The sequence below is a fragment of the Motacilla alba genome, chromosome 3, assembly GCF_015832195.1.
Source record: "Motacilla alba alba isolate MOTALB_02 chromosome 3, Motacilla_alba_V1.0_pri, whole genome shotgun sequence".
Lineage (NCBI taxonomy): Eukaryota > Metazoa > Chordata > Aves > Passeriformes > Motacillidae > Motacilla > Motacilla alba.
The window spans coordinates 60,711,571-60,772,518 of NC_052018.1; the positions used below are offsets into that span (position 1 = coordinate 60,711,571).

The following is a 60,948-nucleotide window of genomic DNA, read 5'->3' on the forward strand; positions in this document are numbered from 1 at the left end:
GGCATCCTGGGGGGAATAGGAAAAACATTGCCAGCAGGTGATTGATTCTGCCCATCTGCTCAGCCCTGGTGAGGCCTCATCTGGAGTGCCATGTCCTGTTCTGGGCTCCTCAGTTCAGAAAAGAAAAATAACTGGAGATTGTCCAGTGGAGGGCTACAAAAATGATTAGGAGTCTGGCACGTCTCTCCTTAGGAAAGACTGAGGGAGCTGGGCCTGTTTGGCTCAGAGAAGAGACAGATGAGAGGGGATCTTATCAATGCACACAAATATCTTAAATGTGGACATCAAGAGGATGGGGCCAGGCTCTCTCCAGCAGAGCCCAGCAACAGAACAAGGGCAAGGGGCACAAATGATACGGGACTTCAACAATGTTTTTCATATGATTGCAAATTACTATAAAATTTTTGAAAGGAAATCAAGGCATATTTACCTTTAAATTCTTACAAAGTCATCTATAAATGATGTCTATCGTAGTAACCCAATTCAGACTCCATCTGTAGTTGCCTTTGATCATACTGTACGTTTAAACATGCATGTTTTAAACTGGACATTATTCAATGTCCAGTGTACATCATCTGGAGGACAATGTTACCTTCCTGCTCCACATGTCAATGCTTTAGGATGCTGAACCAAGAGAAGTAACTGACAAGTAATTTAATTTGTAATACTCCTAAAAGTGCCCCATCTGTAAACAAAATTATTAGATATGGCTCTGGGGCTCTGGATAAAGTGCATTTCTAGAATGTGTTCCTGGGGTTTTGTTGAGTGGACAAACCTTACAGATAAAATAGGACAAAAGACACATCATCCAAATTTATTGAAGCTGCACAGGTTTTAACTCTTCTGTGCCTTTGTAAAATAGCATGGCCCGTAGTCCAGTGTGGTTTACTTTATTTTTTCATTCACTATGAAGTTGCTTTTTCTGCGGTAAAAAGGAATTCTTCCTCTTAGAGCTGATGGCAATATATAAATAGTGAATTCTTCCGGCATAGACTATCAGCAGTCCAGGAAGCCAACTACATGTGGAGAGAAGTGCCCACCAGCACAGAGATCAAGGAGAGGAGATGGATGTGGGTCAAAATATTCCTTTTGCACTCCCTCTTCAAGTCTAGTTTATTGCTGGCAGAGACTGCAGGAGAACATTTGCACAAGATCGCCAGGAAAGTTATTCTGCTGCAAACCGCAAAACCTGAACATTACTGCAGTTATTACTGTGACTATCACTCTGTTTAAACAGAGCTTATGCTTTGCTGTGTGACAACCTTTTATGGAGCTTTTTTATACACAGAACTGAGCCTGCTGAGATCTGAGACATTTCAGTATCTCCTCCAGGAAAATTATAGATTGCGAGTTTAATTGAGAAAGACTGACTATAAAGTGATCCCAAGAATTATTATTGCTAATTATATTTCTCCCTTAGTAATTAGCAAACTCAGAAGTATTTTATGCATTGTTTGCTCTCAGTTCCAATGAAAAATATGGTATGTTTTCTATGGACCAGAATAAATATTCTATTTAAAGGCAGTAATACAGTTTGGTACCATGGTTAATATTATTTGTTGTATAATGATTTTATGCACTTTTGTAATGTCTGGGAAAATTTGAGAAAAATGAAGGTTGAGACTTCTCAATTTGTATTTCTTCATAGCATTGGCAAAGGTAGGAATTAAGCAAATCTTATGTCTTCTCCATATATAAATCATGCAGAGTGCAGATTGACTGCTCTTTCCAGTTTCAGACATAATGGAGGAGACATACAAATTTGTGGGTAATGTTGAGTTCTTATTTTAAAGCAAACATACTCTTTTCTAATCTGGAAAAGGTGTGACTCATTTTGAGTATTCGTGACAAATCACACCCTATGTTCTAGGTTGTGCATATCTATTAATTTAGAAATGTTACATAAGTGGCAAGTAAGGACTTGCTTTAACCTGTGATGGCCAAGGAATTCCCACTAAAATATCTTGGAATCAGACATGGCTAATTAATGATCAATAGTGACTATGAAAACTGCTAAAGTAATGTTTTTTGAGAAGTGTAACTTGACTGTATTAAGTAACTGCAGCTGACTAAAATTCTTTGAAGGCTAATTTTTTTGTAATGCCTTCTTTTGTGTAATCTTTTGGTTGGTTGGCTGGCTGGTTGGTTTTTTGGGTTTTATTTTTTGTGTTTGCTTAGTTTTTTTGGTTGGTTGGTTAAGGTTTTTCTGTTTTATTCTCAGTAGTGAAATTCTCTTGTACTTTTTTTTTTTTTTTTTTTTTGGTAGCAATCTGTCCACATTTCTTTTTCTGAAAAGATAATTTACTACATACAAATTCCCCAGCAGATCCAGTTTCCTCTTGAGGCTGTAAAGATGAAGGCACAGTCATTCCCAGAAATGAGTGTTGCCAGTCTCAAAAAATATTTTCTCCTTTTTTGGCAGGGGATATAGAAAAGAAGACACATGAAATATATTGAAGGCGAATATAACATCCAGAGTATCTGTTACCTGAACTAATAAAATACACTGAACAACTGTCCTTGCTTCACTAGTTTACAGTAAAGAGCTGAATCTCTGAGTTTTATCTGCACAAACTGAAAATGCTAAGCCAACTGAAATCCCATGTGACTTGGACCTTGGCTGGAATCATGGTGTCATTACCTAGAATTTCTTCACTGGTTTTACTATTTTTAATGGCTTCTTTTCAGTCTGTGGCTTTTGGCAGCAGCTTTCTTTGTAAAAGTAGCCTTTTTCATATTACAATTACTGACAGAACATGAGAATAGAATCCCTACTTTGCTAAGATATTTATCCCAGATTATTCAGGGGTTTTTTAACCTCCTAATCTGTAATGAAGTTTCATAGTTTCTTGGAACCCAGACTAGTACTCCTGGATGTTATTGTGGTTGCTGTTTACTCTTCTGCTTTGCTTTTTTGTTTGTTTGCTGTTTGATAGTTCAATTGAGTGGAAATAACCTTGTTAATTTAGTGATTTTGACTGAATGGGTCAAGCAGCAGAAGAGAAGAATAAGTACTTACAGTTTTATTTTAGAATTTTTCTAACTATTGATAAATCTTATATCAGCATACACTTACCATTTAGTTTGAGTGGTGTTATTTACTGAGAGTCTTCATCTCTGCAAAGATCTTTCATGTCTTTACAAAAAGTAAGAGGTGGATAGGCCTGAGAGGAGTAGAAAATCTTTCATGAACCCAGAGTCTGGAGCATATGATTGCAATGGGAAGCATGGAGGTGCACATCACAGGTGGATGTGCACGTTATCCTTGGGGATGCTCAGCTGGTGGCCATGCCCCACGCTGGGCAGTTAACTATGATTTAGCTGTTGCTCACGTCTGCTGCTCTGACTCCTGTGACACAAAGATGACAGTGTGGTGCCTGCACCTAAGTAGCAGAGTAAGAAAGATGGAAAAAAAATGACAAGAGTGAGAGAAGTTTAGGGAGTGTCTTCCAGATGAGAAACAAATGCACCAGCATGGTTCTTTCTGGGGAAGCAATGACCAACATTGTTGACAGTCCAAATCTATGAGATACACAGGCAAGTGAACAAGGAATTATTGCTTTTTTCAACCCAAGAAGTAGGTGCTGCCACTGGAACTAGGAAATGGCTGGTTGAAAGCAGCGAGAATAAATGCTTTTTAAGGAAATGTAATTTGGATCTCCTCAAGTAAAAGTCAGAAGTTTATATGAGTTCCAAAAGCAATTAGCTAGATTTGTACATGAGAAATTTGTGATGCAACCTCTGGCTTTAAAAGTACCTGTGTTCTTATATTGTGCTCCAGGCATCTGCTGTTAAGAGATAGCATTGCACGCTAGGCAGATTTCTGCTGTGTTCTCTCAGTGCTGCTCCTCTCAAGGTGCAATTGTAGCCCGCAGTTCAGATCCATGATTGCAGCGTGATGGCAACTACAACCTCCCAGGGTTTGACATAGGCTGAGGAGCCCATCAGGGATCCTGCATAATATTTGGCTGCTGAAAGCTCTTATCTGCAGGGGCTGCAGTTAAGCCTCTGAATTGCAGTGTGCCCCAGTGAATTCAACAGGCAGGCTGAGGAAGACCTAGCCAAGGAGAGCAAGGCTGTCCTGTGCTGTGCCAGAGGCTGCAGCCCCCGCAGCAGGGGCAGCACAACAGCAGGACTGGCTGCACCTCAGCCAGCTCTGCTCACAACTTGCCTCTGCAGCGCAGATCTCCAGTAACAAAGCTGAGATGGGCTGAAGCAGCTGCACGCATGGTGTTCTGTGGTAATCCGTGGTGGAGAGATGAATCCAGGCAACGTTGGGAATTACATCCCAAATTGCTGCAGCTAGGTTTGCCAGATTTCATCTGTCAGCCCACTTAAATGCATGACCTTGGAAGAGCGCTTGTAATAGAAAAAGATTACTACTGATGCAGAGTTTCTCTGTTGTTTCTGCTGGGGCTTAAAAAATTTTCTCAGCTCCAAGAAGAGGGCTAAGTCCTCAGATTGTACAGTCTCGTTTTAGTTGTTTCACATAGGATGCTGACTTACCTTTAAGTAACATGCTGCTTTATTTTGTGCATTCCTGTCCTCCCCAGCAAAGAATGTGGAATGTTTTGGGTTTTTTTAAACTTGGTGTTGTTAAACTACCCTATGACCCACTTGTGCTTACAGATCAGCCATGACACCACACAATACCTGGGAGCAGGTTATTGATGACTAGATTGTACTGTAAGTAGCAGGTATGCTTTCAGTTCTCTTGCACGTCACCAGTTTTCATCCGATTCTTGTGAGAGTCTATAATGTAAAAATTCGCTTGGTTGATTTTTAACCTCATGAACTGATATCTCATTTGGGAGATAAACAGAGCCAGAGCCTCACTACAGAAACTACCGTGTATCTTTCTCTCCAGAATGATATCAGTTTGTTGTGAGACAGATTTCTGAAGAGTCTCAAAGTTAATAAACCTTTTAAATACATTTTAGTAGCCATATTACAGGCTCAGCATCTGTGAGAAGACAGGTTATTATGGGATGACTTACCTGGCTGAGCACCAAAACATTGTTAGACATGTACAATGCAAACAGAGAATGCTTCATGTATTTTTTTCCAAGAAAGGTAGTAATTGCTCAGCTGATTATGTTTGTGATTCCTAAACTTTTTTGTAGGTGGGTGGCAGGGTAGCTTTGGTCATCTCTGTACAAATCCAAACATCCTTATTTCCTGAATTGTCAGCCCCCTCCAGTTCAAACCCCAAACCATCAGTTGAAAGTATCACCCTAGGCAACTCCTTCAATCCCATCTTCCTGTATCCCAAATGAGCATAATAGTAACCTGCCCACAGGATACTCAGTTGATCCATACAAATGTGTTATTACCTGCTCAGTATTTTTTTTTATTGTAAAAGAGATGACATTAAATTTACGGTGCTCAGTGATAATTTGTGCAACTAATTAAATCTGCGGTGGGTTGTACTGCTTTTCTAAGTGCTTAATCAGTCACACAAATGCTACCTCCATTCATGAAAGCAAATGCTAAAATAAATAGCTTCTGATAATTTATGCCTTAAAATAATAAAAAGCCCAAGGAAGTTAAGTGTCAACCTAATGTTAACTTTGAATATAAAACAGTTTGCTGAAACCAGGAAGCAATTAAAACATACTGTTTTATAGAGTCCTTTATAGCAAGATAGTTTTTATAGGTCTGTGTCTGCTGCGGTTTTTTTTGGAGGGTGAGCCACAGTTCAGTTTTGCCCAGGAAATAACAAATGGGATTCAGAACACATCAAAAATGCGGCTGTTTTCAGTAGGTAACTGTGTGGTGGTGTTTTTCTTATGGGGAGGAGGGAGTAAATAAATCCAGCACGCAAAGCTTGCCTCTACTAAATCTTTAGGGAAAGAATTGCTCTCCATTCAGGGTGTCCAATGTACTCCAGTATATACATATTTTCATGGATACTGGCTCATCCACGTGTGCCTCTCACACCGAGGTTCTCCTGTCCCTGTCACCTGGTGCTTAAGAGATGTGCTTTTCTTTACTACTAAGAAATTAAATAATTGTCAATTCTGCTTCTCAAGAGATACATAAGAATAATGATAAATCTGATTATGCTAATAAATATGAAAATCACACAGAAGCAGCAGGCCAGATATAATTTCTTTTTATTTTTCCCCTTTACCACGTATCTCTTATCCACATAGGGAGCCAGTGTTTTCTATGAATTTATACTTTGGATGTATGCTTTGTTTGATGGGACCCCTGCAGGAACAAAAGCGATTTGAAATTAAATCATACCTCGATACAATATTTCTGTGTTGGAAAGTGTTAGAAGGCTGCTGTCAAGCAAACCTGTGATTTTTAGGCCATTGCAGCTCTAGCTAGGGGTGCTGAACACCCCTAAATCTGGCTAAAAGGAAGGCTTGATTAAGGCCCTTCGTACAAATGAAACAGCTGGAAAGATTAGGAGTTCCCTTCACTAGCAAAAGGCTTCATGTAAGGGAATGATTAAAAGTTGGAGTTCACCAACTACAGGTAGAGATATAAGGTGCTTGTTTGGCTTTAATAGGGAACAGAAGAAAGGAAAAGACCCTGGGGCACAGAACAGACTAGGAAGGCAACCTTGGCAATTGTCAATGTGAATATCACCTAGGTTTGTTCTGTGTTTGGAGACACAGGATTGCTCTGTTACAGTAACTCGGTAAAACTGCATCAGAGGAGAGACCTGATTGCTTCATTCCTTTCTCCTTTTAACAAAAGTGCTTTTTGGTTTCCTTTCACTGCCAGCACTAATATGTCCCTTGGGCTAAAGAGCATATGCAAATAGCAGAGCTTCCTTATGAATTGTTAGACAATGAAAGAGAGAATCTGAATAATTTGTGTTATAATTAATTAGAAATGTGTCTGCTGCTAGCAGTTAGTCACTCAACATGAGATTTTTGGGGAACCCCAAACAATCTTCACATGAAGTATTATAGGCTGTCAACACTTTTCAGGCTATTAAAGTTTACTGAGTACAGCAAGCATTGCTCATATCTGAGACCATTAGCGGAGAAAATATAGAAGGATAAGTGTCTCATTTGTTGGTATGCACTTCTGAAATTTCCTCCTACAGAAGCTGGCACATCGTATCTATCAAAAGAATGGATCCTCTCTCAAAATCATTGCCATGTTCTAGCTTTTCTGTGTGACTGAGACACCTGACCTAACATTCAGAGTGTCTTTTCCAAAGTCATCAGCCACTTCCCTCCATGGGATGTGGATGACAGTCCTGACTAACAAAGATTAGTCACTGCCCCCATTTGCTTTCTGTTGACTTTTCTCTCAAGCATATGGTGTCAAAAGCTTCTGTTAGTCTTCCTAGAGGTAACCTTACTGTGTTCCCATTGTTTTGGAAAAAAAAATCAAATAGGGTGACCAGAAAGAAAAATATGATGCACTAGTCATTTTAAAAATGTCTTTTCAAAAGAAAGTAATTCTTCTTGAGCTTTCCTGTATAGAAAAACATAAAAAGATGAGACCCCAAAGCTAGAACAGAAAAATTACACCCAGTTTTCTTCCTCAGTAACAGCCTAAATAAAAATTTAAAAAAAACTTTAAAAAAATATTTTCTTCAAAAAATACCATACTCTCATTTAATTCTGTATCTTTGAAAAATATCCCATTTTATCAGCTGTATGTACTGTCAGGTTTGATTTTTTTCTTACTATGTTGATTGGGAATTATTTTATATTTTTAGTATAAAAGTCCTTTATTAGGCCATGTAGCCCTGTGCTATTAGATATTGCTATTTACTTTTGTTCCAGAGGACCCTTAAATCCTCCAGATGCTTCATTTTTAGTTATGCCACCATTTCTTCCTACTCTCTTTCCTAGCAGATTGTTGTCATACGCAGACCTCCAAAGAACAGGGTAAGTATGGACCTTAGTCAAGGCCGGTATGAACATCTTGAGAGACATTCAGATGAAATTAGTAACAGTAGAACAAAATATGTCGTAAACCTAAGTGAGCAACTGAACCTGCTTCCTATAGTTATTCTCAATTGTCCAATTGTTATAGAACAGGGTACATAAAAACCTCTATATAGTAAACATTCTTTTCCATCACTTTGTTTCACACTTGAGGTAACTAGATCTAACTTAAACCATTTTATGATGACACACATTTTCACTTCAGTTCCCAGACTGAAGCACAGGCTCCATCCATTATTGCCATGACTTCTTTTTAAAGTAATTCCAATTCCAAAATTCCACACATCCATTATTTAAAATTACAAGCATAGACAAGCATCAATTTCAGTTTCTTGACTTTCTGGAATACACTTTTTGCAGTGAATTCAGATAAGTTAAGGCAAATGTAAATGTGTGATTTTAACCAGACAGCCCTATTCTCTCCCAAATAAATTCCTCTAGCAGCAGTCAGTGAGGTGGTCAAAACTTGTCAGAAGGCTTGTTCCTTCTAATTTCCATAGGTCAAAATCTATGGTAACCTAATATTACCAAGATAACAATGCCAACTAAATCTTGCCAACTGAATTGCAAATGAAAGGGGTGCTGCTGTTGTCCAACTTGCTCCCATGGACTAACTCCCTTTAGCCCACAGCAGCAGGAGGGCAAAGGACAATAAGAGCAAACCAGAGTCTGCCTGTTTGCAATGTATCAGCACAGGACATGATTTATTTCAATTTCCCATTAAAAAATTCACTCTATCAAATAAGAATGAAGGACAAAAATCAAAGCAAAATGAAAATTCAGGACAACTCAAAGGATCAGAAAGAGTATTAGAAAGAAAAGGGCTATAATGGAAAAGTCCAGGTATATGGATTAAAGCAGGTGTGGTAAAAAATTCCTTTCTAGCAGTGTAAAGTATTAAGAGCTAGTTAGGTACAACCAATGAAAGTTTCTCTACTATTAAATACGAGGATTGGTTCTTAATATTATAATTTTTACACTTCTAGGTGGATGGAAGGCATTTTTCAAACATGAAGGAAAGGTGTGACCTTTTACAGCCTATTGGCATGACATTGCTAAGGACTGGCTTGTCCTGAGAATGTGTCCCATCGATTATAATGCCACTTCTCAGATGAACAGGCTTTTATAAATGAATGCAAGTTCACGTATCTGAGTCTTGAGTTAGAAAAGAGACAAAAAATTAGTTAACTAATGAGCATTATGAAATATTTCAAGTTAATATTTTTCCCCTAATCTCATATTGTAGTAGTAAGAAAGGAATCATCTGCTCTGCTAGAAATTTCAAACATCGTTTTCTTGAAACAACAAATAAGCTATTTAGATTAAAGACTTTTCATACAAACCAGAAGAATCAATGATTCATTCATCTTAAGAATTTTGGAAAATATTTGTTTACTTCTTACATTTTGTATTCCAACTTTTCTTTAAATTGTCATTCTGTTTTCGTTCCCAACCTAGATAAATAAAATAATTAAAATATGTTTGTATATATTTTATTAACAGCTAGAAACATTTTTTTCTTGTTAGTAAATATTGTCCCTGACATTCTTCATGTGGGAAAAAGAAAAAGCAAAGGAGAAATTTATGGCGGCTGTAAATCAGCTTTGTGGGTTTGATAATTTAATACATTTTCAGGGTTGCTTTCTCTGTCTCGCATTCTCATAACAACTCAGTTGGCATGCAGCTTTGCAATCTCATCTTTTCCTCCACTCTCTTTTCCTTCCCAGCATAATATACTTCAAAGGAGTTTAGATTCTAAGCAGTGTTTTGCCAGGTGTACAAGCCAAAGACTCATCTTTTAATCCTTTACATTCACATGATCCAATTCTGCAGATTAAAAATTATTTCATTCTTTTATTGTATGGGCAGAGCAATGAATATTATTGTAGAGTTAGTAAGTCTAAGTGGCTATGCTGATGAGCTAACTTAATCCTTTGGAAGGGGATAATAGGGTAATAAAGCACGAAGGAATAATCTTAGTCATGTCTCTCTGGTATTGTGACAATTGCACCCTGTTCTAAAGCAGTCTCATGTAAAGCCACCAAAGAAAAAATGACTGTAGTCGTCAACTGCACAGATGAGGGAAACGTCCACGCCTGTGTCAGTCATTTTAATGAGTCACAGGAGGAGGGATAGTGCAGGAGCAAATTAAACACAACAGTATTTTTCTCCCTTCCCCCCAACAAAAGAAAGTGAGAATAGTTACAATTTCATTTGCTTCTAAAGCACAGCACTTGGGTAATAAACGTCCCCTGCAAATGTGCTGAGCAAACACCTCCGCATTCATCAATATGCGGGAGCTGTTTATTGCCTCATAAACTTGGAAGCAAGTGATATTGTCTCCTAAATCAATGGTTGCGTGGACATCCTAGGCACTGTAGGAGAACAGTACATCCAGACAATGCTGATACTTAAATTAATGGTTCTAGTAATGACTGAAAGGCGCTTTGTCACTACTAAAAAAGTTAGACATAGATTAAAAGTATGCCTAGGACACAATGTATATATGTTGTGACAGGGATGTGTGTATGTATGTGTCTCGTTACAGTTTTTATTACTTTGGCATAAAAACTTATTACACCATGCAGTTTTGATTTAAATGTGGGTTGAGCTGCCAATACAGGGTCAAACTTGGTTTAAGCTTAGTTTATGTACAAACCCAGTTTCTAAATCTGTGGGGAGTATGGCTTGGATTGTGATGCCATGTTAGCTTTATCAATTTCAAACCAGATTAAAGAACTAAGAATAATATGAATTCCATGGTGTCCATTATCTGAAAATTATTTGTAAACGCTGTGGCATTAGCTGACATTGTACTGTAGGTTTCTGATCTGCAGTGTCTCAAGCTGTTCCTATCTTCTTTATCTGAAAGGAGAGAATGCACAGCTGGAAGGCATTGCTCCTGCCTTTATGTTCAAGGTACCAAGTCAGTGTAGGAAGAATCGAGGAGGGACTGATCAAGTGATGTGTTTTGCTTTCTGTGCCTTGCAGTGTCCATATTGCAACAAAAAGGACTAATTGCTTCCCGAGCAACCATAACTTTACTAACAGCAAGGAAATGCAGCGGAATTGGACTTCCATGTAAACCAGCCATCTCACAATATGCCATGGATCTCAGGCAAACCTGAGTAGCTCATGCTTTTCATGATGTTGAGGAAAACTAATTTAGCAGTAATCTAGGTACACTTACCTTTGCTGCTGCCACATCTTTTCAAGGCAATCAACCGCGCTGCTAGATTGTCCACTATCTTGCAGCACAAAGGCACTGAAACAAAAAATACTCCTTCTCATCCCCTCCTTATCTTTTACCTCAGAATGATTTACAATTACTAATGAAACACTAATGCCACACTATAGTGGAGGTTTCCCATCTTCAGATTGTTCCAGGCAGATCCTACTGTGTATGGGAACAACAGTACTCTATTTGAAATAATTTATACTTATTTATTTATGGAGTATTTTCTCCTGATAAATTGCATTTCTGAAGATCTTATGTAGGCCTTTAGTACAAGAAGTTTCACTTCTGCAAGTAATGATGCACTACTTCTGATGTTCCAGGAGGGTGCAGTATAAACTCCTTACCTATACTATACTATTCTGATTTTAATCTTTTACTTAGATCTCTTTGAATTAGCCATGTCCATTGGAGCATTAGAATTGTTTTCTGATTAGCAAAATGGTTTTTTGGGGTAAATAAAGTTCTAAATAGGCTTTCTTCAAACTTTGCAAAGGTAAAACCTCTTTTCATTATGTGAAACTGGTATCTGCAAATGGCAAATATTTTGCTAAACATCAGACCTCTCATAATACAACAGCTTAAAATGAAAATAAAATAAAATTGTAATTTCTGGATAGAGTCGACAGGAGCCCAATTCAGATTTCAGATTTTTTTTTATTACATCATTACTAGCATTCAAGCGGTGCTGAGAAAGAGTAAACCAGCTGAATAGCTTTATGCCACTGTCTTACATATTCTAAAAGGGGTAATAGTGAGCAGAAAATTAAGCATGCACATGTAATGTGACACAGTTGCAATGAAGCGTAGCAAAATTTCAGGCTGCCTGTGCAAAAGCTGTGCACCACTGAGCCCTGACTTAATAGCCCTCTCTGTGTAGTTCTGTTGTAGCCTGCATAGAATACTAGGTATATTTTTGATTTATCATGTCACTAGAATGCAGCTGATGAACAAATCCAGAGAATGGGAACAGGAAGATGAACTTGCATGAAAAAAACCCCAACCAGTCAAGTACAGGCAACTTAGTGAAAGGGTAACTGAGATGAAATATAACAAGTTTTAAATTTTTATAGGTTATGAATGCTAAGGAGAAAGAGAAATTACCTTATGGAAAAGCAAATAAAAAATCCAGAAATCTTCTTTAGTTTTGGAGTACGGTGGAGTACAATCCCCTAAGGAGTAGCAGAAGACCTATTGGGAATTTAAATGAGTTTTGACAAGGCAATAGAAAATTAATATCAAATTCTGTTATCAGGCTTTGGTTTTGGTGATGTAACAGCATCTCCCTCTTGCTTCCTCTCAGGGAATGAAATAAATGGTTCATTAGTATTTTCGTACCACAGAGAGGAAAAAAATTATATTGCCTAGTGAAGCAGCAGTCCAATATTTGTATTTCTGCTTGGAGAAGCATTACAAGATTTGTTACAGGTGAAATACATCTCTTCATATGGAAGAGCTGCCCCTGCCTTGTGTTGTCTTCTCATTCTGGAGAAGACAGTCTGCAGGCAGAGTTCAGGATGCAGCACCCTTGAATTATGGAAGAAAAGTGCTATAAATCCTGAATATTTAAGAAGTATATGTATTTGGTACTTCCTTGAAACAAAATCTATTTCAGAGGTACAAAATAAACAAATGCAAAGCTACAGTGTATTGTGCTGGGTTCCCGAGCACATCTGCAGGATAATTCTCTCTTTCCATAAACACATCCCGAGCCTCATGCAGAAAATTCAGCCCACTTGGTAGCAACAGCTTCTGCTTTGCCTGTAATGGCTCTGAGTTCTCATTGTCTGTGTCCTCCTTTCCACTTCATTTGCAGTCCCTGACAATTTTGATCCTCCTCTGTTCCTTTAACAGTCCTTTCTGGACATGCTCTCTCCTCCACCCTTTGAGCCCTACTCCTTTCATGATCTTGCTCTACCTGTCATTTCTCCATCCCTCCTGCCCTAATACTCCTCAGCTTTCTGTGTTTTCTCCTCTGCTGCTTTTTAAACCATCTAAATTAGGTACATTCACACAGGGAACATTCCATGAGCACCCTTTTAGCTGGAAAGTGGCTGTACTACTAGAACTTAAGTGGATATATTGCCTTTGACTTCAGTGAGGCCAGGATTTCAATCTTAAAATGCTCACATTTCTCTATTGTCTCAAAAGCAGGAAATTGTGAAGTCCCTAGGCAGTACAAATACAGTTATTTGTGCCATACAAAATGTAGCTGGTTATAAGATTGTTACTTGCTTGGCTTTTCAGTCCAACCAGAATACTTTGGCAGGCTTTCTGCAAAGGTTAACAAAAGTTAGATAAATAAGGGCTTGGTGCACTTAGATGCTTTATCATTCCATAATGTGTCTCACTCTATCTGTGTATTCAGCCAGACTAATGTTGGCCATGTTCCTGTCGCATTTCTAAATGCTGGCAAGCTAACTGTAATCAAGGTATTCCTTTTAACAGGATTGATTTAGGGCTAAATGGAGCTCTCTACTCCTTGCAGCTTTGGGTCCTTCAAAAATCAGGGAACATTCAGCTTGTGAATAAAAGTAATAGCCCTGCAGTTTTTCCCTCACTACCTTTGTTTTCAATCATTTTCCCATGTTCTTTATGGAAGCTTTCAATTCACTTCTTTTCTTTTAATATTTGTTATTCTGTCTCCTCCTTCCTCATACTTGAAGGTTCTGTGAGATTCAGCCCTTTTCATTCTTGATGCCTGATTTCTCCTTCCTCTGGCTATTGTCCTATCTCTTTCTCTAACCCTAAAGGACACATTATGGGAGAGGAATAGAAGCAGTAGATGCTCAGGGTAAATTAGTCAGAGAAAGAGAAGAATGAGAGATTATTAAACAAAAGCAGTCAATAACACCCAAAGAAAGAAGAATTAAAATAATACCTGAAAGAAGAAAACAAAGAGAAAAACAAATGAACGAGGGAAAAAAAAAGTGTTTCAAGTGATCAAAGTTTATATAGTAGACTTGGTGAAACTTCATGCAGAAGAAAAACAAAGAGAAAATGTAGGAAATGTAGAAAATGTAAGGAAGTCATGGAGACTTCTTATTGGGCAAAAGAAATGTGTCAGGAGGAAAGAAAATGTGGTAAGGAAATTGAAGTTCAAAGCTGTTCCATTGCAAAATGTTTCAGATTTTGATAGAATTGTTACATTCAAAAGGTCCATATGAGGTAATAGGCATGTATAAAATAATAAAATATTTTATTATTATTTGGGCAAGTCACATATAATTTTGTCCCTGATTCAACACAGCACTCAAGCACTGGGTTAATTCCCATGAAGTCAAGCAAAACTAAGTACTTTACTAAAATGAGTCTAAGCTCCCTCCAGATTACTCAAAATGTATTGGTTGAATATTCTGCACTGAGAGTTTGGGATTTGTGTTGCTCAAACACAAGAGCTATCTCACGGCTTCTTGGTGATTTTAGCAAAATAAGTAAGTAGGAAAGGGCTGGGCTGGATAGTTGAGGGTACAGCTTCGTGCTCATGTAGCCCCGGAGGGAAAACGTTACTCTTTCCTTCCTCCCAGCATAAGCTTTTACTCTGGTGTCTCCTTGGTGTCCAATCTCGTTGCCCAAAGCTCTGACATAGTCAAAGCAGATGGCATTTTACTGGTGTATGGTGTCTCCAGCACCCTGCTGCTACAGCCAGCCCCGTGCAATGCTACTGCCTTGCCTTCCTGTGCTCCCACCCAGATTTTGTTCCAGAGAAAAGCTGTGCACCAGGTCTGACAGACTCAGGAAGCACTCACTGCTTCACTAACACACAATTGAAGTTCACAGGATCCTTATCCAGCTGAGCACTAACACAGCACTGAGTTTCATTTTCAGTGTCACAGCAGCTTTAGTCCCTTCCTTGTCCACCAGCCTACTGGAGATGTCACTGCTGATATTCCATCTCTGCACATGCCCTGGGTCTATCATACAGAGACCAGCCAATAAACCATTCACTATCCACAGTTATTCTGCACATGAAGTCACATTCCATATTTCAGGAATTGGTCTGATACCTTCTTTACTCTGGTATAATTTGGTTTTTCAGGCTGGGCTGAGCAGAGCTAGGAGCAGGTTTTGGCAGGGATGAAGTTGCAGTTGAACCCTGATAAAAGTGAATAAATGAAATTCCATCAATTTGTTGCCACACCAAAAATATCTAATAAGGGATTCCACAGAAGAGTTGATGCACTGAACCTCACATACACCTCAGCACAATTCTAAGAAATTTGTAAATTAATCACACAGAATAATGTTCTGGTTACCACCTTGTCACACAGTGTTCACATCAACTCCCATGAGGAGCTGAGTCTCTCCTCTGAATATCAAGTCAGTATTTTCTTCCTATTCCCTAGGGAAATGACATCTTGAACACCTATGGATCAGGAGCTTTCAGGAGCTTTCACTTTCAACTGAACAGAAAGGATGTTTTTCAGTGGGCAGCAAGGGAGATAAGAAATCTTCTAATAAAGATTTCACTTCTCAGTGAAATAGGCGTCTGTGCAGGCAGGAAGCGGGTTGGAGGCATACTGGCAGTAGATAAATCCTCCAGCTCCACTTTCCTTATCCCATCTCTGCATCACAATGCATTGAGTTGTCATCTGCCATTTGTGTATTCATTCTAATTCTTTCTGCCTTGTTATTCTGTCAATTTCTTAATCTATTTACACTGACTTTATTTTCAGTGTGTCTTTTGTGACAGCAAATCCTAGAATTGCCTTGGGTGTTGTCTGAATATGGCCATTATCAAATCATAATGTCTACCCAGATGAGGAACTGTAAGGGCCCTAGGCATCAGTAGGAGTCCTTAACAGCTGCCTGCAGTTTAGACCTGCATATCAATTTCCACCTTGGAGGATCTGCTGCAGTATTATAAGGTGAATAGGCACTGTGTGTATTAAAATTTGGATTAGTGGTTCAACCAAAACGTTCACTTTCCCTCCCTCTCTCTCTTTGTCTCTCTTTTTTCACATTAATAAACTTGCTATCTCCATCTTTTGTTGGTAAACTATATAAAAATGCAAATGATCCAGAATCCAATTAATTTCTGGAAGGTTGCAGCTGTTTTGGGCCCTATTCACAAAAACATGTGGCGTGCGTGCGTGCGTGTGTGTGTGTACGCGTGTGGATGCATCTGATTGCTAAGAAAATCAGGCCTTATTATTGAAGCCTTGACTCTCAAAATTTGAGCTATTGTTCTTTGCCAGTGCTGATGCAAACAGATAATTTCCAAATTGTATTCCACGTTTATTAAAGTGGTAGAAAATGTGGCTAATTTCAGACAAAGCTGAGAAAAGGTGGAGCTTGAGAGCTGAAATAGGAGATCTGGGAAATCTGTTTCTATTAAAACAAAGAAAAGTTTATCTAATATCTCAAAAAGCATTAATTACTGCGAGGCGCAGGCGAATGCGTTGTGGATTTCTTCATCTGTTTTGTCATTCTTCATTGCTTTATTCTACTACTGTGAGTTGTTTGGCTTCATTTGGTGTTTTGTTTTGTTTTTTGGGTTTTTTTTTGCTTATAGCTAATGTGTAGTTATGAAATTGAGACCATCCTGGGAATATTTTTCATTACCTCAGCCCAGGCTTTGAACAGAAATTTATCAGGGCCAGACAGTTTGAAGCAACTTATATAATTGTTCCCATTACTGGTTGAATTTGGGCAAGGCACTCAGGACTGATTTTTCAATCCATATTTTTATATCAAAGGGCTCCATTTATGGCTGCCCAGTTTGCAGCTGAAGCTGAAGCAACAAACATCAAAACACACAACATTAACAACATTGTAAGCACATAGGTCTTGATCTCCTGTATATCTGTTCCTTCACATTAATATGTTATCCATGAGCAACCAAATCAACAGCATCTCATTTTCTATTATATTTATGTCTTTGTCTGCTCGTCTGCCTTCTCTACTGTCTAATAAAGGTTCAGTATATTTCTGTCACTGGGATATTAGTACTCTCTCCTCTCTACCAAATGGAGCGCAAAGGAGTTTAATATCCATGAGACCTCCTCCCCTGTGATCTTCTATCTATTTGTTTAAGTTGGCCAACAGTTCAAAACTTATGCAAGTGAAGGGAGACAGGGCTGAGTAAAGCATGATCATAGACCAGGCTGAAAAGGTAATTTTTTCTTAGCTGTTAAAAAATCTGGGAATCTTATTTCATTTATTCTTAAAACAAAGGTTTGGTATTTTTCTATAACAGTCAATAAAGGAGTACAGACACTGATGATAAGGAAAGGTGGACTTAGAAACATAATCTGTCATCTTTATTATTACAAGCATTTGGTGAAATTAAAGCCATCATGGAAGCCCTACATTTCAGGTACATGGGAGCCTATTAGACATATGTAGAGCAAGCCCTTCTCAGTTTATTACAGTCAGCAGTTTCAGCAGTGAGTTCATGCAAGGCGTAATTCAGCCTTGTGCAACGAGCTCGTGTTATATGGAGCACCATATAAATCCCAGTTGAGCTCTAAAAATAGAATTCCAAAGTGGAATTTAAAGCCCTGTGGTACCGTCTGGTACAGGCAAGAATTTAATGAAGAGGAGGCAATTTTTGCCAAGGTTGTGCTAGCCTCTCTAAATACAGTCTCCCTCCCACCAACCCACAGAGGCAGCAATCAGGCTAGTTTCACCAAGCATGGCTTTTCACTGAACAAGATGCTGAGGTGCCTTGATTAATAAGAATAGGCTTCTTTATGGGCAATGAACTGAAGGTTGCTCTCTTCCCTGGGACAGAGCTAAAGGTTTGATCAGATAACTGAGGTTTTAAGTTAAATATTTTACGGGGAAAGCTTTTCTTCTTTTGGCTTTGTCGTGGCTGATAACGTACAGATAATGCATATTGGGAGCACTGATAACAGAAGGAATAAGCAGATCTACAGCAAGAAAAATGGCCGAGAGGCTCCCATCTCAAGCACAGTTCTGGAAAGCCTGGGAGAGGAGAGATACAATCGATAAGGTTATGTGTGGATCAGCTGTAACCGCTTGTCTTTCTGCCAAAGCAACCTTCAGTGTTAGAGCCCTGCTTACCATGGCAGGGCAAAATTAGGGTGTAGTCCTTGTGCATGATACTTTATTTCCACTGTCATGCAATAGTCTCTCAGTAAAGAGCAGTAAGGGTTCAGGTGATGTCTTCATTCTGGAGTCCAGTGAAAGCACCAAAGAGTTCCCAAAATTGCAGCTCTGGTAGAGGCAGTAGGACAGAGAGCAAACTCTCCTGCTACTTTCTGTAGTCTGGACCACATAAATTATTTCCCAAGGTTTGCAATATTTAAAGTCTTAAAACTGAGAGGGTCCTTACATGCAACGGAGGAGAATTTAGAAGAGTGTAACAGCTCAATCTGCTGATGCCATCTTTATAGCAATTTATTTAAGTATCGTTTTTATAATTCCCCTGCCTTCCCAGCCTTCTTTCAAATTTAGATCCTTTTCTTCTTTCCCAGTTGGCATCATTATCTGAAATAATTCAGATTTCATTGTAGTGAACAAAGTATAGATATTTCTTTAAGGTAGCGACTACACTGGAAGATTATTGTAGATCCTGGCAAATAGTCCCAGATCACTAGATAAGGTGATCTCTGTCATAACTCATTTGAGAGTAGAAGGAGGAAAAGTCTGTCCCTCTTGAATAAGAAATGTCCTGTTAAAGTAATCAAAGAAAATAAATTGATTCATGTGAGTCAAGCAGAAATATCTGAAACTATATCATTTTCTTACAGGGCCTACCTCTGTAATGTGTGCAGTGCCATCTGCCAGGACTAGTTAGCCTTAATGTGTATTGACAGGAAGTTCAAGATGCCTATGATTTGTCTGAATTGTACAACACGTGTGTTATTCATTCCCTCATCATAGTTAATCAACCACATTTTGAATATCCCAGGTGCAGCAATATTTTAGAAGAATGTAAGATCATATTAAGAGCCATTACTAGTAAGGCCAAAGGCTCAGCACCTATTTCTGCATAGCACTTGCCCTTGGTGCTTTCCAGACTTCAGCTGGAAATGTTCATCCTGAGTGATGTGGTCACTGCATTTTCATAACTGTCAGCGCATGGCCAATCTATTTGCTTAGTTTCCCCTTTTAATCGATGCATCCACAGTATCAGGAAATTATTTTTACACATCTACCACTGTGTTTGTTTCAAATATAGTTCTTAATATCTTCATTTGATGTTCCCTGGTTTTCATGCGGGAAGGATCCATCCATCCTTCTCTTTGTGTTCATGATTTCTCAGATTTCTGTCATATTCTTACAGGTCATGCTTCTTTCCGGGATAACGTGTGCCAGCAGCTCCTGTTGTAGTTGCTGAGTGGCTTTCCTTAATATGATGGCTGCTTTACCGCTTTGATCATTTTTGTTGCTTTTCTCTGAAATTTTCTGTTTTACCTGTATCATTTTTGAAAAAAGGGGACCTGACAGTATTCAGCACATACTATTCAGTGTGGGGTTGAGTGATGGTTTTCTGTAGCAGCACAGTGATGTTCTCTGTTTTGTTCTTCATTTATTTCCTAATGTTTTCTAACATTTGACTTGCCTTTGTGACTGCTATTAAGCATCAGGTTGACATTTTCGTAGGACTATCTGTCATAACCCCAGATCTATCTCCTAAGTAGTAATGATCAACTCCATCATATTAATATGTGGAGTTAGAATTGGTTTTCCCATGTGCATTGCTTTCCATTTATCTACAGTGAATTTCATTTGTCACTTAATTGCCCAGTCACTCAGACTCATAAGGTGCCTCTGGTTTATTTGGTCGCTGCTTGCCCTTGCTATCTTGAATAGCTCTGTATGCTCATCAAACTTCCTGAATTCCCTATTCACCCACTTTCCTGAATCACTTATGAATACAGTGACTATCCCAGTTGCCAGCTCAGATCCCACTGGAACTGCAAGGGATCTGAGCACAACTGCACACTCTATTGCAAAAATTATTCATTCACTTTTCCTCTGTTTCCTCTCCATTAAAGAGTTTCTTATATATGTGGGGACCTTTCCCTTTATCCCATCACCGCTCAACTTTCTGATAAACTTTTTATGAAGGACTTTTAGAGGACCTTTGGAAATCCAAGTAAATTATGCCAACTGAATTAACACCATCCTGACAACTGAATTAACACCATCCATACACACTGATCTCTTCAGAGAATTCTAGTAAATTTGGAAGACAACACTATCCATTATAAAATGGTTTTCCCAAGTTTGTCAAAGTTATTACCTGCTCTTTCTTAGGCTATTAATAATTTTATCAGCTGAAAAATATGAGATCTTTAGAATTATTCCAACAAGTATTTGTTGGAACACTATCTGGGAAGTGTTTTCTTGATGGCTAGACAGGAAGGTTAATAATACTTTCCTTGGTGTATGTGCTTTTTCCATGTTGAACCCAGTCCTCTACTACCTGACGGATACTACAAAGATGGGTGTTCTACTCAGTGTGAAGGGACTACAGGTATCTGCTACAGCACTCACTGCTTGGAGGCATCTGCATTGGTGCTCCCATGTCAGACCTGCAAGCATCTCTACACAGCAAGAAGGTCCAGTTATCTCAAATGCCTTAGTGACTTCTGTCACTCACACAGGACGGGGGTGAGAAAGGTGATGTAAAAATCTCCCCAGAAAGGTCACTTGTAGTCCATGCACCTAAAGTGTTATGCTAAATATTTATGAGTGTTAAGCACAGTCACTTTATCAATTTGCTTTTTCTCTTTTGCATAATGCAACAATAACCTATTGATTTGTCATGATATAAATATAACACTAGGAATAAGTCCTCTCTGTTAAATCTGCCATCATTTTATTCATCCTGGTAGAAAAGACATAGGAAACAGTGATGAAAAGTACCAAGGAAAAAAATACATTTTTAAGGCTTTTTTGTGTGCATGTGTCTGTACTCTATTAATGTGCCATCTGCTGCTAGGATGTAGATTCATTTACCATTACAGTGTTCTAACATGATTACCTTTTTTTCCCCCCTCAAAAGCCACAAAGGGACTAAATATAGATTTACTTAAAATTCTAGGAAAAGAGACGGTGCTTGCCCCAGACACAATGGTTCTCTTGATTTTGAGAGCATTACCACTGGCATTAAATGTAATTTACTTTATCTGATGACAGTTTGCTGAACAAGATCTTAAGTTTTAATAGGATCAGGACATAGATGGTAAGTGGAGAGAAGCATTGTGGGTGGAATTCATCCCACCCCATTACCCCTTCTTTAAGTAAGAACAAATTGAGCACAAAGATATTACGCTGTATCCAGGAGGTGGGTGGAGTTAGAGGGCATCAGCACATCCAGTCTCCAGGCTGGAACAGAGTCTGAGCCCTCCTGCATTTCCCCGGGTGGGTTGTTGCCCTGCTGTAGTACAGTTGTGAGCTCATTACTCAGATATATGCTCCTCTCCTCTCTATTCACCACTGCGCTTCTAATTACCCTCTAGTTTATGATAGCTCCTACAGGCTCCTGCAGCAGCTCAGGGTACCTGTTCTGTCAGCCATCCACCATTTACACAGCAGAACCTTTTTTTTTATGTCTCATACTATCATGGGTAAATTTCATAGAATGATAAAGCCCTTCACCAATCAAAGCACCGAGTGTTAGAGGAGAAATTGGTTTCTCATTCAGAGTTATGGGACTATTATGACCTCCTACATTACTGCTGGTTCATTTGCAATCAGCTTTTTCATTATCTTTCAGCTACACCGGACCAGAATTATGTTAATTGCCCATTAACTACAGTTGGGTGATTCATTTATTCTTTTAATTTAGAGTATCGAAAATGGATCTAACCTCTATTTTGCTTTTAAAAGTATCTGATACAATCTCTGCCATTACTGAGGTGAAAGTGAAAACAAGATATCAATAAGACCATGTCCTTCACAGGGTATGGAGCCTCTGTGGGCAGCACAACATCCCGTATTTCTTGCAAAGTATTCTGCTAAGAATGACAAGTAGGTTTATCAGAAGGGTTCCTTTCTTTATCTCTCCTTTTCTGCTGGTGTACATTTTTCTGCATGTATACTGAAGTGTCTCAGTTTTGTTTTCCACTATGTTATTTCCGCCTCTTTTAAAGGAATTGGCCTTTCAAAATGATCCCCTACCTAGCAAAAATTTGGATACGCCTTCCACGTGGCAAGCTTATCAAACATCTGTGGAGTTTTCTGCAGTTGGGATGCGCAGCCAGTCTTACCCATGTTGAGAGTAGATGAGAGGGAAGTCAAGTGTCAGTGAGGAATGGAGTCACTGGGGCAGCTGGAAGGTCTGGGGAAAGCATAAGAGACTTTGAAATGCAGAAGGAGGAAAAAGGAAGGTCATGTTGGATCACACAGGTATTTTGGTGTAGCCAATTTCAATTATAGTTTTTAATGGACCAAGTCAGATGAGCACTTGGGGGTATGCTTTTCTGTGACATGCAAAACAGGAGCAGCTTTGAAAAATCTGACATTTGACATGATAGTTTTTCTGGTTTTTTAACTGGAGTTTTTGCACAAGGAAAATTAAGGTACAGAGAGGGAGCACCGAAGTATGAAAAAAGCAAATAGGCAGTGTTTTACTTTTATCCTTCCTGGGGGATTTAAAATTACTTCAAATAGATTGCAAATACTACACACTTAAACCATAATCATTTTCAACTGAAAAATGCAATGAAATGGATGTCGGTTTTTGAGTTACATAGATAGATATAAGTATTTATGATAAATGTCTACATTTCACAATGTGTGAAGTCAAAATTTGTCTCTTTTTTATTCCATCCTTTTTTTTCTCTCCACTTTTTAGTACTTTGCTTTATTCTTTTATTTTCTTTCTACAAGTTTTTGTTGCCCATCTTTCTATAATATCTGTTTTCTTTTCAATAAACTTCTAATTTTCCCTTTTCTATACATCCTTGCACCCTGACTTTTTAAGGCTTGTACAAAACTGCTCACATTAAAATAAAATGTATTTTTATCACAGGAACTCAGTGTTGTAGGACTATGAATAAAGTATTGCTGGTTTACTATTAAACCCTTGTTTTTCAACAGAATTAATTGGGTGGGTATTACTGATGTTTTGTTTTGATTTGTGGGGAGTTTAATTTGTTTTTGTGGGGGGTTGAGGAGTTTTGTTTGTTTGTTTTTTGTGGGATTGTGGTTTGGGGTTTTTCTGTTTGTTTGCTTATGTTTGGTTGGTTTGGGTTTTTTTCTCTCATCTCAAAGTTTATTGAAATAAACTAGAAGTGCATAGATCTTTATTTTTTCTGAATGCTGAAGGGTTGCCTGCACAGGTAATTTATTTTTTGATAGTTTTTCATGTCGATATCTTTTTTGTCAAAAAGACACAGAGCAGAAATATGTCTTAAGCCATATTCACATTCCCATGTTACATGCTTTATCGTTTTTCAGCATGGCAAAACCCACAAGACCAGTCTGATAGTCAGTGTCAAACAAACCATGCACAAAATTCACAAATTTGTTTTCTGCTCACCCATTTTTCACTCGTTACCACGAGTTACATCTACAAAGAGCAGCTGTGTCTCCCACCGTCACTGATGTGCTCCAGAAGTTCAGAGGTAAATTCAGCATCTTCATACATGGTTGTTGCTTCCAACAGTCTCTCGAACTTCTGTTTATGTAGCATCACTTCTCAAGCTCACCCTTGTTCTCCTGATCACAGTTGTCATCTTTTTGGAAAGGTTTGGAAAGGTTTGTAAATTAATTGCCTCTGAATTATGACTGGAACATCCAAACTACTTGCTGGTCTTTCAGCATCTTTACAGTGAATCACACCACCCTGCTCATGAAGCTAAGCAGTATCATGTTGTAAAGAGCTAAGTTCAGACAAAGGGACAACCAGAAGCAAGGAATAGCACAGATCAGCAGAGCAGCCCCAGTGTGGCTCAGCCTCTCAACATGGGCAAATATCCTCCAGTAGCTTACCTTAATGCAACGAAATTACTGACACAATGAAACTGCAATGATAAAAAAATAATATAAAAGATTAGGCTCCAAGAACCACTAATTTAGCTGCTTTTTCATGGGCAGACTGTTTTTTCACCCCATGTTTTAAAACCCAAGAGCCTAGAAGTGCTTACCAAAGCTGCTGAGGTGTGTGTCTGCTGAAACTTGTTGATTTTATTTGCACACAGGCGCACACACATACTGGGATTGACTCATTTGGGCAGAGCATGGTGCCAATAATACCAAGGTTGTAGGTTTGATCCTTGTATGGGCAATTCACTTTAGAGTTGGACTTCATGATCCTTGGAGGTCCCTTCCAAATCAGAATATTCTGTGATTCTGCATTCAACACCTTCTGAACTGAGGTTCTACTCCCTGATTGGGATTGAATGATTTCTCTATTTCTAAGCTATCTATATTTAATCATCACAGTAATCAGTGTTATAGTACTGTGTGTGTCATAAAGCATGCAGAATGTGAGATGTGGAGAGAGTTCTGGAATCTGAATTATTTCATTGCTGATAATTTTTATTTTTACATTTTATTTTATTTTTTTAAATTTTATTTTCAAAATGTAAGTTTTAATCTTGACTTACCGTTTTTAATATCATACCGTTCCATGTTTTATTAAATGTTCAGGTGGATGATAATTTCATTTACCTATGAACTACGGAGGAGGGGAAAGGGTGATATTCCCGAGCTCTGTGAGAGAGAGCAGGACATCTTGGCTGGAGGAGAGCAGCATTTTTCCACATACGGATGCTGCTCTCTGCTGGAACTCTGCAGCGCTACAGCTTCATTTTCCCCAGCGTTACTCCTCGGGTGACTCGGCCCAGGCTCACTGGAGGTGACACAGGCAAAATCAGGCTGCTGTCCAGATTCACGGGCTTGCTTGCTCTAAATACCAGCTACAGTGTTTTCCGAGCTTCCCTTCCCCTGGAAAATATGACATCTGAGAGGCATCCTTGCCTTCTCTGCAAGGCTCTAAGAACAAAGCAAGGCACGATTACCTCTCGAAATGTGCAGCAGTGATGCTGCACAGAGCCCTTCTGGCCTCCATCTCTGCCCTGAACCCACATAAGAAGCCGGTCCAAGCCCTAACTTCCCTGCATCTCTCCTTACTTGTGTGGATACGATCTGCTTGGGTCTAATTTCACTTCAAGCTTTCATTTTTTTCTCTGAAATCTATCCCCTGTCTTCTGTCTGTCTTCTCAGCAACCTATCCTTTTCAGGGTGACTGTCCAGTTCAGGAGGAAAATGAACTGGCTGGACTTTTCTGCAGGACTAGTGCCAGCCAGTGGGGCTCGTAGTTCTGTCATCCACAGATTTTGCTCTTCCTGAATTTAGTTTATACAAGATGACTTTTTAGTCATAGTTTAGAGGGTAAGTACGGAGCTGTGAAAGAACGTAATGCAATGCAATCAACATGCCAAAAAGCCAAAAGAAAGTGTAATTTATGCCAATTTGTGCTACCTTGATGGCTAAGCCCAGCAGAATATATTACAAATGATACTTCCACATGATGCCATCTGCTATAATTTAATGTCTAATCATGCTTTTAGTACGGAATACTAAAGGATGGTTTAAAAACTTGTAAAATATATCTCAGAATTACAGTAATTTCTATTGATCCCAATTATGTCTCATAAAGCTTTGTTGATTTGTTTTTTCTTTCCTAAAGTGTAGGCTGTTTTCATAAAGGAACGTTTGATTCTGGTTTGCAGGCTGCATAAACAGAAGGTCTCATAGGATAATCAGCCACATTTATCCTGGTGCTGCAATACGTAGTCCTCCTATTGGGCAGAAATAAAGCAGGATATTTGCTGTATGAAAAGTTACTACATGTAAAAGTACAAAACTCAGTTTCACATTTTGTGATAAGCACAGAACAGCCAGCTTTCTCACGGAACTCAGATCTGATTTTGAACCAGCCTGTGCTATTTTAGAGCTTGCCTCAGAGCCCATATGAAGCCTGTCATTTTAAACCGGCATAAAATATGGAGCTTTTTTATTATTTGAGTTCTAAATACAGCTTGATGGGGTTTAAATCACAGGAAAAATATGTTCTTTCCTCATTAGAAACAGAATTGTTGCTACTTTCCTGTACAGTCTCATGATATTGGTTTTAAGGGTTCTTGTTATCTTTATCAAAATTTTTGTTTACTGTCAATTTAGAAAACTATTGAAAAACAAGTTCTTGAACCTTTCCAAAATTATCATCTCATGCAAAGGATCAGTACATTCAAAAACTCTAAGTGATTGTTTCTAAGCTATAAAACAAGTTTATACCTTTCAGCTGTAACTGAAACAAATTATTGTGAACATTTTATTGTATTTTGAGCTGTGGTAAATTTTGATCTTTATTGTTTATCTCCAAAACAAGGAAATAAAGCAATGTTTTATAATGTTTTGCTGCCATCTGCATAAAGACATTCTGGAACCTCAAGTATGTGTTGGGCAAACAAACACATTTGACAATTTCTTCCAAATCAAGAAGTTGATTGATGCAAAAATAAACAGAAATAGACATGTTACATTAAGATATGGCGATATTATATGACCAAGGAATCACAATAAGAAAACTTTTTGCTTGTTTGTTTCTTTCAGTGTTCTGTATTTCTTTTAAAAGAATCCTTAGGAAAAAAAAAAATGACAGATATATTACCCAAAAGTGTGGTTGCTACGGATGTATTCATAGCATTTTAGCACAGATTTTTTTTTTATCTTGTCTAACCTGAAAAAAAAAAAACAAAACCACAAGTTTCTTTAAAGAAAAAGAAAAGCTTCTTTTTAATTCCTAGACCATACACATTAGCATGAAAGTTAAACCAGTTTATACCAGTTCATATCAGTAGAGGATCTTATATTGTTTGTAGTATCCCTGTTCCATTATTTCGTTGTTAAAATAGTTTTTCAAGTAGTATTCCAAGAACAAGAAAATAAAGATATTGATACACAGTCCTTAGGAAGTAATTAAACAAAGTCAGTTTTGTGAAAAAATGAGTGAAAGAGAGCTACGAATACATTCAGCCTGAAAAACCAGAAGGAAGTTCTCAGTTATAAGGGAAGCTCATTCTGGAACAGATTTTCAGTGGGTTGAGTCAGAATGGCAGCCACTAAATTCCATCAATTTATGAAGGATATGACATGGTCCTTGCAATCAGAGTCTTGAGAACCCAGGAGGCCTCTTCCAGTGCTGTGTCCCTGGAAATAAGGTGTGTATTTGTAGAGGGAGCAGTTCTCTGTAAATGGCCAGTATTTCTTAACCACTTCTTTCCAGTGGTTTTGTCTCCTCTCAGAAGTACGAGCTGAGAACATCTGTGGATCTTTACACCCAATCTTAAAACCACAGCCCAGGTTGTGGTTTTGAACTGTGCTGGGTGCAGCATAGCACCTGACAATGATAATGGAGTATCTTCTCGCCACACAAGTTTTCTTTGATTAAAGGAAATCAAAAGTTTTGTTATAAATGTACACCTCTTAATCACCAACTGGTGGAAACAGCAGATTCCTGAGTGTTGATCCCCCTGTTACCTTGAGATACGCCTCCTACTTGCCCTGGATTTCCTGTTCCTCCCTGAATTTTTACAGCACTGTTGGGCCACAGATTTGGTTCCTTATTTATCACCTTTCCCCTTTTTTAAATTACTAAACCTGCAGCATTATGATCAAACCAACTGTTGAGCAGTTTTGGAAGGTTTGGTTTTTAACTTTGGTTTTGGAAGGTGCTGGAAGAAACATGCCCAAGTATGATGCCGAGTAATCTCTTGCCCCATAACCAGACCAGCTGTAAAACATTGATCTGGATATTATTTTCCTCCTGTGGCACATTTCATGGTGACTGCAAGTTCTACCGTATTTATAATGTCTTTCTTTTTCCTCATCTGCATTCTAGCAGATCTGAGCAGGCCTAAAGGTCACTCTGCATGTAGCCACAGTAGCTTTTTAAAAAGCTTTGAATGCTAATCCAGTTCTGTACTGCTTTGCATTTGCATTTTTGCTTAATCAGAAGTGTGTAAGGTCAGCACAAGAGCTTCATTAGGATATTCATGGCTAAAATTGCTCTCCTCATCACTTCTCTTAGAGTGTTCAGCCCAGCTCTGCACAGGTTGCACACCTCCCTCATGCCCCTGCTGGAAGTGACAGCAGAGATAAAAACAGATCCAAAAACAAGTGGGAAGGCTGAAATCCTCTAGCAAGTAAGGGGGCAGAGAGAGCTTGTATATGCCAACTGTGTTTTAGGCTGTGCTATTTTAGCTACTGAGACAATCAAAACCAAGTCTGTTTGGGAAAGCAGAAGCACAAAGCAAAGATAAGGATGCTAAGAGCTCCAGATGGCTGGAAGCAAGCTGTTTTAAAGAAAACTTAATTGTTAGTCAGCAATGATGGAAGAGTAAAATGCTTCTGGAGCTGGGTTCAAATTTACCCCATGGAATATTCCTTCCAAGGAGGCAGTATTCTGCAAAAATCTGCAGCACCACCTGATAATTGACTCCCACTCTTGCAGCTGTTCTATGGAACATATCAGTTTCAGGCAGCTCAGTATGAAATAGCAACCTTTGCACACCTTTCCTTTAAGTATGTCAGTGAGTTTTCAGTGTCCCTAGTCTCATCATCTTTCACATTCACCTGCTGCCCTGCTAAGAATTTTCATCTTACTGAGGTCATTGTTTAATCCACATTCCTCACCCACTGCAAACATCCCTTTCTTACTTCCTCAGCTCCTTCTACCCTGATTTCTTCTACCAGTCACGGGTACAAAGCCTAACTGTACAACCATTTCATAAAATAAGAGAGAATTTAGAAATGGGGCAGAGAAAATGCTAACATATATTAAATGAGACAGGTACATGACTCTTTTAGAACATGAAAAGCTTGTGAATGTCAGGAAGTTGCACTGCAATATATGCCATACAAATGTTTGACCTTCTGTACCTCTGCCTACCGAACAAGAGGCAAACATCCCTCATGTTCATTTGGCTGGAAGGACACAAAATGGCTTTGCTTGATATTTCCCTTACTTGTTTTACTATTAACCACACACATTGACTTCTATATGGGGTGCAAAACAGTGGGAAAACTCTGTTTCAGTCCAAGTGCAAGTAGTGTCAGACAGATATTCTGTGCTGAAATTTTCACAGCCTTGTGAACAGACAACCATTTCTTTTTGTGACAGCTTAGAGCTATAGAAGAGATAGTTAAGGCTTTCAATTTTGTATTTCAGAATGAATAGGAACTTTGGTGTTTACAGCTACTGCCCATTAGGGATAACTGCAAAGGCTATTTTGTGAAGATGTTTGAATAGTATTTTCTCAAAGAAGGGAGATGTTAATAGAAGATTTCTATTCAAATTTTAAGAGGACGTTACAGTGACTGTGGAGGCAATATAAGAAAACTTGTAGTTCTGAGAGTACAAAGACCATTAGTAGAGTTGAGAGGAATTAGAAAACATACATGTAGACAAACTGAACATCTGCTAAAGATGAGATGGCTCTTTAAATGGAAAGTGGCATAATGCTAACAGATGGCCAATAGGACAATAAAAAAAAAGTAGGAGTTGATTCCAAACATTGTCTTACAAGAATAGAGTCTGGTGTTCATTACATAATATTTTGGTCAGATGTATTTTTCAACATTTTCTAAAAATTAATTATCGTATCTCTGCCATATCTTTCCCCCTTTCTTGATATTTACCCTTCCTCTAAAGTTTCATATTTCACTGGTTCAAGCTTCGCCTGTGTTTTGGTGAGATTCCACTGACTGCAGAAGTTTTGGTAAAAAGTGATTAAAGCCTGAAGAATGTAGCTTGATACGAAAGTAACTGTAATGAGTTTTCCTGTTTGTTAAGGCCATGATTTTTACAGTAAAAGGTCACAGATCTATCTTCACCAAGATCATGGCTTGCTTGTCCCAAACTGGTCCCCATCCTCTACCTTGTACACTGCGTCAGCCCAAGCTGAGGAATTGTGATGCACTAGGTCAGGGAACCAGACCAGCTGGGAAATAATCCTTTTGGGAGAAATTATCTTTCGGCTTGAAACTGTCACTCAGCTGCACTGCTGATACTGCTAGCTGAGCTGACGGGATGGCAAAGGACATGGCTGCAGGAAAAAGAGACAGGCTACTTTTTCATGCAACAGCATCCTCTTAAATAAATGTTCCATTAAAGCCTCAAGTGAAGCTAGAAGCAGTTGTAATAGGAATAAGCAAATGTTCAAGGTTGGCACATCACTAGAGACAGGTCATAAGTAGAACAAATACATCTCCACTCTAGCCCAAACTGTCTCTTTTGTCAGAGCCTAACCTAGAAACAATCTATTTTCTTCACAACATTTGAAATGACACATAGTAGAAAAAAGCACATCATTCTTGAGAGATTTTTGCCCTTGAAAATATTTGGGCTGAAGCTTTTGCAGTTTGTGTGATTTTTACCATTATTGTACTCAGACTGCTTTTGTCATTTAGCCTTGAGTTTGAAGAGCCAAATATGAGCTGTGTACACTCCCTCCTCACTTCTGCCTCCCCCACCTGTAGGTAGGGGCATCTCGTCAATGGAACAGGCTGGATGAGTTCTTTTTCATACAACACAGTCCAGATTTATGAACCTTTAGCTTGTGATAGAAGGTTATATGTTAGTTTATGATGATGAATAAGCAAAGAACAGCTTCAGAAAACCTTGAGTATCATTTTTCCCTTTGTTTCCTTGACTATAGAGACATATTCTTGCCATGTATCTCAGGGATCTCTGGTGACCAACAGGACATGATAAAACATTGCAAAAAAACTGCACACATCCATGATTAGGTAAGCAAACAGAAAAAAAAAACCCACGAATTTCTACTGTTAGTACAAATTTTATAATAGTTTTCTTTAGATGAAAAACACTCTGGTTCCACTTACACAAGATAGTCCCTAGATTGTTTCAAAGGGATGTGGGCTTCTCCATTAAAGAAGCGTGGGCAGTACTGCAATAAGCTGCTTGTGTAATAAAGGATTTTTCAGGAACATTTCTTTAGTTTAATGGCAATAGAGCTTACAAGAGCTAAAGATCTGGCAACTCACGAACTAGTCTGTCTGTCTAGAGCTCAGCAAGGAAAAGAGTTCTGAAATAGAAATCTTTTGATCTTAAAATGACAAGATCTGAATAGTAAAACCCCCTCTCATAAGAAACACAGGCTGTAATTATGGCACATCTATTATTTAAAATGTTCTTGAAAATTCACATAAAAGCTGTTCAAAACAAAGTAAAGCAGTAGGTCAGGGAGTGGTCTGTAATACTGGGGAAAAAGATTAAATATATTTCTGCCTTCTTAAGTCAAGCATTTGCTTGAGATAATTGCCATGCAATATCTAAAATGTTTCGTCCAAATTAGTTGATTCTTTCCCTGTAAAAATTTATTTAAATTTATTCTCTTTTGTTTCAAAGAAGACCCCTTGCATGCACCTGCAAAATCTTTGCTGAGGTTCAGGTCTTTCCCTTCCCATACAGCTTCCACCCTGGACAGCTGAGCTGTATTTGTGCCTGATGGTTGGCAAATCTGGCAGTCACTGTTAACATGTTAGCCACAGCTATTACAAACAAAATTCTTCAGTGTAACTGTCTCACAGCAGACATCAATTAACCTAGGAAAACGAGTGAGCTGGAGCTTAGTCATATTTGATAATTAATGTGTGATGGTTTCCAACCAAAATTAATATAGTGATGGAGTAAAACATATGGAATAATGCTTAAGCTTACATCAAAGGCAAATATTGAATACATTAGGATACATTATCTCTACTCTTTTTGGAGTATACATTATGTTCTGTTAAGATGTGATGTTCTGAGTTTCTGCCTGGGCTTCTTAGAGAATTTGTGTGATGGCTCACAAATGTGTTCCCATGTGCCCTCCTCTCCAGCACTCTTACAATTCAGCTATCATTTTTTTTGTTTCAGATGAAGCATTAACAATCATCATCTGTCAGTGGAATAAAAAAAGAAAACAAAACAAAACCTTTAAGACCCAACAACTTTTTTTTTTTCAGATGAAATTTGATTTGATCTTTCCTGGGTGACACTTCTGATGTTATCAGTAGGAAAAGCCTTCAAAGAAAATGGGTATCAAGCCTGAAACATTACATAATGCTGAGTTGAAAGACAAAGTGTTTTCTGGAATTTTAATTTTTTTAAGCAGCTGGCTTTAAGTGAACACAGCCATCACTGTTATAAAATATTCAGAACCTCATACATATCAAACAGAGACAGAGTTACTAGAGCAAACAAGTTCACATATCCGTTAAACAAACACTTAGAATTTTTCCTGAGCCCACTCTAGGTCCTTACAATACCGTAGTTTTAATTGATTTTTACCCGGTTCCCATTTGTTCTCTTTTTTATGGTAATTTTCAACTTTCCAGGACCCTGCTGGCTTTGTGAGGGAGTAGGTTGGCATGCAGTCATGGGACCCAGAGATTAAAAGACCTCTCCATGATAGGTCATTAGCCATTGCACTTGCTGCACCGTAGCTCATTTTCCCATTCCTAATTGATCACTCCATTGATCAGACGTTATGGAGATGGCTTAGTAACCTAAGCCTTAGGTTTGAAACGCACTAGACACTGCAATTACCTGAGAGTCTTCAAGGGTGCCTGCAATTTTCAGACAGTCAGAGGCTCAGTTAATCAAAGATTCCAGCTAATGGAAAGGAGGGAGAAGAGCTGTTTCAGCTGGGTTCCCTAAGGCCAGGACTTTCAAGAGAGACGTGGAGAGAGAGAAGAAATGTGCCTTTAAAATTTTCTGTGCAAAATCTTTTGGGGTGCCAGTGCATGCTGAGAGGAGATACAGAAGCCCCTGTGCTGAAGATGGGTTGGCATAACTTGCGCCTGCTGACAGGTGCAACAAAAACGCTTGCTGAGCCATCCCCAGCAGTAGGGGTTGTTACACCCAGGAGTTTGAAATGCTTCACAAAGCCTGATCTGTTAAGATAAATATGACATTAAAATGTGAGGTCTCTACTATTTTCTCTGGCATTGCAGATCCTGCCAAATAATGTTTTTCCTCTGTATTTGCTAATTATTGCCCTACTGCCAGTTAATGTGCATCGTGCTCCAGGTGTGCACATTGTGGTGTAGATCATCTGCTCTGAAGACTGGTTTTCAGTGGTGTGCACATTATGGTACAGAGGATAAGATATTTCCCTTTGAAGGCAGTTTATAAATCTTACTGGGCTTCTTCATGATGAAAGGCACTATAGATACATAAGAGATCAAAGCTGTGTAAAGATCAGTGGTATTTGTTTGCATGAGGTTTCTCTTTCTGTTCCTTCTGAGGATTTTGAGCTTCAAAGTTTCAGCTTTAAAGAAACTCAAAGCCCAAAAGAAAACCCTAGCCAAACCCACCATGTTATAGCTGGTTTGAGGTCGGGCCAGCCAAGGGCCACAGGATTCCAACATGGACTCAAAAAGCTCTTCTCCAACATTCTCTATCTGGTAGCAAAAGCTGACAACCAGAAAATTGTTGGTCTTTCCTAATGACAGTAGAGTCCAGAGCAGTAAGTTTTGGAGGGAAAGAATGCTGCTTAACAACAAAGAGGGAAAAACTAGCTTAACTCAAACCAAGTGTTTCAATTTTGACTTGTCAGCTTGCCAGCAAAGTTATTATAGTTTGTGACTATACAGTAGCAATTGGCCTAAAACTTCAGATGAATTTATTATACAATTTGTGGTATAGTGTTTAAGGTGCACTTTATTTTTCACTTAAATATTTTAACATTGAGAATTTTGAAATATGCTTCTGCAGACATCTATAGGAATTGGGCATAGAAATCCAGTACATTAATTGAAAAGAACTGGCTGCAAATCATTGTTTTTAACTGCTATGTACTTTGCTATCAGATTAGTGTTTGGCATGAATAAGTCATCCCTGATATGTGAGCTTCTGTTTTTCAACAAGATCACTGCAGTAAATTGTCTTTAACTCATAGTGTGTTCTAATAGATTACATAAAAATAAACTTGTGACCCATAAGATCAGATTTCCATAACAGAGCCACACTATAGTCCCACAGGACATACCAAGACATTACAAATACAAGTACCTAATGTAGTTAGCAAATTTTTTTAAGGCAGATAACCCTGTGTGCCCAATCTGAAAATCCTTCTCCTCTAAAGGGCTGCAAAAAAGTACTTGCTAGTATTGTCTGTTTATCTATTACCAATAAAGCTCTTACTGTGAGTATCTAAAATCCCCACATATAAAATCATTTCCCTTTTTTCTTTATTCCTTTTAAAGAAAAAAAAAAAAAGCCTAAATGAAAGGAGAAGGAAAACTAATAAATAACTGGTATGGATCTACATATGTCTCTGTAGAACAACAGAGTATGAAAGCAATGAACCAGACCCAGATATATGAGTGAATCCCAGACTTTCTACAAATCATCTCCACAGTACTCTTGAGATAAGTCATACCAAATAATAAATAAGCTGCGTAGCCAAGCAGAGTAGAGAACAATAACCTGTCCAGTACATTTTATCAATTTTAAGTCATAGTCCAACAGCCAAGGGGAAGGATAGGAATCAGGAATAGAGTTTAATCAGTTGCTATTGCTTGCAAGAACTCCAGAGGCCTTACAGAAAAGACAAATGCAAATCAAGTCCAGTGGTGCACGATAAAAGTAAGTTCAGTCTTGTGGCGAAAATGTTTCTTCTAGGGAAGAATACAGAAAATGTTTTTCTACTGGAAAAAATCCAACCAACCATGAAAGTAAATGTTCCCATTCTGAGTTGGTTTTTTTGTTTGTTTTTTTTTTAAGGAAGAGCAAAGCAGAAAGCAATGAATTTGAAATAGGTCTCCATGTCCCAGGAGGCTATCCTGGGGCATATCTGACACAGGAGACATCCCTCTCCACTGTCAAAACTGTTCCCCCTTTATGTTAGATATTGCTGAACTTTACCCTTTCCTATCCCAAGTGAATAGCTTGACCACAATATTGTCAGTCAGCTCCTCAGGTTTTTCCTTTCTCTCCAACGTAATAACCATTTTGTTATTTACATTCAATGAACAGCTTCAGCAGGAGCTAATGAGGCAGATGCTGTCCCTGCACGTTCCTAAACCATACATATGGCAACAGAGTTTTGGTCTGGGAAACTTTCCTGTGGCTGAGTGGGCTGTGCTGCAGAGCAATTGGCAACTGCTCAAACTCTTTGGAGTGAGTGAGTGAGTGAGTGAATGAGTGAGTGAGTGAGTGAGTGAGTGAGTGAGTGGCAGCTGCACCTCCGTTCTCGGGAGAGGAAAGCCTTGCACCAGCAGGTGAGTGCGGGTGAGCCAGAGTGAGAGCCGGCAGTCACAGGGCAAGAACTGCACCCTTATCCAAACTGCTCGCTGTCAGCTACCTCCTCCCTGCTCTGCTGATGATCAGAGTAACACCTCAGATTGGAAGGACAGCAGGATCCACAGTTGTCAGGCTGATGAATAACTGAACAGATTCTCTTGAAGCTCCAATTAATAGCAAAAAGTCTTTCATAGAAACACATGTCCAATTAAATAAAATTGATGATTTTGGGATATGGAGAATTAAAAATTTCTTAAACTATCTACATAACAGATGACAAAATCTGATTTGTTCCCTTCCAGAACCTCATATTTAAAGGCTGGATTAGCCTTCAAATATGCCTGAATAAAGTCTCTGCAAATGGCTTTATTTAAATGTGAAAGGAAAAATAACTTGTCTTGTTCACTCCGTTCTAAGTTTCTAGTGCTCAGCACCCATGAAATGCATTGCTTATGGTGAGATGACGTCTTTGTTGTGCCTTCCAAAGTCTGTGAAGAATGTCTTCCTGGTTAATAGGTTGATTTAAATTGTATATGCTCCAGAACATAAATATGATTATTTATCATACTTGCCCAAGATAATGACAGTAAAGAAGACAAGGCTGAAATTCTTTATGATTTCCTCTCTCTCACAGCCAGTGACATTCAGCACACACAGATGGCATGCCACATAAAGGATCACATTAGCTGTTAAACATTTTTTCTTCCCATTAACTAATTTAACAATATGTCCACACTATGAAAGAAATAGACAAATTACACAAAACTTCTGTCAGCTTAATCCCACTTGCTAAAACAGGCCATTTGCCCAGATGGGATTGTTTTCTGGCCTATCAGGTTTGAAACATCTAGAAATTCTTCAACCATCAGCCCAGATTCTCGCAGTGTTGATTCAGCTCTTCATCCTTAATTGCATTTCAGGCATGTTACTCTCTGGAGAGTTTTGACTGACAGACTAAATATTGAAGGCTACTCCATTCTGCGTGCATGTTAGGTGACCTGAATTTTTTTAAAAAATGAGCTCTTAGGAGCCTGCTTTAAGTCAGCAGACGCCATAGGTGACAAAAATCACAGCAAAAGCCCCTGAGATTTTTTTTGCCAGAGTGGGCAGTGGACCAATTTAAACAGACATTCCCAGTTTGTTTTGATTTGCTACCTTCTAGAGCAAATACACTGTTAGTGACTTTGGGGCTGATGGTACTGTGGGAGCTCCCTCTGTAATCACGAGCATGGCAGAGATGGGCAGCCTGATCTTTTCTCATCACCACTTGTTTTCCTATTTTTCTTTTTGCTTCTAAGCAACACAGGAGTATGGAGAAAGCTCATGGATTATTAAGCATTAGCCTACAGGCTAATTTTAAGAACATACATGCCCTCTGTTATTCCTATAACTAAATGTGACCAGAAAGTTGAGAAAAATCAGTGGAAATGAAACAGAGACCAGCTGAAGAGTAACTTGAAACAATTTGAACTCACTGTGGCTATTCTACATTATCCACTCTGAGTATCAGTGTTGCAAACATCACCTTACTTCAGTGTAACTTTTTGCACAGGAAAAGTTGAAATAAACTTCTGTTTTGTTCTTACATTTCCTTGAAAGGGAAGGAGAGTAAGCCATTTTTAAATAAAAGTAAGCAATTAGGGGGTCACTAACCCACTAACTTTTTTTTTGCACCAGTATCTACTTCTAGTATTTAATTTCTGAAAATTGTTAGGGTTTTTTTTAATGTCTATTTTCTGTCTATTCTTGTTTCTTGCCTACTTTTATTTGCTCAGTTTCAATAACTACATACACTATGGTATCTAGCAGCTATTGGTATACTCAGTACTTTTGCCTCTATTTGTTCAACCTTTGGTTCCCAGTAACTCTTTGAAAATTGGTTTCATAGAAAGGAAAAATGACCCATCACAAAACCAGCAGAATGTTCACCGAGTGAAGAGAGCTGCACAATGCAATTACAAATATCCAAGATCTCCCATGTTTTTCATGTCCACTGAGACTTGATTTATGCTTGCACTCTTCTACACAAGCCCTTATCTAGAGAAAACCCATTTCCAGCCAAAAGCACAGAATAAAGTTTGGAATACAATGATCTGCTAATTCTTCTCTCTTTGAAACTTGTTTAATGTTCAGCCTGTACCTCAACGTGGATTTATGTCATCACCCTGTAAGAGTGATTCTGCATTAAAGATTTGTGTATTTCACTGTTAGCATTTTTTGAAGAGCATCATCTGGTATGTCCTTGTTACTGGGTACCCCCAGATTTAATTCATCTGATATTATTAAAAAAAAAAACATGGAGAGTTTTTTTTAATAATACAGTTACACTAATCCAACGGCTAACCACTTCCAGAAGGGACAGTTCTCTTGTGCCGAGACTCACACCCGCCTAACCGTCAGAGCCCTAAGTGCGAGAAGACCACTCATTTTCCTTATGAGTTTCTCCTGAACTGTGTCCATGGGCAGTCACTGTGCTGAAGGGGGTAAGCAAGGGTAGGACAGCTCTCTCCAAAGGCAGCCGGCAGGCACGACAGATCCCATGCTTTGTAAAATTCCAGGGACAGCCATTCACTTCAGTACAGAGCAAGCCATTTCTCCACTGAACATGCAATTTGAATGACTGATTTAGGTGAGTTATTTAACCCAGATAAAGATGACCCAAATCCCACCTTAGAAACTAAAATAATTCTAAGGACATCATGCAATTTGCATTTATTTAGTCCACTTCAGTATCTGACCGGCTATGACACAGGTGCTTGTTAAACTTGGTAAGTCAGCACTAATATGCTTAAATGTAAGCAAAACAGGTATCACCACTCACATAAAACTAACAAAAATACAAAACCAGAACCATTTTTCATGTGTGTATGATGGCAGTATTCACCACAATATATTTAATATTGAATTACAAGCATCAAGCTCTGGAAAAGACGTCAACTATTACACATTAATTGTTTAAAAGCATTATTTTAGTGTCATGTTTCATAGGAAAACTGTATTTCTCTATTATTCATCTGACATTTAAAGCTTTTTTTATATTCTTTCCTAGGAATATAAAGACTTAAATCACAAAAGACAAGTTTTAAAAGGACTTTATTAAATTTGACAACTGACTAACTGGACTTCGTGTAATTAATAAGAAAATCTGGTAACTGAGCAACAAAGGACAGTTCACTGGTAGCACTTTTTTTAATTTCTGCAGTTCTACATATCTTCAGCTCTGCAAATACAACATTTGAGTAAGACATTGCTCGTTCTAGTTTACACCCACACTTCATGAGATTACTGCAGTGTGGAAAATGTCACATTGCTTCTCCGGGTAGAAGAGCCACAGAAATGACTGGGACACACAAAATTAGTCCTGCCCATACACTTTCTTAGCTGAAAACATTTGCGTAGGACTGACTGGGTGTCTCACTGTTTTATACCTTTTTCACTTACTATTTCAATTGAGACACAAATATAGTTGAGACTTTTATACACACGATCAGACTCATTATTGTGGGATCCAATTTTAAAAAGTTTATATAAGAAAACTGTGAACTTTGAAGAGATCTCTTCTAATGTTCTGCAGAGGAGCTCATAGGTCATGACTTGCTAAAACTTGGGTTTTCTTCAGACATATAAAAATGATTTAGATGCTTTCTCTGTTGCAAATTCAAATATGTCCTTTACTTTTGAACAGTGTACTTATGCTTTACCCTCAGGCTCAGCAAGAGATCTGTTATGATTGACTTGATGGTTGTATTCCTAATAGGACAAGTCACTGAAAGTACTGTTCATGTTTCCATGAGAAATTTCATAAATTTCTTCTTGGGACAGGAGTTTACTGGGATTATATTCATATATTTAGTAATCAAGATTAGTTTCTTCTCTAAGTCTTTGAAAAAGTCTTTTTTCCAAATGAATCCAACTTATCTTGGAGGGTTCATTTTCTCATGAATCAACTATACCAAACATGCTGAAAAGTACAGTATAAATTGGTTTGGTTTGAAATCTCTTCCTCCTGGATGTCAACTGGCATTCCCAGGTTCAGTGCGCTCAGTCAGTAACTTGCTCAGTCTGAGTCTTCTTTGTTTCTCCAGAGGAGACACTTCTGCTACTTCCACTCCTGTTCTTGCTGGAAGAGACATCTCCAAATGGCTCTGAGTCCTTCACTTGGATTTAAGTAAGTTTTCCCATTCAACACTGGACTCACTATTTTTAGGAATTGCTGGAAAGATTGACTGCATCTTACTTTGGAATTCTTTCATCTATAAAAGAGATTTAAAAATAAAATCAATTAACTGCTACTAAGGAGCAAATAAAGTAGCACCATGAACCCCACGCTCAGCCCACAAAACAATCTGGGAAAGGTAAAGAATAAGTAAAAAGCTTTTAAAATAAAAGAAAACTAGGACTTTCCCCCTGATTATGTTAGTTCAATTAACAAAGTGAAAAAAAGCATTAAGGGACCCACAACAATCACCCCTTCTACTGCACCACACTGGGGTGCTTGATTTGGAGTGCCTGCCTGAATGATCCACTGCTGTTACATGAATTATTACACACACACACACACAGAGACACACACACGCGCACGCACGCACTTAAAATATTTTTGTTTGGAGGAAAATTACCTCCATGGAATGCGCCTCTATTTTGACTGCAGTGCTTTTTTTCTACACCTGTAATGGATACAAGGTCCAGTAGTCTGTTCAAGGATTTTAAAACAAGGGCTAAAGAAAAATACTGTTCAGCTCTGACAGCTTAGGTTTATCCCACCATGTGGATAAAGGTGACAAAACAGTCTCGTTCAAATGTATAGAACAGTAGGAAAGAAAACAAGATTCATAACAATATATGGGATGAAGCTTTTCTTTCACTGTTGTTAAAATGCTGTGGAAGAGGAAGTATTTCCATATCATATAGATACAGATAGATATACGATATTTATAATGTATATTTATGCTAAGAACTTTATCACCAATATGTGATTCAATAGTCCTGGAATGCCAGAAGCAAACATTCATTTAAATAAAAATCACTTCTATCAGAATATTTAGACTTAGTGAGCTGCTTTTTTTCAGGAGTTTTACATGTATTTTTACATACAATACATTTTTAAAGGATAGGCATGGAAAAACCAGAACAGTGCAAAGCCTGTTACACAAACAGCAGGATGTGCAAGGGGAAGTTTTGGACTGCTATTTTTAGGAAGCTCTATGACAGAATCTATGACATTCACACAGGGAAGACAGGATGTGGTATTCAAACACTAGATGCAATGACCTCTTGAAGAGCAAATGCAGTCTCAGGCAGTATGTCCCACAGAGAGGTTCCAGGAAATCTAGATATTCCAAACAGCCACACAGGCATCTACTCTCATATGCCTACGTTTTGTGTGTTATAGGTCATCAGTATTTATACAAATACCTCTGGGTTGTTTTCTCTTCAAGTCCTTCTGTGTATGAATAATTCTGACAAAGAATTGGTACTTCTTTGCAGACACGCTACTGGAATACAATTATTTAAGTTACAGCTGATACAAAGAATGAAACCATTCACAAATAAATTGCCAGTCCTTTAGTAAGACAGTAGCTAACTATGATTGATGAAAACATTTCAGAACCCTAGTTGTTGTGTAATAGTGCCTGGGTACTGCTAATCAAATAAAAATACATGTTATATAAAGTAGGAGGAAAATTCAGAGCCAAATTATCCTTTTAGCTTTTTCCTGATTTTGTTCCTAAGTAAAACTAACTCACTCTCTGTTTTATATTTCATTCTGATCAGACAGTTGTTTTGATTAATTATTCCTTCTTGGTTTTTAAAAATCTTGGCTATCACCCACAATTGTTCCTAAACTAACATTTTTGCTTCTCATTTAAAAATGAGAAGCTCTCATAGACAGCTAATGTTTCCAAGAATAATAAACACCAGTATCAGAGCTGACGTAGAGGAACAGCCCAAATTACATTAAACAATTGCTGCCAATTCAATACAAGTATTTACAGTAGGAAATGTTTTAGGAGCTTTGGCTTAGCTGTTTTTTCCAGTCCTATGTAATTAAGTTATCCCAGCTTGCTGATGAGCGGAAAACATACAATTTACTTAACATTTTTTGCTTCCTAAAGAGTGATTCAACTCTTCTACTCTTTCATCTCACTCTAAGTATAATCTGGGTGTTTGGAACACAGGAATGGTCAAATACTAAACTGGTGTAAAATGCTGTAGCCCTGTTGATATAACCAAAGATAAAACATTCAGCACCAGCCAATGATCTGGTGCAATGGGGATTTTCTGGCTGCTTTTAAACTCAGACTTAAATTTCTCTTAGTGATAAATTTAAATGATGCAGTCATAAGCTCTAGAAGACACCTCTGTTACCACACAAAACCAAAGGGAAACTAAAAGGAATTGTATAAAGCCTTCAAAAAGAAGATGATGGGTGGAGCAACTCAGAAATCTGCAGTGATTCCACTCTGACAACCACCTCATAATTACTAACATGCCAAACCCTAACTCCTGAATGCAAAAACCACTCTTGTCTGAGAAATAAAACACTACAACCCGGTTCTGAAAGAAAAAAAGGCATTTATTTAGACAGCACTGAAACACTGCTAGCAGCTGCAGATTTAAGAGTATTAGATAGATTTCTGTCCCCTCAGAACATTAATTTATGTTCTGCAGGTAAAAGCAACTAATTTCCTGGAAAAGCAATTTTTCCTTAACGCATGGATCAGATCTGAAATATTTAATGTCTTTCTTTTGCTTTTAAGACTCCCTGAGAAATTTCCTCAGCCTTGTCTTCTCAGACTCTGATGCTTATTTGTAAAACCACTTTGAAAGTGATGCCAGACTCAGTGTTTCATTGCCAATTCCTCTCCCACCTGCTCTTTTCCACAAGCCCACTCTGCACAAAAATAATTTTTCATTGCAATTCACAACTTTGACCATGTTTATGCTTTTCCACAGATTTTCCTCCTTTGTGATTCCTGGATATTGACCTGTTTCAATAAATCGTAACGCCAAGCTGATCGCTACTGTGCATTGTATTCTCAGGGTAACACTTCAGGCTGTCAGCTCTTTAAGAAGGACATTATCTGCAGTGACTGGCGTGGGTCTCATTAATACCTGACTTCACAGTATGTCTAAGGCGGGGCCAATTTCTTCCTGGTACAACGTCACAGCTACTAACTCTTACTAGAAGTCTCCCTTTTTATAGCCCTTAAAAGATACTGCACCCAATTATTTCTCTCCACAAGAGTTTTTGAGTTCTCACTAATTAGACATTAAGCAGCTTCATTAGTCCAGTCATGGACTCCCATTTCCCCCCTCTCATCCCAGTCAGAAAACGCAGTCCAATGTTTCATTAGGGCTTTGGTCTGGACCTCTAAGGTACCTTCCCCTTTCTTTCCTGTTCCATTAATAACATCAGCTTCTGAGTTTCTCCCTTCATTTCCACACTTGTGCTTGGTGCTCTCCCAAATGCACTTCCAAATCCCAGTCACTGTCTTCCCTGAACTCAGCATGCCTCTAAAACTCACTTATCTTGAACCATGGAGAAAGCTTTCAAAGAGAACTCTGATGTCACAGAACTGGTGGATACCCACATATGTAACCACAAAAATCACATCGCTAAGTTCCTGTCCCTTCTCTCCCACTGACAACGTGTGCCTGCTTACAAACCATTCTAATACCTCACTTCAGGCCGTAACTTCTTAATGGATGAACTTTATGATCTTAGAGGTCTTTTCCAGTCTAAATGATTCTGACTCTTTCAGTCACAGACATGGAATTCAGTCTTCTGTGCCTTGACTGATCAAACTGTATTTAATATATTTTTACAATTAGCACTAAATTTGGCCTCCAAAGTACCTCACACTGGCTTCCAGGTTGTTCTTGCTTTCATTTAGTTGACACTATCACTATAGGCCCACTGCAACTTCAAAGTATCCTCGCACTGAAAGTACAATTTGTCCACTAAACATTCAAGTTAGTCCTTCAACAAACTGGGCTTACTGGCGCCCAGTCCTCCTGCAGTGTGGTGAGCTTCTCATGAAGATGATTAATCAGCTTTATGTTCTATTAATACTGAACACTTGAGGTGAGAGAATTGGGACCTTGTCTTTACTTGCTTTAGCTCTTGGGACAAACACACTTTTTGATGAGGGAAATGCTGCAATTAGGAATCTCTGTCTTGTCCTGCCTTTTCTTTTCAGCAGACATGCAGCACAAGAGGTCTCTTCTCTCTACTCCCTTCCCGGAAATCTCCTCCTGCATTTCCTCCAGATTCCACAATACTCACGTGGGTGGTCTCAAATCAAAAGGCTTTAATTTAATTACAACAGCTAATGTGCTACATACTAAGCACTGGAATGTTTTGCATAACTCACTGCAATGGCTGCCTCTTTATTATAGTCAGCCACACTGGCACTGGGGTACTCAGTTCAACTGTGATAATGTCTTCAATTAATAGTGCAGTAAACCAAGCACTAAAATCTGAATGTATTTTAACTCTTCCTGCTGCCTTCAGTACCACAGGCCACTCTCAACGGCTGCTCCTGAACCTAGTGCTACATGAACAATTTGTAACACATTTCTTAACATTCCAGCATGCTCCATTCCTGCAGGCAACTCTCTGAAGTGAATTTCACTCAAGTGAATTTTATTTTTTTGTCACAGATATTACAGAGCTTTGTGCTATTTTTTTCTTGCCAAATAAATTACAGTAACTGTTCTACCTCTGTCAGGCTTCTTTCTAAAAGGGTATCATCTACCTTACTGCATTAAATAATCTGTAATAGCTACAGATCACTGTTATTTTCTTATCTTAACCTAATGATCCTGCCTCAGATGGCAAAAATATGGGGACCTAAAAGCATCTTCCATTTAATAATCTCTTTTTAATGTACATCGTTGACAGAATGTCACACAAAAATTGGGATAGCACTATTACTGAGAGCACTTACATGGCCGTTCATATTAAAATGAATGGAAGAGGGGCTAAAAGAGTCTATTTGATTCCTAGAATGAAAGTTTTACGAAGAAATGTTCTCTTTAATGTCTGACATTCATAATAGGCCAACGCAGATTCCAGGAATTATTCGTTTCCTATTTTAGTACTCCTATCAGTAAGAAGTGCTTACATTAGCTTCCAAGTGAAATGAGGTTAGATGCCCTGAACTGGAATATCAAGTGGCAGCAGAATGCAGTATGTTCATGCCCTCAGTTCTCCTCAGCCACCATCCATTCCACAAGGCACAAAGATGAGGCAGGCTGCCCTGGATTTAAAAGGATTGCTCTTGCCACCTTTTCCCAAATCTTAACATGATTGCTGTTGCCCTTGTTAGCAAATGATTACCAAGGGCCACATACAGAAATAGCAAGTTATTTGTAGAAAATGACAAGTGCTGAGCCTTTGCAGGACTGGAGCAGCAGAGCAGCCAGCCTGGCAGCTCAAGGTGATTGTCCTTCTCTCAGTGTAAAATGGGGCACTCACTGAGGGTCACTCTGTGCTAGCTCTGGAATAACATGGAAAATAGAGCTCTGGTTCACACTCTTAGATCTTGCACTTCAGTGGAAAAGGCATCATGAACATCTGGGTTATGCAGAACTGCAAGTCCATGAAAATGGCCCTGAGAGTGTCAATCCTGGCAGTAAACAACCTAACATTTTCTATGTACTCTCACAGTAGCCTGTTCAGCACCTATTTGCTAATTCCAGCATTTTGGGCTTACACAGAGAAAAGCAGCAGCAGAATTATGTTAAACCATCTAGAGAAGTCAGGACTTCATCCTGGCCCCATCTCACAGAGCCTTACACACATGCCTAACCTTGTGCAGTGTTGAGCACCCTCTGTGCTCAGAGAGCTATTTACAGCCCAAAATTAAACAGACACACAAACACATTTTCCCACAAATTTATCTCTATAAATCCTGTGTAAGTGGGTAAAACATGTCCTGTGCTTTTTAAAAGAAAAACAACATGAAAATAACCTAAGTGAACTTTACAGGGAGAGGGGGAGAGGACCATCATTGTTTAGAGTGAAGCTGCCACAGTTTCCAAACAATTTGAAGTATATAGTAGTAGCCTCCCACAGCTACTCCATATTCTGTCTTGAATTACTAGTGAACTACAGAGAACTGTCAAGTCACAGGGGTCAGGCTGCCTCTTTTCCAATTACTGGGTCACAAGAAGAGATAAAACACATGAAATACTTTCCTCACGTTACTTTTCCTTGAGTGCAGAAGATATGTTGCTCATTCAAAAATGGGAAGAGAGCTGATCTATATCAGAAATATGTTTTACTATGCTCACTTTGGTTTCATTTCTGTGCAAATGTGTCTTAGATCCCAAAGTGGGAAGACAACACTATTCCAGTAAAAAAGCTTACAGAAAGTAAAACTGTTCTGGGTTAAGGCTAGATTATTTTGAATTTAAGAAAAAAAGGACATGGTTAGCTAATTATGTTCAATTTTTTTATTCACAGATACAGCAATTTTGTAAACTGGATTCTGAAAAAAAACCGAATTTCCTTAGGTTCAGAAATACAGGAGTGTTCTTTTCACTTTTATACATTCCATGTTGATATTTCTGAAATAAATGTGAGGGACTTAAATTTTTGTAGTATATGGTATCTTAAAGTAAAGGCTTGTGCCCTGCAGAAAAATGGAGTGTGGCTATCACTGAAGAATGTGCCATTTATTTCTGCAGAATCTTACTTTCAAATCTGGGTGCCTGGGAAGGACATCCACATGATTAGTCTATTATGGTGTATTAGTCATTGCCCCTTAGTCACCCTAGGCAATTTGAAAAATTAGTCTTGAAACAATTTTAAATTTAAAGTAGCTAAATATCCAAATTTATAAAGCTAGCTGTTTAATGGACCCAAAATCTCAGGATGAGTGCCCCAACCTTATAAACACTTCTGTGCTGTAATCTGGATTTCTGAATTAAATTCAAAAATACAAATTGTCTGCCGAGCAACCTGAGTAATTTTTTCTTCCTCGGTATGTCCAGGAATTATATTATAATTATAATATAAACCATCCACAAGTGAGATTATATATACCATCCACAAGTGAGATTCAAGGCAGGGGAAAGGGCCAGCAAAAACCCAAAACTCTTCAGTGAGGCTTCAGCTTCATCACCTTGACAGGGGCTGAATTCCATGCAGGAAGCTGTCAGAGGCAGTGTGACACACACACAGAGGCAGGCAGGGACAGCCAGATGCCCCCAGGCAAGCAGGGGTCTCAGCCCACAGTCATGGCCACGGACCACACTTAACACACAGGATGATGCCATGGAACAAGCTGTAGCACTATTAACTCACACCTGTCAGAGAAGCCTGGATTCAGATTCTACCTGAACGCGCTCAGTTTGCAGTTACACGTGGCCAAGGCAGGGACCAACGCACTCATCCACGTAGGGTGACACAGAGGCATTTCAGACTCCGTGTCAGGCTTCCCAAAGGATTGGTGGCAGCCAACAGCTGCAAGTCTCTCCCAGGACACAACAGCGAAACTCCTCAAGACAGCTATAGTCACAGCCTTTCCACTTCTTGAAATACTCTCTTACAGCTGGCCCTATTCATAAAGCAGACTGTAGCAGCTTTCCAGCACTAAAATTATGATCTTAATCCTTGAATAAGCATTCTGCCTTATCAAGTAAACAGTGAAGTTCACTGGTTTCATTTTTTTTCCCCTCTTGAATAAAGTACTAGCAGTACATACGTGTGGAGGCCAGTCTTCTCCAAACCAATCAGGCAAAATAAGCAGTAGAGAACAATACAGTACAAACAGGAGGAGGAAGTGCTAACTTGTACTAGTACTCCATCGTCTTTCTAAGAGCTTGAGTTTAAATAAGCATTAAGGAAATAAAAGAGCATTAAAAAAATGGGCAGATTTGATTTATATAGAAATACACAATCATGAAATATCAAGGAAAAGTAAGTTTCTATTATGGTAACAGACACAAGCACGATAAGGAATAGAAATTTCATCAATAATATTTTTGTGAGGATTAAATACAACAATAATTAAAAACTTATAACCAAATATTTAGGAATTACTCTAGGATGACTCTAATTATTTTAGGAAATATGGTGCTTTTATAACAACATTTACTCATTTATGAAACAGAGTAAAAATTTCAGCCCCTGCAATATGCCTACCCTGGGATTTATAAATCTTAGTACAATTTACAGATGCCATATTGGAAGACTATGTATCCGTGCTCGCATCTGTTTTACATTAATCAATCCTTAATGCCAATACTCCTTTGTATTTATACTGTGCCTATGACTATACTTCCACAAAATTACAACCAATATCTCTCAACATAAGCAGGGGGATGTTATTTTTATACTCAAAATGGTGATTCAGAGGTTAGATTTTTTAATGGAGAAAAGCAGTTCACTTAGGAAATGTTCTTACCATCAAAGCCACAACAAGCATGTATTCTCTGCATTGCTTTTAATTGTTTTAGATGTCTCTTTATGACCATGCAATTGTTTTAACCTTTAAAAAATTAAGAGTCTAAGATCAATGAAAAACAGGATATTTCATTAGGAGACAACATAAAAGTGATAAACTAATATTTTATAAGTATATTAGTCAAAATTGCTAAGCAATTCTATTTTTCCAGCTTTCCACAGAACAGCAACAATCAGAATCTCACAAACCTACACATTAATCATCCCGGCCCTTTTCCTGTGGGACAGAGAATGCTTTTATTTTTGAGGAGATGAAACCTAATTTATTGAGGACATGAAGAACAAGAGGGCTTTTAAAGCATGATTTATCTTGTTTGTTAATTGTTCTACACTTCAGTCTACAAAGGCTGAGGGCATTGTTCTGCTTTTAAAAGAAGGTTCATAATTGCTGGCAGCTCAAAAAAAGAAAGAAAAAAGAACATCAGACATTAGTAGGAATGTTTTAGTATCTGCCAAGTACTCTATAGCTGTGAGTTGAATTTAAAAGAAAGGTTTACAACTCCGAGGTTAACTTCTAAAAATTCTAGAAAAAGTCTAGAAAATTGTCACCTGCTGTAGGTAACCCTGCCTTGGCAGAGGGATTGGACTACACGATCTCCAGTGGTCCCTTCCAACCCTAGTTATTCTGTGATTCTATGACACTAAAATTTTTCCCAGTAATAAAAAGATGTGGTGGATCATAATACCAGCAGAATAGATAAATAAAATTTTAAAAGTTTAATTTTTGGAAACGTCAATGAAAATACTTGTTTAGTTCAACTGTAACAACAGCAGGTTTAAGATATTTTAAATATTTTACTGTTAAAAATTTTTACTGAGTAAAATGTCATTTATTCTTTACTGAAAATTTTAAATTTCATTGAACAGCTCATATACAGAATGTTGAAATAAGATGTTTCAACTACTATTCAATTTTAAAATAAACCAGAAATGATAAATTGGCCAAACCCAACCTTTTCTACAAAATTTCTTTCAATACTTCTGTGTTTTGCATCAGCAAACAGCCATCCCATTGCACCACGAGTGGTCACCTACATGGTTTAGATGTTGCAAGCTCAAAGCCAGTAAGGTAATGCCATGGAAGATAATACCACGATGTGGAAGTTGGTAAATAGCAAATAAACTTGTTGAAAATAATGGTGCCATTTTATTTCAAGCCAGACTTATTTCAAGCTTGTGTTTAACACGGCAGGTGTCTTTCCACATGGTAGGGTGCCTCAGAGAGGAAAGCTGCAGGCAGGTCTGGATGAGTGCCAGATTCAGCTCAGGAGTGCTCTTTGGAAGCCAATCTCCCAGCTGTCCATGCTCCCTGGCCATGAGTCTGTTTAACTACTGCAGTCTCAAAATGCATGACCAGCAGTTTCTTAGGGTGACACACACCTGAAGAAGCATTCTAGCAGTGCATGTAACATAGTCCAACTGCCAACAGGCATTCAAGCCATGGGGCAAGGCCGGTGTCAGTACAAATTTTGAAAATTCCTGGAATAGTTGTAGATATCAGGTCCTTAGCCTGCTAACGTTTCACTGCCCTAGTGCTGCTCATCGATAATACTAATATAGAAAGAGTTTCTATGCTCAGAGATAATCAGAGGTGGTACAAATTTAAATATTTTCCTGAGCAATTGCAGGAAGCAAGTTAAAAAAGTCTGATTATCACTGCCACCTGATTATTTTCTGTAAGAATTACAATATAAAAGTATATAAGCACGATCTCCTAGGTTTTTTTAAAAATATTTATTTTATGCTACTGAAAAATATAACTTAAACCATTATCCAACTAAGTCCTCCATTGAACCATCACTTCTTCAGTTCACAGTAAAAGTTGAGTGGGATTTAGTAGCATTTATTACTTATCAGCCTGTCACCACATTACAACAGTGGTAACTGCAATCAGAGAATGTTAACAACCTAACCTGAGACAGCATAAAATCTTTTCTATTCCTTATCAAGACATAAAGACCAGTTACTTACTCTCACCCCTAGGTTTTGATGCTGGCATAAAAGCAGCAGACCGTAAAGCTGTAGGGAACCACCTCTGATAATAAAGCTATTTAAGAGCTGGAAGCAGGCATTGTCACAACACTGTTTTAAGAACTAATGAACCACAAAGATTAAATAAAAATCTAGAATTACCAAATCTAGTGCATCACCTCAGTGCCTGGAGGGAACAACAACCAGCTTCCAGGACAAACACAGGCTGTCTCAGAAGGTGCGAGGATGAGGCATCCTGAACTGTGGCTTCACTTTCCTTCCACAACACAAACTGCCGAGCAGTCATGCCACTAACACAGATTAATTACAACACATCAAGGAACTACCACGCCACTTCGCTCTTGTCACTTCATCTCTGACTTTGGAAGCAATGGCAAGATAATTTAAACAGCCACAAAGCTTAGGATAATACATACTTTATCAATGGCTCACTGTCCCATCAATAATTCACGCTCACAGGAAACACGTATCCCACTAGGAGAAGCGTTTTGGCAGCGATGGCCAGCGAGGCCGCTCTGCTGGGGACAGCACGGCTAGGCAGGGCAGCACGGCTTGGCAAAGCCCGGCTGGCTGAGGGACACACCCCGCAGTCCCGGGATCAGGGACGAGCCGGGCCCTCAGCGCGGCCGCTGCAGTTCCGGCCGGAGCCACCGGGTGTCGCTGCGGGGCAGCGGCGGCGCCCCGGCCGCGCCCGGCCCCGGGGGAGCCGCCGGGAACGGGGCCGGGACGCAACCCCAGAGGGCAGGAACGCAGCCCCAGAACCCAACCGGGACTGGGCGGCAGCCAGCAGCCTGGCTCAGTTCTGACCTCCAGGTGTGCGGGAGAGGCTCGCCACCGCTTCCTGCCGGGCCGGGCCGCTCACAAGGCATTCCCGGCCGTGGTACATGGATCAGGGCCGCCCAGCGACACCGACTGCACATCCCGCTGCCTTCACGGCGAGGCGCGGCTGCCATGGGCAGCGTTCAAAGCACAAAAAGCACCGAGCACACCCTGCACTGCACTGCCCTAACCTCAGCGACCAGCTCTGCTCTCCTGCTCCGGCCCAGCCAGGCCTGCCCCGGTGTGCTGCGGGCCGGCCAGGACGGGAACTGCCCCATGGCCTCCCTGGCCACGCCAGTCCCGCATCAACATCAGCTGGCTCTGTTACTCCTTTTGGTGTGACTTCTGCCAACCCATCACATCTCATCTTCCACTGAAGCTTCTCATAGTTTACTCTTTCAGATGACTCGAGCCATTAAACACTTAATTCAGTCTTACTTGGAACTCCCCTCCAAACCCTGCAAGTGAAAGTCAAGTCCTTTATTCACCAAGATCCCACCTACAGAGCCACAGGGACTGAGCCGGCACAGGATCTGAGAGAGCGCTGGAGTAGAGGTACTCCTATATGCAAATGAAACAGCCTTCTTGTTTGCTAAATGAAACACCTGCACTGCTTACAATCAGAATTTTACTATCTTTCACAATTTAATACTGAGAAACAATAGTAGTACCATCTTTCTCCTTTATATATGCTTTGCTGAATATATAAATAACTGCCACATAAGGTAAAAGAAGTCTATTCATTCCCAGTCCTTAAGAGGATGCAAACAACTCTCCCAAACTTAGAGCTGCAGGGAACTCTTCAAGTCATGGCTCATTACTAGGGGCAAACAAAAATGCTTACATGAGCTTTAGTGTTCACACTCAACATTGTGAAATACTGGAACATAATCAATTTACTGAAGATTGCCATAGCTGGTATCCTGGGATGTACAAATGCTTCCCGAGCTTCTTTGCCTTGACGTGACATGTCAAGGACCACCATTCTAATGCACAAGATACTCAATCTTCTGTCCCCTTGCCGCTTCTAGAAAGCAAGCTGGCTTCCTTTCAGTTTTTCTTACATCCTCTGTGCCTTGATGCAAAAATAGAACTTGGACAAATAAATGTATTGCTCTAAAAATAGGATTCAGGGGGGTAGCCTTCAGTTCGATAAGCAAAGTTAGCAGCTTCTATTTTAGCCTCTAAATTAGAACACTGGCTCTTCTGCAAGGTATCTGAAACATCTGTGCAAACAAACAGAAAGCAGGACAAAACTGTTCTTCCCCCTAAACTGTCTCCTCCCACTGCATGCCATTTTTTGCAGATGTAGGAACACCTTCCCTGTTTGCATACATTCTGGTCAGTCATTCTACAGGTGGTCAATGAAGGTGCAATTCTTAGGCGGAGGTAGTATAGAGATGCCACCCAAGGAAAATGCATTACCCAAGGAAAAATATGGAGTTGAGGGGACCATACTTGCTACTCACACTGTGCACGCCCAGAGCCTTCCAGATGGCAAAACTCAGCAATCCAACTCCGCACCACGCATAGAGTGAGCCCCACCCGAGGGCTCGTAAGGCCAGTGATGAACCACTCTCTGGTAGTGCAGCTGTGGCAGTAATCCCCTGCAACCAAAGACAAAAAGTTCATTACAAAGTGAACAGTAACTGGGGGAAAAAAAAAAAACAAAAAACAAAAAACTAAGAAAGTTGGTGATTTAGATTTTTTCCTGACCTGCCAGTTGCACTACTGCGGCCACAGACAATCTTACAGCTGCCAGTACACCTCAAGAGCCAAGAAAGGGGCTGGATAAAGTGCCTACCAAGAACAGACTTCACAGAATTTGCCAGTGCCACCTGGGGATGACTTTCATTGCCCAGAAATACCAGAGTCCATGGACATATGCCCAGAAATACCATGTTCCATGGACACAAGAATCCAACACTCCGTTATCTCACCAGTCAAAATACAAAACTGAATCCAAATCAGTCACAAGCCCTTACGCCAATGACATCTGAACATAATCACTGTACGTCATTGATTTCAGTACTTTTTCATGGGGGGCAACTGATGGCCTATAGGTCTTTATCTGCACTTCTGGAACCTGCAAGAACATGAGCAGCTTTCATCTGCACACAGAAAGAGTATTGCAGTGACCTGGGGACTAATTTAAGAGGGCTACAACTCTGAAGAAGCTCTGGAAACTATTAGGGAAAATTTTGTAAAAGCAAGCAACGCTGAACACATTCCCCTGCACAGTTCACCAAAAAACAACACTGAAAATACTGTGTGGTTTCCACACTTCTCATTTTTGTTAGAAAACACCTACAAGAGTAGGTGGCTTTAAGATACTGCTGCCACAGAAGTTTGCCATGAGACGTGTCCTGAAAACACAAGTACCTTGAAAATGCTGTCACTTGGAAAAGCCACCTCAGACCAAGAATACAGCCTTAGCTATGATGGGATCTCAGTCATAAGGAAACCTCTTTGTCACAGCACATAAATGGACACTGCAGCTTCCGGGGACACCAGGCACATGCTGGGTGGCATCAACCCACGTGCACCCCACACTGACTGCTAGGCAGCTGTTCTCACCTCACAGCACCCACCATACTGCACCCATTTGGTACAGCAAAGCTTCAACCTGTGCAGCCACAGCAGCAGTGACACAGACAGAATTCTCTTGCTCACAGTGGAACTGCCATTCAAAGGACTTTTTTTTCCCCTCCGAAGGATCACTGTTCAATTATTCGCATGCAAGCACAGATTTCAGATGGTAATTGTTAAAGATTGGCATTTATGGTCCTTAGAAAACTCAACAGTTCTACTTAATGGGGTATCTTGGAAAAAACTTACTAACATCAGGGGTAACATAAATGAGATTGCACACATAAAATTACAAAAATTATTTCATTTATAGTCTAAAATACTGAAAAGCAAAATTGACTTGTGGAAGGATCAAAAAAACTTTTTTTCCAAAACATGCCAAATAATTGTTCTTTTTTACTCATCACAAAAATTGGGGGAGGAATCTTTTGTATTCTTGCTTTAAAAAGGCTTTACATTTTTGACTTCTTTTTAAATGCTTCTCCTTCTTTGATACAATTAAACATACTTAACGTCAACCACTATGGTCAGTCAAATAGCACCAGTAGTTTTTCTCCTCTCAGCTTTGTATTTATTGAAATGTTAAAATGATTCTAAGACAGTCTTCAGCATTGACGCTCCCCCTTGGGATTCAGCTGTAGGCACAGCTACCCAAGGACAAACATGCACTTGGGAAGGGCACAAGAAAAACGTATCTTGACCCTTATTTATTCCAATTTGGACATCCTGAAGTGGAAGCTGTAAACAAAAACAGTGCTCTGCAAGCAAACACACACAAACAGCAGAGACCTCTAGTCACGCCATAATATCAGGTCCTATTATCTCCTTACCACAGATAATGAACTATTATAACTCCTTCAGTAGAGACTGCTCTGAGTATTGAAATGCTGATTACTTTTGACATTCTTCCTGCTTCCATAGTCTAACCATATATAACAACACTGAGGAAAAAATGGTCCCATTTGTAAGATGGGAAATGAATGGACAAAAATATCCTCTACAGAATCTTTAAATAGGAGTCATTATCTGCGAAAATTGCTGGCAAAAAACCCAACCAACTACTATTTAAATGCTTGATTGTCCCAGAAAAATAGTGGTAAATGGAAACAACAGATCTGGTTTTACTGACTGCAGTCAAACAGGGCTCAGTCACAGGCTGATTCCTCAGGGTACTTAAGTACACAGATAAGGGTTTCTGTAAACAGGACAGCTGGTTAAATGATTATCAGATACAGTGTTCAGAGCATCAAGAAAGCTGATTAATGAAATGCTAAAAAATTTAAAAGGACAACAGTAATATGAAAGAAAAAGATGACACCAACAAAAAAATTTTTTAAGAGAATTGAATTTTATTCACTAACCTGCTATTCTATGTTCAAATTCTTTTCTCATCACTACTCATGTATTTTTTAAGAAAACATTCTTTAATTTAAAAAAATGAGCTTTTAAACAATATTGAGTCTTTCCAAAAACAGGCCAGAAAAAAACAGGGCAGAATTAACAGATTTGTTTTCCAAATATGTGCTGCTTTTTTCATTTTGTTGGTTGCTGTTGTTTTGTTTTCCTCTGGAACATATAAACAGGAAGTGGGAGAAGGAAAAAAATCATTGCTTTTTTATTCAGATGCAGGCCTTGATTGTGTAACTGCCCCTTTGTGTGCAGAGCATGTCTAAAAGGAAGCAGTGCCTAAAATAAAGTGTGTTCAACTGTTCTGGCTGATTGTATTCAGTGTGTTCACTCTTTTGTGTGACCTAATCCATTGTGAAATTAAACACCTGGATAAATGCTGGTAATACTGGATACTCCTCAAAAGGAGGCTGCTGCAGCCGAGCATTTAAGTTTAACCAGAAAAACCCATCAATTAACCAGGATTAGATCACCAACCCAATGGCACGTGTATCAGTGGCTTCACTGGAACAGGAATAAAATGCCAGAAACTGAGGGCTGGTAGAATTAATTCTTTCAACACCAGTGCTGGCTGATGTTGGCTTAAGTACCTGTCAAACTATGGCCTCACCTAAACATGGATTAAAGTAATATTTAGGCATTGAACATCTAAAAAATGTGACATCTTCTGTAGTTATTATTATACATGATATATTATTAAAAGTTACTTGCAGTAAGTAACTATAATTTTAAGTAAGAATGCTAAGGCAAAACCTCATTGGTACCTCGGAGAGCTTCTATAGAGAGTTAAGCCATTCTCGAAGTCTAGTTTTTCCTTTTTAAAACTGCTCACTGACAAGTACCTTAACAAAAAAGTATCTTTCTACACTCTGGAGCACTGAAGTCAAGAGGCCCATGAAATCACAAATTTTTTTTCTAGCAAACTGCTGTAATTCCTTTGCACAAATAGCAGCAGATACAGTTTTCAGCAAAGATTGAAATGATATATATCACTTGATGACATTTCTAGCATATATATTCTCAGATGTCAATGCAATGTCACTCTTGATTAATTTCACACTGATAACAGGACAGCTCAGACACCCAGGAATATATGCAAGCTGGAAAAAATACAGTGCTCAAGAGAAAGGAAGCTAAAAAAAAAAGATGGCAAAAAGGAGACAATTTCCTTATTGCAGTGTATTTCCACAGCTTGTGAAATAACCTCTTATGAACTTTCCTATTTTGTCTATTTCAAAAAAGAAACTCATGCTTATGTTGTAAAGGCAGTGGATGAGTTACAACACAGCAGCCTACAGAGAAATGTAGGAAAGCAAATGAAGGATCTCATGCTCTTTGACCAGAAAGGGACATTACAAGCGATCAGAAATGAAGGTTCTGATATAAAGTACAATGGAAGAACTTTTTTCTCTTGATATGCATTGAATTAACTTGATATGTTATTGAATCATCATTTTTAAAATAAACAAAATTGATGAGTTCTTAATTCCCTAAGAACATCTGTAATACATGTTGCATTTAAAGAGCTTGGTGGAGATGAGACTGATCAATTTTAAGGGCCTATTTTTATGCTTTTGGCAAAAACAAAGCATTAGTGAGGAAAAAAGCATCCTTCAATTAAACATGCTGTGTTTCAAATTAATACACCAGCACGGTGTAATTGCTAGCTCTGCTTTGCAGTTCTTTTCTTCAGAATGCACAAGTTAGTAATTGCCTGAGCTCAGATTCATTTTGGCCGTGAGATCTCACAGTCCCATAGTACTCGTTCTCATCCTTCCCCTTACACAGTGAGATGGGAGTGGAGAGCTTTAATTTTGACTAAATGATCCCACTTACATATTCCACAGCTTACAGACCTTCTACCTCCTCATTCCCATCCCTACTGCAGTCACCTTGCTTCCAGACTCACTGCAGCACCATGAGACTGCATGGTGAACTGGATCCCTGAGGTGATGCAGGCTCATGTCTGAAGCGTGCTCACATCACAGAATTAAGAAAGATCAGTAACCATATTTCACTAACCAGAAGTATGATTGCAGCAAACAGTAAAAGCATTATGTATTTCAGTTAATCTGAAGTACTAAAGTATTTAGTACGGCCTACTCTGAATAGATTTTTAAATTAATCCTACGCCTGTACTGAATTCAATTAAATCTAGTGCTCTTATCATCAACTCTGCCAAGTTCCACGTATATCAGCATGTCTATAAAGCATTCAATGCATTCTTATTTCCTGCGTTATCACTACTGGAAAGCTTAAAAGAACTTAAAAGCTTAAAAGAACAAACCTTACTGAACCAGTCTGGGTTCTTCTTTTTTGTCATTGCAAGTGTAGTGCCAAAACCTGCTATCATTCCTGCTGTAGCAACAGTACCTAGAAAAATTCCACCTGCCAAGAAAAGTTGAAGAAATAAAAAGCAAGACTTTGTTACTTTAGGGGAAGAAAAAAAACCAAACCAACCTATTTTAAAAAGAAAATATGAAAAGATAAGATCTGTTAGCACATGCTGAAGGGAAAGGCCCAGTTGTCTACATTTTTTATGCTAACTCAGTATGACAAAATAGCAAGACAAAGAATTAATTCTATTAAACAGGGAATTTTGAAAATAGTGGCATGTGATGTATTTTCACAAAAATTGAAACCTCAGGATGCTTTTTTGCAGTACTTTGACATTCCCCTCATTCCAGAGCCAGCCTACTAAAATCATCTTGTTCTACAGTTATGCCTCACCCTTCCCTAAATGGGAAATGTAATTGGTTTTGCTGCATCACTTGTGATTTTAAATGGCCACCATCAATTCCTCTAAAGACCATTACATAAGCAACACTTGTTCTTCAGCTTTATGTTTTAATGCCCTATTTAAAATTTTAAAAAATTTAATAACTGAATTATTTTTATTAAAAAAGAAGACAATTACACTAGCAAAAGCTATCCCAAGACAGAAAGCATCCCTTGCTTTTCAGTCCTTTCAGTGTTTCAAAAGTCACTTGAGGCACCTTGATCCTTTCTAGCTCTTGCTAGAAAGTCACATGCAGCCACACCTGCCCACTTTTAAGAAAAAGGCTTGTTATAAAGACTTACTGCACTGTAGAAACCAACCTGATCCACATTAAAATTTAAAAATTTCAGGGGGTTACATGTTCTTCCTTTGCAGGTATTGATACCCATCCTGTTCCCCCTTTCCTTAAACCAGATACGTAATTTTAAATTTATCTGAATAGAAAATAAGCAAAAATACAGTTAAGTTAGGTCTCACTTTTTAAAAAGTTATTGATCTGATTACTGGGATGAGGAAGTTTCCTGTACTCGTGTCAGTGAAACCTGTAAGGCGTCTCCTCTGCCCGAGAGCACAAAGACTTCGCACCTTGGCCAAATTATGCAGTCCACTAAGTTTTACGTTTCCAGGTCAGGTAAGCAACATTTCCTCGATTTCAGACACAATAACTGGCGGCGGTACGTCCATCCTCTGGAGCGGTCTGCCCAGGATGTCCCGGCCGGGGTGCTGGGACGGGGCCGCCTGAGCCCCGGTCTCCGCTCCGCCGGGGGGCGCGGGGAGACCGAGCAGACACCGGGAGCAGCCCGGAGTTACAATAAAAATTACAATGATATATAAACCTAAAGCCGCACAGCGCCGCCAGCCCGCCGTGCGCACGCTGCCCTGCAGCTGTGTGCGGCTGCGGAGATTGCCCTGGCCGCGGTTCTCGCGGCTCGGATCCAGCCCGGGACACCGGCTCCTTCCCTTAGGGAATCCGCAGCGCTGCCTGGAGCCCGCAGGAGCCACCTCTTCCCGAGGGTTCCTGCCCCCGAGGGTTCCTGCCCCCGAGGGCCCGGCAGCACGGACGCCCTCAGGGCTGAGCTCCCTGCCGGGCAGGAGGCGGCTCCGCTCGGCGCCCGTGCCGCCGCGCCGGGGCCGCTGCCCCGCGGGAGGGCGGCTCAAGGGTGACAGCCGCCGCTGCCAAGGGCGAGGGAAAAGGCGGCCAGCGCTGCAGGGGCTTCCTCGCTGTGTCCAGAAGCCTCGGAGAGGCCATTCCCAAACGTCTGGCCTTCTCCCCAGGGGCGGGAGAGAGGGACAAGACCTGGGGCTACGCAAGGGGAGCGCGGCTGGGGACGGTCTCAGGCCTGCCGCACACGCTGCTGCTCGTCCCTGACCCGTGCAGGGGGAGGAGGAGAGGAGAGGAGAGGAAGGCTGTCTGCACCTTTGATTAAGAAGAGCTTGTCCTGGGATGCCGCAGAGCTCCCAGCCCCCCGCGGCAGGGACAGCCCGCGCCCAGGGTCCAGCGGCGCTGCGGCCGCAGCCCCGTCGTGGGCGGCCCCGCCGGCAGCCGCCCCCATGGCCCAGGGCACGGGAGGAGGAGGCGGCGGCTGCAACCCGGAAGGAAAGGGAGCTGGGCCGGGACACGCAGCCGCCTTTCCTCCTTCTGCCCCTCCGCGGCCGCGCAGCCGGGCGGGATCCAGCGGCACGGCGGGCGCGGGCGGAGCTGCCGCCCCCTTAGGAGGGGCTTCCGCACCTTGGGGCGTGTTCAGCATCCCGAGAGCCCGAATCGCGCAGAGAGAAAATCGGAAACACTTGTTAAAGGCGCTTTCAAATCAAGTCTTTTGTAGCAGGCTCATAAGGGTTTTAGTTGGGGGCTGTTTCTTATGTCCTTGGGACAGATCGCTTAGTGGACTTTACGAAGAGACGTGGACGGAGGACTTTACGTGGGAGACGCTCTTAATTCCCTTCTTAATTTAGTAAGCTGCATCTTGAAGAACGGTGTTGCTTTAAAGTACATATTTTCATTCCAAATTGTCATTCTTTCAAGTTATGTAAATAGTTTTTCACACTACGAGGACATACAATTGTTGGTGGTTTTTTTTTTCATCTCCGTGCTGCACTAATTTTCAGATGCTGATGAATATAAATTGATGTGCTACCTAATTTTATCACTTTATCAAACAGTGTAGTAACTTAAGATTCAGTATGAACAGGTAAAGTGAATTTTTAGTTATAACAATCAGTACTTCAACAGCAAACAATGAATGTAAATAAATCCAAACCAAGCGTTTCTTCCCCAGCTTCCTTCTTTGTATCTTTTAACATAATTTATAGCATGTATCTAAGGGTCTAATTATAGTGACTGGGTTGCTAGGCAAAAAAATTCGTATTTTGGGAAACTTCCTGTTCATGATACTTCTAAATACCAATTCAAAGCTGTTTCCTAATAGTGTGCTGTGTAAATTAAGCAATATTTTACACAGAGAGCCCTTCACTAACTCATTTTTTTTCTAATCTGGACAGCAAGCAAATTACTCCTTCTTTCCTGTAGTCTTCTTTTTCACATGAAAAACATACCCCAAAATCCTGCGTGTGCTTTGGAATAGAATTGGACTTTGCCACAAATAGTAACAAAACCTCCTGGAAAAGCTTAGAGAAGGACATCTTAGAAAAACTGCAGTATGACAATGTGAAAAGAAGAAATTACTTTTTATATAAAGTATTTAAATTTATTAGAATGCATAAAACTAAAAGAGCAGTCATTTTGATTGTGATTGGTGTCAAGATCATCACTGCATCTGATTGAGGAATCCTTGAAGTGTGAGAGAATTAGGTTATTGTGTCTTTTGTATTATTTTATGTCTTTGATGATAACAATCCTGTATTTTCTTCTCAGGATAGTTTTTTGAGTTCACATCAATCAAGACATCACTTTCTTTCAATTTTTTCCAGAAAGAGAAGAGAAAGGTATAATAGTGTTATTTAATCCTGGTTTGAACAATGCCAAGAATCTATATTTAAGAGAGTCAGATCAGATCTGTCTCTATTAATCATTCAGAGAGTCTGAAAGTAGAGCATAAAGACCATGAAATCCACTCTGAATAACTTAAAATTCTTAGTGTTGTAATTTTCACTTGTGTTAAAAGACCCAAGAGATACTCAGCAGAATTGTGTCTATTTAGGTTACATTATTAATCTCTTCTGGTTGTATAATTGAATACAATATAATGCTTTTTTTCCTTTTTATTACAAAAAACTTAGTAAGCCAAAAGCAAGCAGACAGTGAGAGGAAACAAAGTGTTCCACTTCAAAGGATGTGTAAATCTCCACTTGTGATTCTGATGTTATGGTTAGGAATTTCATAACAACTCCTGGGTTTTAATGAAAAATTGGTAACATGGTGCCTCTCCTATGGGAGTTCACATTTTTGTACAGTATTGGCGAGGGAGGAGTGTGGAGGGTAAGCAAGAGCACAAGGCAGAAAATAAATTTTAAAATAAAACCAAA

At 39.3% G+C, this 60,948-nt stretch overlaps 1 protein-coding gene across 3 annotated transcripts; it reads right to left on the minus strand.

Moving 5' to 3' along the window:
- Positions 1 to 38,476: 38,476 nt before the first annotated feature.
- On the minus strand, positions 38,477 to 59,228 carry TMEM242 (transmembrane protein 242). 3 transcript variants are annotated; one of them, XM_038133138.1, is made up of 5 exons: positions 58,883 to 59,228; positions 56,974 to 57,074; positions 52,160 to 52,297; positions 40,021 to 40,068; positions 39,516 to 39,654 (listed from the first exon to the last, which is right to left on the minus strand). In XM_038133138.1, the coding sequence occupies exons 1-4, from the start codon at positions 59,211 to 59,213 to the stop codon at positions 40,063 to 40,065; spliced, it is 576 nt and encodes a 191-aa protein (XP_037989066.1). In that variant the 5' UTR covers positions 59,214 to 59,228; the 3' UTR covers positions 39,516 to 39,654; positions 40,021 to 40,062. The 3 variants fall into 3 exon arrangements, with proteins under 3 accessions (XP_037989064.1, XP_037989066.1, XP_037989065.1); XM_038133136.1 differs by lacking the exon at positions 40,021 to 40,068 and having other exon boundaries at positions 38,477 to 39,654; XM_038133137.1 differs by lacking the exon at positions 40,021 to 40,068 and having other exon boundaries at positions 52,149 to 52,297.
- Between the last annotated feature and the right edge of the window lie 1,720 nt (positions 59,229 to 60,948).

Coding starts and splice junctions, on each gene's coding strand:
- TMEM242 (XM_038133136.1), bottom strand. CDS start 59,213: ATGCTGAACACGCCCCAAGGTGCGGAAGCCCCTCCTAAGGGGGCGGCA. Junction 57,075..58,882: donor CAAGCTCTTCTTAATCAAAG/GTGCAGACAGCC, acceptor TTTTCTTGGCAG/GTGGAATTTTTCTAGGTACT. Junction 39,655..52,159: donor AGGCTCTGGGCGTGCACAGT/GTGAGTAGCAAG, acceptor TCTCTTTTATAG/ATGAAAGAATTCCAAAGTAA.